The following is a 72,089-nucleotide window of genomic DNA, read 5'->3' as shown; positions in this document are numbered from 1 at the left end:
AGTTGTATATTTTACAATCACAACACGCAACGTACAAACAGGAACGTCTTCACTCTATCGCTGCTTCTTGTATAGTGTATTATTTAAGGTATATTAAATTGCGGTGATTTCATACTACATTCTCGAAGTTTCCGAAGTTAGGAATATGTTTTCGAACATTAGACAATATTTAATTTTCAGTGACATTGGTATTTTCATATTTAAGAAAAGAGAACATCTATGATGTAAACATAGAGGAATAACATTCCAAAAGAATAAAAAATTACAGCCATTTTAAATTAACATTAGCAATAGGAATAACAAAGTAGTAGTAAAGAGAAACACAATTTAACCAAAATATAGTAAACAAGAAATAACAAAGATGACATATTTTAGTAACATACAAATACGAAAGATAAAAGTTTAGAGAAAGGTTTAGAACACATTCTGAGCCACAGCATCTGAACTTTATTAGACAACCAATATAGATAAATATCATAGATTAAATGAACATAGTTAATTAATCCAAATAAGAGATTTTGTAAAGTTAGGTTGGGGAAAAACATATTTAATTAAGCCAGATAGTATAGAAATAGCAGATTTTAAAAAATAGTTAATGCAGTTTTATTCAATGAAAGGATAGCAAAAGATAACATCTGGATATTTAATAGTTACAAATCATATTTAAAGGAAAATAGCAACCAACAAAAGCATGACACAAGAAAGAATGGTATTGAATAAGAATAGTATAGAAAAAATAGCAGAGAAAAAATGAACTTAAAAACAAATAAGAAAAGAAGAAAGGTTAGAAGAAACTTTATTACTTTAAAAGATAAAATAGCAAAATATTAGAAACATAGTTAATCAGAGTATATTGTAAAAATAGCAATGAGGAAATGCATCATCAAACAAAGTAATATATACTTTAAATATTTTTTGTTATAATGTACTTTTTATTATACAATTTTGTTTCATCGTAACTGTAAATTTGTTTTAAGACAAATTATTTTATTACTAAAATAACATTTACTACTAATTTACGTCACTTTTCACTACTAATGAAAGTTTGTTCATGAAATATTTGTTAACAATATTTTATCTTCTACTTTGATAGTAATTTATATTTTAACTGATAAAATTGAAAATGTTTTGCATTGCTAAAATTTTCATATTAACAATTTTACTTGACAGTACTTTGAATTTGATGTATTTGTTTTTAAATCACAAATTTTGTTATTTGCAAAATATATATATCTGCACGTTGTGCAATGTTAAACTGTAATTCTTGTAATGTTCTTTAAATAGGATTGTGTAATTTGCATTAAACACATGTGAAGTTAATCTACAAAAATCTTGAAATGTAACCTTGCAATTCTTCATATTTTCGCTTCAATACATGAAACTCTTTCATTTCAATTCTTAATATGTTCGCTTGCAAAAATGTATGTATGCAAAATTAATAATAAAACTTGCAGAAATGAAAATGTAATTTGCAATTCTTCGTATGAATATTTCATCACTTGAAAACTTTTTTCATTGTAATTCTTTGTGTTTTCTTTTCACTATGTTAAACTCAAAATTATTTGTGGATTCATTTCATTGAATGAAATTATTTCAATGCAATTCTGCGCACGTTGATGTAACCACGTTAATTGTAAAATTCAATTCTTTATACTCATGTTATTTTTGTGTAATTAAACTTCGTAGTTACTCTTTATATTTGTTTTTTCATTAGATTAAAATCTTTTGGTTTTTTTACTAATTCTTCTATGTAAGTAATAAAATATTTTATTTCTGTTTACTAAGAAATTTTTAAACCTTTAAGAAAAAAGTGTATGAACACTTACCGCCGCTGGGTAGACACTTGTTGCTTTCACAGTAGAGAAACAGTTGATAAATACACTTGAATGCTGTAGTAATAAAGAAATACTTGAATACTGTAGTAATAAAATTCGGTATAAAAATTTTGAAAAAATTGTATTAGTAAACTATGTTGGAAATTAATTTGCATGTAATGAAAGTATATGATGCAAGCATTTCACTATGTTACATACTACAAAAAATTTTAAGTGGTGTTAACAAAACTGCATGCTGAAAATTATTTGAACATGACAAAGCTTCAAATCAGAACGAAAACGCAGGCATGAAAAATAACTGATGCTTCATGCAAGAAAAAAATTAAGTAGTGTAAGGTGAATGTATGATAAAAGTATTTTGTTTTGATCAATCGCGTTTTAAGAAGCTTTGCTTGTATATTGTATCGTTTGTTACACAAGCACGTTCTTATTTATATTCTCCTAATAAATTACTCGGAAAAAATTTCATTTGTGAAATTTAAATAATTTTATTCCTGTTGGTACCTGATCAAAACACCTACAGTCTGAACTTTTCAAAATTTCGTTTTCATTTATGAAAACTCAGAAGAGGAAATTTCATTTGCGAAAGAAGAAAAATTGTTACACAAACTCGTTATAATTATTTATACGATCGTTTTCAATTAATTTATGTTGGTTTGCTTCTCATAGAAGCCCAATCAAGTATTCTATCGTTTTCTTTGAATACTCGGTTTTTAAAATTTGATTGTGATTTTATAAAAATGTTCAAAAAATACTAAAAGTTGTGAAGTAAGAAAATTATTGCATATCACAAAACAAACTTACATGTATATTGTAAACAAAATATAAATTCAAAGAAAAGATATATGCAAAACGAGCAGGAAAACAAATTGCATGACAAAAACTGTGTATGTTATAAATGGAAACATGTTACAAAGTTTGTTATGCAAAAGAGAATGCATGCTCTCAAAATAACTGATACAAAAATAATTATTTCAAAAGTAATCTGCATGCTATAAACTTTGTGTTACAAAAATAATGCATGCTTTAGAGAACTGAGGGAAAAAATAATTCTTTCAAAAGTAATCAGCATCGTACACACTTTGTGTTAGAAAAATAACGCATGATCGGAAAGAAATAACTGATGCAAAAATAATAATTATCACAAAAGTAATCTGCATGTTACAATCTTTGTTACAAAAAAATGCATCCTCTCAATGAAATAACTGATGCAAAAAATAATTCTTTCAAAAAGTAATATGCATGCTACATACTTTGTGTTACAAAAATAATGCATGTGAAAAAATAAAACTTATTTAGATAATATAAAGTAAAATGTGTACTACGAAAAAAATCTTAAGCAGAAACTATTATTACGTTAGTCGTCAATGATACTTTACTTCTGTGAACTTCGATACTTTGGAATCTGAATTCCGTTGCAACTTCTACTTAGTAACTGTTTACATAGAAAGGGATCTCCAATTAGGTGCCCTGAAACAAAAGAAACATTACCAAGTAACATTTGTAGTTTATTTTCCTAATCATTTTTATGATTCGCTTTAGGAAAATTTTAAGAGCAGTTATTCTACAAAGTGCTAAACAATTTCTTTAATTAAACTAACTCAACTTAAGCTAACCTTTATTTCTCTTACTATTTCTACTTTGTCTTTAAATGTTGCTTTCTTATTTCTGTTATTTCGTAATACTTTAAAAATATTACTCGGTGTTAATTGTTTATTAACTCCTTTCCTATCTTTTTCGTATAGTTTGTTACACAAACTCCAAGGAACTATGTTGCGAAAATTCTAATTATTTGACGGGTCGCTTCCTATGGAAGCCCCTTGTTAAATAATTACTACGTAAACTCCGAAGAGCAGCTATTCTGCGATTATTTTATTTTCTCGTATTATTTAATATCTCTTAACAATTTATTCAAATGGAACAGCTATGCTGTGATCGTATTAAGAAAGTTCCCGTGGAAACTTTTTGTTAAATTTAATTGTGATTGTACTAAAAGTGCTAAGAAACATACTTTTGGTAGAAATCCACAGAGAACGCTATAGTAGTTCCTTCAGGGTATTCCTTTAATACTTATGGTCGTTACTTATGGCACTTCTACAGAGGAATCCTAAAATATAGCATAATACATATTCGAACGATATTACATATGTTGTAGTAAGAGTATCTATGTAGTATACCCTATATATCTTTATATTATAGACTATATACTAATATACAATCTTATATGGCAAATACAAAATATGCCTAATACACATATAAATTAAAAGAATGGTGTGATGCAAACTAAAGTGATCACTAACATTATATTTAGTGCATGCAGTTATCTGAAGATATATTTCTGAAGTGAGTATAAGAATGTAACTCACATTTGGTTCTACGTATATAAGAAGAGATCAGAATTAAATTGTTTTTCATAATATATATCTGAGATAAGACATATTGTACTTCCAAATAGGAGCAATTCAGGAATAATGGGATAGTAGGCTAAAAACAGTACCGGAAAATCAAGAGGAGCCACCCAAATTGTCAATAAAGTATATGTGAGTAGGCACAGGATATGGCATTGGAAAATCTGTATAGTGATTAGAGAAATGCATACCTAAAGGGAAGAGAGGAAATAATTCAACATTCATAGAAGTTTAGGAAAACATGATTAGCAATTGGAGTACAAAACAATACTAAGAGAGAAGTTAGAACAGTCATAAATACATAAGAAAGAAACTTCAGTTATACATAGAAACAAAAGAATGCTTAAAGACAGATGAACAACATAAAAAAATGAACTTGCGTTATACACAAAAACAGAAAAAATAGCAAAGAAAATAAGTTACAAGCACAGGCAAGAACATAAAAGGCATAGGATATACAGACAAAAAGGTTTGCCAATAGCATATAGGAGAAGTGGCCAGGCACAGAAGATAGTAAACAGAATAGGATAGCAGGCAAATATCTTAAGAAATGCCAGTACTAATATTAATAATACCAAATAGAAGAAGCCAAACATGGACGACACTAAACAGAATAGAATAGCTGGCAAGCATCTTAAGAAATGTATAATGAAAATACAATAAAGAACACATACAAAAGCGTTAAAATGAAGAGACATCTACAAAGAGACGCACAATTGGAAATTCTAAGAAGCATCTAAAAATACACTTGTTAACAGATATATAATAACAAACAAGAGGACAGCAAGCAGGACGCTTTTCAGATAGCTTAAGCTTATTTCAAGATAAGAACATAAACTCGGCTATGAGATAATCAATAGCTTCACACTGCTTTAGTATTAATTAACAAGTAGCAAACTAATTAATTAGCAATATTTACAAGTAAAAAGCACGGCTAGAGCTTAGGTTAAGTCATGTACATTATGCAACGTATGCATTTAAAGCTTAGCTACGGACAAGATCTTAAAAATGTAAATTAATTCAAAATAAATTATTCAGATCATGATCATAATACCGTAATGGAGCTTAATAAGTATTGTAGGTCATCGTCGCTTGACGATCGATCACTAACAAGACAAAGCGCAAATACGTTAGATTAAATTTTAATTCAGGCTAGGAAGTGAGAAAAATAAGTATTGTAGTGCAGCGTCAAGTTATGTTTTAGTTAAAGACCAATTACTATGAAAAAGCTAAGCCGGAATACAATAAATTAAGTTTAGCTCACATTAGGAAGTGCTATAGAATAACAATAGAAATAGAAGTGGTAACTTATAATTAGCGAAGTAAAACAGAAATTCATGTACTACGAAAGACAGAAAGAAAGTACTTACCGATTCAGACCAGAGACAATGAAGGATAATTATATTACTGAAGAAGCAAAGGTAAGCTGATTGGGTTATGCCAAATTAAGAAAATAAGTTACAAATCAGATAAACCTATGTAGTGCTAATCAAAAGAGAAGCAGAAATATGTTACCTAAAAGCATAGTTGGAAACACACCAAAGAAACAGTGGGCATAAATATCAAGACATAACGGAGGTAAAATTTAGTTTAATGGTAAAAAATAATACCATCAAAGTTAGGGTAACACACTTATTAAATTGGCGTAGCTTTAGGTTAGGACAGATTAAAATACCTCACATTGGAACCCATGAGACTCAAGGAAAAGAAGATACTCTTCTGTAAGATATGGTTTGTTAAAGTAACTTTATTTACTTTTTACTTACTTCATCGTATTATTCTATAGAAAGAGACAGACACGCAATAGAACCAGAAGAGAGAAATATTCAATAGAGATAGAAACATAAAGCAACAAAAAGGAAATGGATAATTTAGAAACCAATCCACGAAGGAGTGAAACAGAAATAAATAAATGGGTGCAGATAAAAGCAAAAGTTGAAATAGAAATCTAATAGCAACAATATCAAAGAAATAGCAACAAACAACAAGGAGTAACACATACTCGATAGTTTACATACAACCGATAGTAGTAGTAGTAGCAGCAGCGGTAGTGGTAGTAGTACTAGCGGTAGTAGTGGTAGTAGTAGTAGAGGTAGTGGTAGTCGTAGTAGTAGTAGCGGTAGTAGTGGTAGTAGTAGCAGTAGTAGTACTGGTAGTGGTAGTAGTAGTAGTAGTAATAATAATGGTAGTGATAGTAGTATTAGTTGTAGCGGCAGTAGTGGAAATAGTAGTAGTAGTAGTTGTTGTAGTAGTAGTATTGGTAGTAGTAGTAGTAACAAGAATAGGAGTTAATGCTGCTCCAATAATCATGTTTTACATATAGAAAGCATCAGTAATTCCTAGCTTAGTTATGTTTATACATAGGAACACAAAGCAAATACAAATGTAACGGACTCAACTAATACAGATTTAATATACTTTTACTATTAATTAGGTACTTTCTGATACATATACAATAAGTTTCAATGTACGTAGGCTCTCATCGCTTAAGTACTTACCTAATGTACGGTTCCATATACACAGACTTTTCATCGGTAAGCATTATACAATGAACCAAATTTAGTGACACACAAAAGAAGAATTGTACGTATCGGGGGGGCCTAAATTCAATAATTATTATTGCTAAGCGTGAAAATGAAAATAAATATAATCCTACAGTCGTATTTACAATGTATCACTCTAACCTATGCACTTATATTTTCTGACAATATCAATAAGTTAGTCCTAACACCTTTATACTGTTCTCAATAGAAACTGTAAATATAAGTTGAATGGAATACAACTAAGTGAAGCAATTTTCTTCGTTTCACATGTGTCAGTATACAAATTTTTCTTGAACAATAGTGTTCACACTGATCTATAATATGTACAAACGGAAACAAATGTTTCCGCTCTTGTTATGCATATTGACTATCAATACAGGCCCATACTTTTACTAATATTAACAGCCTGCAGTTTTTTCGCCCCTGATAACATTGAAATCTTCTAACTAAATGCATAGCCTAATTATAGTTAAAATTTCGTCCATTTAACTAAAATGCATGGCATACTCAATGGTAAAATTGTGGGGCTCAGTGGTAGAACGTTCATCCCCGTTGCTGGGAGTTCTTGGTTCGATCCTTGGGCAAATAAGTTTGTGGTGGAGAAACACCGTGATCGTGGACTTTCTGAAGTTTATCCCGTTTCCTTCCACTTTCTTCATTCCATTCATTTCTCGTGATCACGGTAAACTAAAAGATGGCGTTTCTTTTACAACTATATACTAAATTCCCTCTACCCATTCTTAGGGGCTGTGCCAAAGCATTCATGTTTGAAAGTTCCATGTCCAGTCAAGTATTTTCATAGCAGTTTAAATCTTATATAAACTGTGGTGGGGACCCCGCATTTCATCATCATTCCACCTGGTTTACATTTTAAAGAAAATTGATGAGTATTTTACGAAACAGGCATAATTGTGGGACGCTAAACTAAAATATCATTTCATTTTAATGGTAAATTTTTAAAAAATAAGCTCAGATACGGTGATATCAGACTCAATCTCTTACCCGTTGGTTGTATACAACCCAGCTTTACAGAACTGCTTAGCTAGTTTACATAATATTTTAGGTACTTTTCTGAATATTCTATGAAATAGATTTCATACCGTTCAATAAAGTATATGTATTTCTTCCCGGTATAGTCAAAAAACTGTGGTACGCTAGGCATTTTAAATGTCGAAATATACAAGTCTGCAGCTCGCTTTCCTCTCCTCAAATAAGGTAATTATCGAAAGGAGCCTAGAAAATCTAAAACCTTAATTCCAATTCTATATATATTTCTGAGTTACGATTATTGTCTTGAACATAAAATAAGTCATTTATGAATTCCCCCTAATCAACTTTACATAGTATTGACGAGTGTTATGACATTTTCTCGCAAACGTCAAATATTTTAAAATAAGCTAAAGACCATAATTGCTAATTAACAAATTTCATTTTAAATTTTTTGTAACCCTCACCGCCTAAAATATTTCTCATTTGTATTACCAAACGGAAATAGATAAAAGAAAAAACAAATCGCAGTAAAGCTTATACGCTAATATTCAAATATTACTGTAAACAAATCTACGAAAAAAAGACAATTTAAGTATACCATTCAACTTATTTTTACACAAATACAGACTTACCAGCTAATTTGATAACTCTGAAGATAAAATTGCGTTTCCAATAATATTGAAACCAAACCGGACGTAAATCCAATTTAGTTTCAGCATACTTAAAATAATTTAGAGCTGAAATGATGGAAATACTAGTTTCAAGTTGAATTCAATAAAGTCAAATAGTGTGTTAGCAAACAAAAAAGAGGAATACATTACAAAGCGTATTATCTAAAATATACTATAATTATTTACAAGTATATATCTAAAAATTATGTCTCAGATGTAAAAACTCTCTAACCATTATTATTTCCTATGTGAACACATTTCTTAATAAAATGCAATCTACAAACTAAAATACAACGTAATTAGTCTAAATAACCATTCAGTACAACTCCTTTCATATAGCCTAGCTCTTGATCTTTCAGACATTTATTTTCCTCATTACAAAATATTTCCTATATTTCTTTAATTGCAGGGCTCAGTGGTAGAGTGCTTACTTCTAAGGCAAACTAGGGCATCTATTTTCATAACAGTTTCTGCTGCGTATCCATGAATTTTTTCGGGTTCTCCCTATTTTAAATGAGACTCATAAAGTGAGCAAAACCAACTCCGTCTTCCCTGCAACTTAGCAACTGTAACTGCAGAAGTCGGAATAATTCCCCCGAACCATCATGTCTGTGAGTTTTTTTCTGGGGTGACAAATTTTTAAAGAATATGGTGAAGCAAAATCAGTAAACGAAGTTAGGGGGATTCCTATATTTCTTTAATTATTTCTACCAACCTCCAAAAAGTATAAAATCTATGTGTGCCGTCCGTTGAGAATTTCTAACAACCTTTAGGATCTCAAATCAAAGGTGCACTATTAATTCAAATAGTATGTGACTGTGTATATATATTTAATGCCTCTTGTAAACATACCGTTGGAGGGTCATGTGTCAAATAGCCTAGTTGCTAAAGTAAAAATAATAGAACTTCTTACTTGCTAAGCGGTTAATGGACGCGCCTTTGTTGCGGGAAACCCACCAATGGACGAACAACGCTAAGCTGTGTCTCCTCTAGTGCTGAATGAACTCTATGCATTATCTTGTACTTCAAACTTAATTTTACTCGATAACCGTGAAATTGAAAAAACATATTTTCGATGAGTCACAATCAAGAAAAAAGATCTAAGTGAGGAAATAGAATTCAAATTTAGTTATTTTCGATTACAAGGCTAATATAATAAATAACAGTCCGGTCAATAATCGTAGACTCCTCTCATTATGCGGCGTGAAGCATCTAAGGAAAATTAAAAGTTAGTGAATTTCAATCTAGAACGCTAACAGCATTTATTATACATAACACAACTAAAAGTAAATCCATAACATTCTAGATTTTAATGCAAATTATGTACAACCTTCCGTAATTTCATTTCATGACTTGTCTATAGCTGAACACCCTTCATTTTTTACTGCTACCATTAAAATAAGCCATTGGTTTCTCACAAATTTTAGAATTAAAACCCTCAAAAGTTAATTATTCTGTCAAGCATCAATTCCAGTAACAGCAACAATGCTCTGTGTTACATAAAGTGAGTACTTTATACAAACTTATAAAGCTACACTGTTATCAATAAAATATAATAAAAATCTGGAATTGTTATGTTGGGTTGACAATAAAAAGTTTGGCAACCGCTGGTCACAAGAAAACATCATAAAATGTAATCCTATACAATTGTCGTCACAATTCGGTGGTCGTATTACTAAGAAAAAAAAAACAATGTTTATAAAAGGCGATGTGGACAACCAAATAAGCCATAATTAATGTTCTTACACTCCATTCTCTTCGCTGAACTAATGACGATGGTTTTTCGTTTTATATATGCACATGTAATCTTAAATTGATTCCTAGTTAGAAAACATTAAACAGCTAAGCGATGCAGTGGTCAACGTAAAACTAAAAATCCACATCCCACACAGCTAAACTTCAATAAAATCGTTTGAACAAATAAAGTTTCCTACAGCCTATTATTCTAATTCTGTACTGTATAATAATAATAAGACACACAAAAATCTCCAAAACGGAACACAAAAGTTTGAAATCAAACGTAAGAAGCGCGAAAAATTCCCACTCAATAATAATAATAATAATAATAATAATAATAATAATAATAATAATAATAATAATAATAATAATAATATAATAGAGCTTCTTTCTTGCTAAGCGGTTAGCGTACGCGCCTTCGGCATCTAACTTTTATTCGTACAAAACATTTTCTAATGTCACTTTCCATCGTTCACAGTCATTGAGTGTTTGATTCCCGGTGGAAGATCCTATCCCTGTGGAAGCTTTTTTTTTTTAAAAAAAAAAACTTCAAAGTCTAACTGTTTACTATGTAAGGACTACAAAAATATGTTAGAAGTGTTAATAAGTGACACAGAGGATAATGTAAATTTAATATGTTTAACTGAGCACTGGTTGAACGCAGGCGAGCTGAGTGTCAATAACCTTCCCGGTTTTAACCTAATTGGTAGTTATAGTAGATCTGTTAAGAATAGAGGGGGGTCATGTATTTATGTGAAAACAGATTTAGAGAATAAGGTCGTAACTAAATTTAACAACCTAAATATCGAAAAGCATTTTGAATCATGTGTAGTAGAAGTACCAGGTATGAAGCTAATTATTTTGTGTGTATATAGGACCCCAGACAGTGACATTAATATTTTCTTGCAAAATGTAGAAATTATCCTCGACTTCTATATAAAAACGGGTAAGCAGGTTGTAATAATAGGTGACATAAATGTCGACTATTTAGAACCCAAAATAAACGACCAACTTGAGATTCTGATGCAAGCGTATAATTTAACTGCAGCAGTCAGAGAGCCAACTAGGTTTTCAGCGAATAAAATCAGTGCAATAGATCAAATTTTGTTTAATATCGATCATCTTACTTGTGATGTTCAACTACTCAACAGAGGATTCTCAGATCATGAGGCGCAGATTTTTACAGTAATGTTAATAGGTAACGAGATTACAAACGGTAAAGTACATAAACCAGGTACTAGATAAGTAGCGAAAAGATATTTTAATGATTCTGGCGTAGAACATCTAAATTTTCGTTTACTCAACGAAGCATGGGAGTAGATATGTACGGCTAACAACCTGAACAATGCATGGGATGGCTTTCACAATGTATTTATTAATTATTTCAAGGAAGTGTTTCCAAAAAATGTACACCGTTCCTACTTCTACGTGTAAAAAGAAAACATGGGTAACAACCAGTATTAAAACATCAAGTAAGACACTAAGGTCTCTAAATATGGCGTATGAAAAAGGGAAGTTATCTCAAGAAATGCAAGAATACTATCAACACTACAAAAGCATTTATAGAAAGCTACTTAAATTTGCCAAGAAATCCCATTACTAAAATTTTATAGACAGTAGTGAAAACAAACCCTCAGCTATGTGGAAGGTAGTAAACATAGAGTTAAAACATAACACCAAAACGAAAAATGAAATTACTGAATTAGATTTTAACGGGGAAAAAGTCACAAACCCAGACCATATTGTAAACACCTTCAATAACTATTACACAGGTTCACATAATAAGCACATTCCTAGCGATATATCGCATTCAAACATTTGCAAGTTAAATACAACTGTCAGTACCATGCTTTTACGACCCATTTCGGTGAGAGAGGTACATAATATAATAATGGCTCTGAAACCAAAATGATCTTCTGGTCTGGATGAAATACCAATGACCATTATTAAAAAAATGCAGCATCCATATCTCGGAACCTTTGTCCTACCTCATTAATATGTCCTTTCAGACAGGCACATTTCCTGAGAAGTTAAAATACGCCAAAGTAAAACCGTTATATAAGAAAGGAGCCATAACAAAAAACGAAAATTACAGACCTATTTCCTTGTTGTTCTCTTTTTCAAAAATACTTTGTGGTGGACAAACACCGTGTGCGTGGGTTTTCTCGGGGTTCTCCCGTTTCCTCCCACTTTCTTCATTCCACCATTTCATTCATTTCTCATAATCACCGTCTCCTTTAGCCTAACCGGCATAACCGTGGGACGTAAAACTCAAAGATTTCATTTCATTTTTTTCTTTTTCAAAAATCATAGAGAAAGCTATTCTCAATCAAATTCTACCATTCTTTTCTAAGCATAACGTAATTTCATCTACACAGTTTGGTTTTCAAAAACACAAATCAACTGAAATTGCTATATATAATTACATCAATGAGGTCACGGAAGCTCTGGACAAAAGCAAAAAATGTGTGAGAATGTTTCTAGATTTATCTAAAGCGTTTGACTCTGTCCCTCATAACATTCTTATCCATAAACTTAACAGTTACGGTTTAAGAGGAGTTGTTAACTCGTGGATTAAATCTTATTTGCAAAATCGTGCTCAAGCTGTTGAACTATCATTTATGTCTAATGCAGCTGAATCAGCTATATCTAAATTTAAAACTATTTCTACCGGTGTTCATCAGGGATCAATATTAGGACCCATACTATTTCTACGATATGTAAATGAGTTGCCAAATGACGTAACATTAGCAAAAAAACTATGTACGCTGATGACACGAGTCTAACTATAACAGGTACCAGTCATGATATTATCTGTGATAAAATTGAGAAGACAACCCGTAGTTTAGAAAACTGATTTGCCCAAAACAAACTAAAATTAAACACAGACAAATCTATAGCACTAAATTTTCATCACATTCAAAATAGGCATTGTCTAGAAACTGATATAATGTTAAATAATCAAAAAATAATGTATTCAAACTCAACTAAATTTCTGGAACTTTGGCTAAACCACAATCTTTCCTGGGAAGCACACATATTTTCACTAGCACAAAAGCTCAATAAAATGCTCTATGCATTAAAATCAATCAAACATGTTTTAAAACTAGATACGATTCGTAACTTGTATTTCGGACTTTTTCAGTCTTTACTTTCATATGGTATAATCTTCTGGGGAAACTCCCAAAAAAGTAATATGTTGTTCGTTATTCAAAAAAGGGTTTTAAGAACTATGGCTGGGGCCAAAATAAACTACTCGTGTAGGCCAATATTTAAGGAACTTGAAATATTGCCTAAACAAACCCTCGCCATACGCATTTCGTATGTTACTGTTTGTTAAAGCCAACATTGAGTTATTTAACGCAAAAGCAACCCATAAATACGGTACCAGGCGTAATGATAAAATCCCCAGCAAACATCACTGCACTAAATTATACGAAAGAAATCCAACGTATATGGGTACCATTCTATATAATAAGCTGTCTCTACATCTTCGAAAGACAGAACAAAGAGGAGAATTGAAGCGATTACTGAAAGCCTACCTATTACAGCACTGTTTTTATTCTGTGAATGAATTCCTCGGTGTGTAAATGAATTTGATTATTGGTAGTATTTAAAGTGTCTATTTTTGTTTTCCTTTTATATAGTAAATGTAGCGTAGTATTTTAATCAATTTTCATTATATGTTAGAACTATGTATGTTTATGTATTTTATACCCTGACGAGTCTTATTCATGCGCACGAATTCATGCAATATGTATGATCATAAAGATGAAATAAAATAAATATGAATATCAATGATATCCTATTAATACAGAAAAAAGTAATTAGAATTAAGACAAATTCACATCAAACAGTGCATTTGTAACGTATATCCTGTTTCTAAATATATATTTATATTAGTACTACAATTATTTTGGAAGGATATTAACACGTTACACGCGCACCTGCCTCCGCAAAGACGACTTAAACGTGCACGCTGGAAGGAAGGAGAATTTAATTCCCCCACTAAAAAATAAATTATGGTTATGTTGGTATAGTTCAAGTAACTGAACAAAAGTGGAACTTATTAAACCCAATAGCTACTAGTAAAAATACTCTCATAGCACGTCAGGTAAACTAAGCTCTACATTAGTCAAATAATAGAGTTAAATCGGATATTATCAACTTTATATCTGTAAACTCGAACAATATAATTAATTGCCAAATTTTGAGAATACAAAAAATAACACAAAATAAATTTAATTTAGATCACAAAATTGAGAACTCAACTATAAAACTCATTATCATTCAAATATCGACCAGCGATAGCAGCATAGAAATAACCACAATGTTAAATGGCGTACTAACTTGCCAAGAGAAATTCTAGAAAATAATTTACTTACAGTAGGTATTCCAGTTATAAACCAAAGCTTTTTCAGCAATAAACTCACATATTCACAATTTATCAAATACACTATCAACACTTAATTTAATTTAGAAGCCGATTAGGTTTAAACATATTCAATTTTGACACCAAATATAATCGTTTTCCTTCCTATTTGATAGCTGCCTGTGATCTGACGATCCCAGGTAGCGCTGCACATGAACAAACTTATCATTCCAAAAAAATACCACCACATTGAGAACCACAGCTTTTCTTGAAATGATTTAAATCTCAAATTAGGATACTATTATTATTACAAATCGGTGGAAAACTTGCTAACTTCGTTTTAATAACAGAAAAATCGAGGATAATTACAATTTACAATTATTATTTTAGAAAATTCAAAACCTTGACTATAAATGACATATTACACACATCCGGCCCTCTCTAATTAAAAAGTTAACCTTTTTAATATAAACGTTCCTAAATTATAATCCATTTAATAAGGAATTGCCATAAGGTAACTACTAATAATATCTCCGTTAGTTAATTTGAATCATCCACTCCATCATTCATACCTAACCCCCAAAAAGAAAAAGAAAGAAAAAAAAGAAAAAGAAATGAACTAAACAAAATCAAATACTAATAATAACCAGAATCATCCATCGCCATACAAAATACATTCACTCATGGATCTCTACTTCTAATCCATCACCCGTTAATAATTATGGCAATTAACTCATTAATAAATTATAAGAATACAGCCTAGATTATTCTTCAATCTTGTCTAATATCGGATAGATTAATTTCAAATCTTATTCCTCATAAGCATTATCAAACTATTTATCAATGCTCAAATTAACAATGTTAGCTAACCTGGAAATGCAGAATTGATTTTTTTTACAGATATTGGCTCTCCAGAACATCCATTTAGGCAATAAACAATAAAAACATACTACTTACATACAGCTGACAAATTCTGCAATAATAGACAATATCCGAAACCAAACTTATTCATGGACACATACATACATCAATGGTAGTCGCGACAATACACAAAACACGGCATTGCAGGCCTGCAATAGAAATAACAATTACTATTTGATCAAAACAAATAATACACAAACAAATACATAACCAAACTAAAACTGGTAAGTGGTAACACTCTCTGACTCAGATACTCTAAATTAGCCGGATTTTTTTTATGTTGCAGTTACATCTCTTCTCTCTCGATACTTTTTAGTAAGGGCTACATGTGACCTACGAACATCATTAGGGTTAGCATCAGATCTAATTTGAACACTGTTCTGACCCAGGAATTTGACCAATGTGTACGGGCCCTCCCAACGATAAGCCAAGCTCTTATTAAACTTGTCCACCAATGACGACTTAAGTTGCGATTTTATTAATAATTTATCCCCCACCTTATAATCAACAGGAATTCTCTTTTTATCATATAACGCCTTCCTCCTCTTCCACGCTAACTCCATATTACGCATCGCCGATGCCCAAATTTCACCTTTATTCTTATCCACATTCCACTTAGTGTCAAGAGGGTCACACACATTATACCCGTATACCATATCCAATGGACTACACTTTAGTTCTGTGTGGATCGAATTATTGAGTGAAAATTCAATTTCGTGTATGCCCTTATCCCACTGTTGTTGTTTATCATGGAAAAATATCTTTAACCCATTTTTCACAGAACGTATGTATCTTTCACTCAAATTCGAAAAGGCTGCGTAAGGGGAAATCCTGATATCTTTGATTCCTTGACTATATAAAAAGTCCGTGAACAATTTAGATACAAAAATAGAGTGACAATCATGGGCGAAAGCATGTATAAACCCATGCCTACACATTAACCTATACATCTTATTTATAATACTTTGGCTGGACAAAACTTTAATAGGTTCCAGATAAACAAAACGTGAACAACCATCTACTATAATTAAACAATAACGTCCTGATTTTGATCTTGTTATTGGCCCAATTACATCTCCATACCAAAGACCGTTTACAGTCTTTTCATATTCTGATACTAGCAACCCCATCTTTTTCCTATTTCCGGCTTTTGCTAATTGACATTCGTTACAAGTGGTTACGTATTCCTTAATATCTTTCAAGATACCAGGCCATGTATAGCGCGAGGCTAATTTCCCAATCGTACGGCTCACCCCTCCGTGACCACCGGGCAAAATTTGTCCATGATAGAATTCCAACAATACTCTCCATAAATTTTTGGGAACACAAACCTTATAGGGATTCTTATATGCTTTTGTTTTCTTACAAAGTATTCCGTTTACCAATTTATAACCTTCTACCTGTTGTTTGCTTTCCAATTTTTTAATTATTTCTGACAAAAAAGGATCTTTATACTGATGCTCCTTAATAGATAAAGATGCATAGGGCATATCCCACATATTTACCATACATAGGTTTTGCATTTCCTCATCACTAGATTGTACATTCTCAATCAATTCGAAATCATGGGTGTTATATACTCTAGAAATAAAATCAGATGTTACATTTAAATTTGACGATATGTGCTTAACATCAAAATGAAAGGCAAACAACCTATGCAATAAGCTACCATATTTTTTTACACGTTTAATATTCTTGAGGGCATAAGACAAACTTTGATTATCTACTAATAATTCAAATTTATTGTGTAAATAGATTTTAAATCGTTCTAGAGTCTCTACTACTGACATCAATTCAAGCAAATAAATGGGCTTACTATAATCATAAGGACGTAATTTTCGACTGAAATACGCTACAGATCTCAAGTAGCCTTCTGAATCGTACTGTTGGATCACCCCTCCAAGACTTTTTAATGATGAATCGCAACACACTATAAACTTTTGGTTTAAATCGGGTAATTTAAGTACAATGTGGGATTCGAACATTGCCTTGATATCATCTAAGGCTTTTTTCTGGGCGGGTCCCCAATGAAATGCCACCTTAGGAGATCTCAATTAATTTATTGGATGCATTATTTCATGAAAACCAGGCACGAACCTTGAGTAATACTGCAAGAATGAACATAAGCGCAACACCCCTCGACGATTTTTGGGTGCTGGTAAGTTTCGTATAATATCTAGGCGAGCAGGATCCATTTCAAATTTATTATATTCAATAATATGACCTAAATAAGAAACTCTAGTTTGAAACATAACACTCTTATCAAGTGACAGCGTAATACCATTTTCACGAAAAATATTCAACACTTTTGTCAACAATTTCTTATGCGAAACAATATCTTTAGAAACCAGTACGACATCATCAAAAAACCACTCCAATCCTCCCTCTTTTAAGGGATATAACAAGTCTGTCATAAGTTTTGACAACAAGTAAGACCCCACAGATAATCCGAAAGGTAAATAACGAAATTGAAAAAGGCCTCTGTGCGTCAAAAACGCAGTATACTGGCGCGAATTCTCAGATATCTTCAGTTGTAGATAAGCTTTACGTAGATCGATCACACTAAAGATACGCCCTTGAGATAATTGTGCAATAACATCCTCAATAAGCGGAGTATATTGAGAATTAACCAACAGTCTGTCATTCAAACCTTTGTAATTGACTACTAATCTTCTTCCCCCACTCTTATTTTTAACTAAAAATGCAGGAAAACCCCAACAACTATTACTTTTTTCAATAATGTTCTGTTCTAACCAATCATCAATAATTTTATCCATCTCCTTCTGTTCACTACGTGAAATCGGATATGCTTTATTTCGAATAGGGGTTTTATCAGTCACTTTTAATTCATACTCAAAGTTTTTAACTGTTCCAATACGATCACTGAAAACGTCAGAATAATTAGCAACCAACTCATTTACATACCTTGGTAAATCAGGATCTTCATTCACCAACTTGGGATCGACCAAAACCTTGGTAGCCTGCCTATTAGGAGTTCTTGTATCCTCTCGTACATTGGATCCATCCCCCTGTGTACCAGACTGTTGAAAATTATGTACCACCGCCCTGGATGTAGCTCTGCTGTTTGAACCTATTTCTGCTTGCACACCATCGCGATACGCCTGATGTTCCACAAACCATTTAGAAGTCGGGACCATATGGGACCTGGAATGATTAGTTTCTGCGGCAGAATCATTTTTCTAAGGAGTAGGGGTATTATTTAACCTCACGGGAACTTTAACTTTTCCACCATCTATTATAAATTGCTTCTTGTTAATGTCTATTGTTCCTTTAAGAAAACTAATTCCGTCTATTCCTATAATAAACTTAGGTGACAAGTTTTTATGCAAAAAGAATTTAAGTTTGTAAGTTAAACCACCAATTTTTATCGGTAGAACAACACATTGATCTAAATAAAGCACTTCCTTTCCAATCCCCACTCCACGAAAAGTATCTTTAATATATTGCACTCTCCAGTTAGTGTTTTGTTCCCATTCTTTAAAAGAGTCTATATCACAAAGATTCACTGTACTGCAAGTATCTAAGGCTCCTTCTAACTTTCGTCCCAAAAAATACGCATCGATAAATGTAGCTATAGGTTTCCTATTATCTTCGGTTGACGTTCTATTCATCAAGGCCGCCTGTTGTTTTTGTTGTTGCTTTTTATACATACAATTTATAACCTTATGATCCCCGCCACAAAAATAACATTTTATTCTCTTTTTACACTCAATAGAAAAATTTGACCTGCACATTTCATCATAGACTAATTTTGATCTTTCATAATTCACATATTTAACAACTTCCTCATAAAGTTCTTGATAAGTTGATGGAATATTATATTTAAAAATTGCGTATCTAATATCTGGTTTCATACCCTGTAAAACATTCACTTTAATACCCTCTTCATTTAGAGTACCTTGAAACACCACATAAGCATCATAAATATTGCTGATATATTCTAATATATTTTCATTCTTGCTCTGAATACGTTCAACAAACAATCTATTTATTTCTCGTAAGCCTAATGGTGTCAACAGAGAAGTTCGTAAGGCACGACATACCTCCAACCAGTTATTAACATTGCCCAACAACTTAAGTAATTCTGTATTTAATAACCCAGTAGTTTTTCCAATAGCCAACATCATAATACATTCTAAGGGAAACAACCTCAGTTTATTGATTTTATAAACAGAAAGCAAAAACTGAAAGAGTTCTATATCTTTGCTTCCATCAGAAAAGGGTATATTACGAGCAAAATCGTTTACAGATTTTTGTGCTGAATGAGTTACAAGTTTACTTAAATCTGTTCTCAAAACAGAAGCATTAGTATTGCAATGTGAAATTATTTACAACTGATTCTGAAGGAAATATCTGAGTTCCAGCCAGGGGCGGATCCAGGACCGACTTCTGGGGGGGGGGGCGGTGGGTTGTCATACTGCGACTTTTAAGGGCTCCAAACTTTGGGATGGGTTTTATTTATATATATAAAATAAGAAAGTTTCCTCTTCTGGAAGGGGGGGCGATTGCCCCAATCGCCCCCCCTGGATCCGCCCCTGGTTCCAGCCAAGTGCGAACGAATTCCTCGTATTTGTGCTGATAAGCTACCACCAGCTGTTGGAAGTGAACGGCCTTGACCGCCGACTGCTGTTTGCTCGTGGCCACCTGACACCCCCGGGCGACTAGGCGAAGTCTTAATACAAACGTTATCACTCTGATTTTTATTGCCACTTGCAATAACAAATGAATCATTTTCTACCGTATTATTCTTTCCAGCGTCACTCAAAACACCAGGATCACTAGTGTGATTTTCCACACCAGGATTTGTCAATTGAGTTTGGTTAATTACTAAAACTCCAGTATCACCATTTTCGAAATGATCAAGTTCAAGACGTAGGTCATGATTAACAGGTCCGGTCGCCATCTTACGAACCACTCGGTGACGCTCAATACAATTGTAATTACTTACTATTTAACTATAATGCAACCCTTTTACAAAATAATCCGGCTCTATCTATCACATAACAAAAATTAATAACATATTTTACATTCCCACTCACCAACTGAGATCACAGGCAGCTATTTAGATTTGTAACGTATATCCTGTTTCTAAATATATATTTATATTAGTACTACAATTATTTTGGAAGGATATTAACACGTTACACGCGCACCTGCCTCCGCAAAGACAACTTAAACGTGCACGCTGGAAGGAAGGAGAATTTAATTCCCCCACTAAAAAATAAATTATGGTTATGTTGGTATAGTTCAAGTAACTGAACAAAAGTGGGAACTTATTAAACCCAATAGCTACTAGTAAAAATACTCTCATAGCACGCCAGGTAAACTAAGCTCTACATTAGTCAAATAATAGAGTTAAATCGGATATTATCAACTTTATATCTGTAAACTCGAACAATATAATTAATTGCCAAATTTTGAGAATACAAAAAATAACACAAAATGAATTTAATTTAGATCACAAAATTGAGAACTCAACTATAAAACTCATTATCATTCAAATATCGACCAGCGATAGCAGCATAGAAATAACCACAATCTTAAATGGCGTACTAACTTGCCAAGAGAAATTCTAGAAAATAATTTACTTACAGTAGGTATTCCAGTTATAAACCAAAGCTTTTTCAGCAATAAACTCACATATTCACAATTTATCAAATACACTATCAACACTTAATTTAATTTAGAAGCCGATTAGGTTTAAACATATTCAATTTTGACACCAAATATAATCGTTTTCCTTCCTATTTGATAGCTGCCTGTGATCTGACGATCCCAGGTAGCGCTGCACATGAACAAACTTATCATTCCAAAAAAATACCACCAGAGGTCATTGAGAACCATAGCTTTTCTTGAAATGATTTAAATCTCAAATTAGGATACTATTATTATTACAAATCGGTGGAAAACTTGCTAACTTCGTTTTAATAACAGAAAAATCGAGGATAATTACAATTTACAATTATTATTTTAGAAAATTCAAAACCTTGACTATAAATGACATATTACCTTAAATGACATATTGTAAACCTTTATTTAGAAATTTGAGAATATTAACCGTGATAAATTTATATATACACACAGCTATTTTGTTTGTGAAAAACATACTACCTGAATTACAGTACAGATACAACTTGCATTCGTACATACAAGGTACAATAAACTCATAGATGTACCATATAAGAGAGTCAATTAGTTGAAGAATAACTATGATGTACTAGGCATAAAATTGTATAATGGGTTACTAAGTAAATTATCTTCGAGTCTCATAAATATATTTAAACAAATTATACAATTGGCTATTAGAAAGGCCATTTTATCCATTAGATGAATACTTTGCGCAAATCAAATGTGAAAGTTGACATATTGTAATATTTTGATGTATACATTGACGTTGTCTATTGCCATAATTGGTTCAAGGACAATAAAATTATTATTATTATTATTCAAACGTGACCCTTTGGATGGAGAGCTCCTTCGTGGCTAAGCGGTTAGCGTACGCGCCTTTGGCGTGGAAGACCCGGGTTCGATTTCCGGCGGGAGCTCATGTGGTTCGGATTCCACGTTAATCAGTAGGTCCACGTCTCATATAGCCTCGCTGCTGAAAGGGACGCTAAACTAAACTCAACTCAACAACCTTTGGATGGAGATTTAACATTCACTATTTTCCACAAGGTAAGAATATGGGAAATGAAGTTCGCAGTGGTCTCACTATGCGTACATTGTGATTAACACTTAAGGTTTTTAATGCCTCAACAACAAACTCATTGAACACTTGCAAAACCAATTTTACATTCTGACGCTTCAAATTCGAAGGAAACAGAGATTTTACATATGGCCCATATCCAGATTTAACAAATTTATTTTCCTCTAATCTGTATAACATTCGCACACTTGCAAAAGGTGCTACATGAATAGCATGACCACTAAAGTCAGGGAACATCATACTGGTTTCACTGTCCTTAATATTCAACCAATTGTTTCTTATGCATTTCAATATGTGGACAGAATCAATAAGGAAAAACAAAGGTCTTGTACAGTCACATGGGTGAGGATACACAATATTCGTTTGCTGGAAAAAATGACATAGCTTTCCTATTAATAGCATTATTGTCAGAAAATACACACACTATTTTAAACCCTATTGCCTCCAACCCTACAATTAGTTTACGAATAACATTATACAGACCACCAGCTTCGACCTTATGGGCAGGTAAAATATGTACAACATCCTTGTATTTAGAGAACACACTTTGTACCATAAATGTTTGTGCACTACGTGCAACGCCATTTTCATTAAATGATGCACCGATTACATTTCCTCCCTTGTAGTCTTTTAAAGGCTTAATGTGAATTTCGTCCACCATAAGTGTAACATGCTTGTCACTTTCTTGTAACACTGGAAATTTCTCTTCAACATATTTTAAAAAGAAATCATCTAGCTTCTCGTTACCGGGATTCGCAACCTCACTCTTACAAAGTTATCTTATAGTCGATTCAAATTGTAGGATGAAATTCCCCGAGTTTCTAATGAAACGAAAAGCACATGATGACATGAAGTGTAAAAGCGACGAAAACAGAAGACAATCACTATCATACCTGTAACGTTCTTTGGGATGCATAAGTTCTATCTGGTTAATTATAAAAGACAAGTTTGTTGAATATGTTGTATCATCCCTGTCACGAACACCATTTAAAATGCACAAGACTACTTCGTAAGCTTCCTTAACTGATATCTCAGATTTTCCCAAACTTTCTGCAATACCTAAAGCAGTTTTCAAATCACTGAAATTTCTTAATACCTTCGCATTTTTTGATTTACCTTGAATATCTCTAAAGAAATACTTTAATGACATATTTTTTTCCACAGAAACATACTCCTTGATAACTGTCAGGTGAAAATTTCAAAAACATAAGCAAATCAGTTATGTTAATCACGCTCGTTTGCAGGCAGCTTCAAGTTATGAATCTTGTCTTAGAAATCACTGAATGTCAAGAATGTTCCCTTAGCTTCATACTCGCTGTAAGTTGCTTTGCTGTTCTCGATGGTCTCTTGCAAATTTTGAGGTTCTCCTCTTCGAGCCTTTTCTTCACGAGACGGTAGAGCTTGTGCTTGTGCGCAGGAAGTCGTGAGACAGGATGGACACCCTGACAAAATCTCAGGAATTGCACATTCCTTGAGTCTTGGCCTTTCAAGTTTTGCACTAAGAATCTTCCCCATTTGGTTATCCATATGACGGGTTTCCATATCAATATCCACTTCTTTAAAATTAATATGACAAACCTGCAAATAAATATGAATGGGAATATCAATAACAGGAACTCAACCTCATTACTACTGACAAGCTAAACAACCTAAATTAAATTAAAAACACGATCTCTACGGAGGAGTTATTTATTTTCTGGCTACTTCAAATGGGGGTCAGCGTTTTAGAACCACTTCTATTCGGATACATATTGTAAAAAAAAAGTATATTAGAATTTCGGAGCTAAATTCCGAATTTCCATATGCTGCCATGTGGAAATAGTTCAAAACCTATGAGAGAGTAAAATATTCTATTTCTGTAATTACGTAGAGTAGGCCACAAAAACAATAATTAATTAACCTAAGTTTTTCATTTCAAGAAAAAGGTACAAAATGAAAGTCCTCCAAATTTTAATCGCAATAGGGTGAAAATTGATTATACGTATCCACATAGTTGTAAAATTTACAGGAGAAGTTTGTAATAATATTTTCATAGAGTAGTGTGAAAATAATTTTAAAAAATATGGTGTGTCCATACCTGTGAAATGCGTATTACGTGAAAATACAGAACTGAAAGTCGGAACTGGTATACACGTATTCGCTCATAATGTAAATAGAGACGAATAGTAAATTTCTAAAATTTACGGACTTAGTAATAATATCGCAATATGTGAAAAATCGAAGTACGTTGTATTCGTACGTCCGACACGGATTTCTAAAAGAAATCGAAGTGTAACATGTTCGACATCCATTGTCTTCCATGTAATCATTGAGAACAGTGTATTAAGCGTAGGAAGGTAATTGAGGGTATACGAAGGTGAAGAGTTAAGATGTGGAAATATTGAAATGTTGGTGATGAATACGTATGCACTCAAGGATTATTTATTATGTCCATATTGGAAGTCTGAATAAAGGCTGTAATGAGAGTAAATGAAGGGACCAATCACATATGTTTGTATCATAAAAGCAGTGATTTTCCACAATCCTCTTTTACAGGTATACCCACCACCACTGACGCGTCTGCTCCCTACGGACGCACCTTTACGCTACCGCGTGCACCCCCTGCTGCGCTCCTGCCATGACTCAGTTACATATTTGTACTTTCTAGTGGCCATGTTGCACAGGTAGGTTGGTGTTTTTGTAGAAGACCTCTTAAAGAAAATTTGCTCCAGGGAATGGAAGTGCACATCTCAAAATAATTGTTGAATGTACAAGAAATGAATGCACAGACAAGGCATACATTTCATTAATTTATGTACGGATCCGTGTAATCATTCAATAGTACCATGCTTTTCTTTCTAACTTTTCTCTGACCATGGTTGTGAAACTTTCCCCATAAATGGGTTCATAAAAATGTATGCACTATCCATGTGCATTATAACAGCGCTGTCTGAAAATATTCAGGCAAGGGTTTAAATAACAGGTCCTTTCATAGAATATAAGGAAATTATTATTTCATTGTATTCATGGTCTTATAAAATAGTATGCATCCGACTGTATGTTCATTCTTTCATTTCTAAAGCAAGCTGAACTAATTTTACGTAATCTAAATTCTGTACAATGTAAGGTGGATTTGTTATCTGCACCCTCCCTTCCCAATATGGAAAATATTAAATTGTCTAAGTAAGTCTAACTGTTAAATTTTCTGTATTTTATACTGTTTAATACTTTTGAAATTTAGCACCTTTTAATGCACGTAATAATTTAATGCTGGAAGACAAACAAAATGATGCTTGAATTTCATGTTGATAACATTTTAAGTTACCGCTTTTATTGAATCTTTCACTTAGGGTAATTGCCAAATTTTGTTATCCTGTGAATTCAATAAAACTGTGTTGATACTTACCATTGAATTCTTCGTAACTATTAAATTTTGTCGTGGTATACTTTTCTTTTATTTCTTATGGAGTTCATTTTCTCGAGTGAAAGAAAATAAATGCACTTTCAGTTCTCCTTGATGGTTTCCTTTATACCTAGGAACACAACACTTATAAACCATTTTGTTTTACTTCAGTTACGAGAACAAGAATCACATTTTACATTGCAGAAGCAATCTGCCTTGATGGCCTACAGTATGTGACGTCACGCGCCCCGGATGATGTAGTTGTAAGGCCTTGTATCCAGGTGGCATTGCTCAAGTAGAGCAAATTCGTGGAATGGGCCAGGTGACAAAATAAGGATATCTAACATAATCTCAACATTATTCGCTAATACTTACGTTAAACGTGGTTCAACTGATCAAAACTTTTGGAATAAATTCTCTGAGGGATTACATGAAAATAATATCTATATAAAAAGTGCTAGAGTTATATCTGTGTGGTTAATACCGTCTAACGTTTGTGGCTAGTTCTTTTCGACAATGAGACCTCGGAAACCACAAGCTCTAGAAATGTGCTGTTTGCACGTTAATGTTCTATTTATCATTTAAGGGGCACGTTTTAAAACATAACATTAATATTGTAGGTAGGAAGAAGATAAGGTTAATTTTTTTGTGAGGCAACCAGTAGAACAGTTATGTACAGCGAGCTGAGATACATTTCAGGCATCTTTTTTAAATTTGAATAGCAAAACCTACTACATGCTGGCAATTTCAATGGCCTGAAGAGTCGCAATGAGACGTAGGCCCTACTGTTTCCAGGATTGCTCAGGATGAAAATGAAAAATTACATATCGATTAAATTTTACGAATTGATGGCCATAAACATTTACATTCTGTGCCTTGTTCTCGAATCCAACAGTCTGGAACTGTGACCAAACTCTCATCGTCATCGAAGCAAACCATTGAAAATAAATCGCACACCTTCAACCCAACGTCTGGAAAATCCCACACACGAAGACTGTGATAGACAATTGAAAAACGCAAATCGAATACAACCAACATCGAAACATTCAGAAGTAGACGGCATACCAGCCTTGAGTCCTTTGTACTTATATTTCCTCCTGGTTAAAAAGGACCGATTGCTCAGCATCCGCCCTCGGTCCGAATCCGAAATCAAGCCACCAAACGCACTAGCAACAGCAGCCCGAATACCAAAATTTATCCGCATTTGCTTACATTCGAGCGGTCATGCCGCTGTTGCAGATGGAGGGCCTAAAACTCGTTGCGGCATTATCTAATGGGGCTGCTCGGACATAAACATAGCCATTACGCAAAATAAATTCAAAATTACTAGAAGGTTTCGAAATGTGGATGTGCAAATGAATGGAGAAGATTAGCTCACTCGAGCGAAATGGGGGTGGGGAGATCAATGGAGATTAGCTGACTTGAGCGGAATATGGGTATGGAGATGAGTGAGAGGGTGGTAGAAATGGTTTCGGAGAAAAGAACAATTTTAGATATTAAGAAGAAAAAGGGAAACTGGTTAGGACACTTGTTAAGATGGCACAGTATCATAAGGGACGTGCTAGAGCGTATGGTATCAGGAAAGAAAGGGACAGGGCGAGGAAGATTACAATTAATGGATATTAAAACATAAAAAGTCGTACGTGTATGCGAAGATGTTAGTGAAAGAACATGTACTGTGGAAGCTTCTGAGTTGCGGCAGTAATTCGCTAATAATGACAGTTATTATTATTATTATCATGATATATGTGTATTTGCGTATTTAATGTTAAACTATTTGTGCTTTTGCTCGCATTCACGCAGTTCTGTACGAGTATATACCAGTCACATTTATTGCACTAAGTCAATCTGAAGTTCCACATCGTACAACAAGTGTAAAAAGAATAAATACTTCATTACTTCACATGTAGGCCTGTATATCTTAATGTTGTTAATTACAACACACTTGATTAGATTAGATGCCGAACTTTACAATCTATAAACATTTTTAAAACGTTACAATTCCAAAATTTATTGTATAATATAAAAATATGTGAACAAAATTGGGAAAATACCTAGGTCGTGATGCTTCGTCTATTAACAATATTGGGTGAGTGCTATTAATTGGAAAGAGAATTCATGTTTATGAAGCAAATATTCACAAATGCCTAACAGCAAGAAGCATTGTGTCATCTTAATACACAGTTTGAAATGGAACCAACTCACGTACTTGTTGATTGAGAAAAAAATGAAAAATATAAATAAAAGAAAAGCAGTAAGAGGAATATAACATAACAACAATTACGGAACTGAAACCAAATACCGGTACATAAACGAAGTGTTACAGTCATTTCTGCTAAAACGTTAAATTACATAAAAACTTTACCGTTTAGGAAAATGTAAAAAAAATGAAGAAAAAAGGGTAATTAATAATCCAAATCGTGATCATAAATACTTTTGTTCTATTTTCAGCTTCTGATCATGTTTATACACTCTTAATATGAAAACAAGGATTCTATGAATATGTAAACATTACTAAATTGTTGAAAAAAAAATTCTACCGAAATGAATTATTATATTCAACAACAAAATCATAATATAATATTGTAAGTGTATTACATGGGCGTGCCGGCCGCGGGGGATGAAGGTGACGCGTCCCACATAAATTTTCCAAAATGGAATTGTCCTCCCTCGGCAAGAATGATGAAATACTGGAATGGGAAAGTGATTGGCAATTAATTATTCCTGGAGTTGAGAGGAATTACAGTTTCATTGAAAAAAAATCTATAACAATTACCAGGGTATATAAAGGAGGTACAGAACATAGCGACACTGTGTTAGCTACGTCGAAAACTACCATAAAGCGTGAACAAATTTATTTGCAGCAAAAAGAAAATTTTGAAATATCTACATATTAGAATGCTACGTTTATATGTTTGTGGTCAAGAAAAGTTTATGTTTGTCGATATTTATATGTTTGTGTCAAAATCTTTTAAGAAAGGTATTTCGGAAACCACAAACTCCATAAAGTTGCCGTTTGCACTGATCGATTGCAAATTTTGTGAAGATTGTTGAGTTCGAATGGAATATATTTTTTAATGGACGCTATTTTTTATTACATTTTAAGGAGTACACGGAAGTATTGAAAATTTAAAAAGTAAAGCATCATTTCCAACGAGCTATACATCCCAACACCGCGCATTTGTAAACGAGGTCAGTATATCTTTCCGGCATTTGATTCATGGTTAAATAATAATGAAAAATGAAGCATATCTTTATTGTTTTGAGTGTTTTGTCCATTACATACTGCATGCAAGAAGGAAGAAAACACTGATCATATGATATATGAATTAGAAACTCCGCCCGGAAGTAGGCTCAAATCTAGAAAACGGTGGTAGGTATTGAAAAAATCTCACCTTTATGAGACCCCTTGCCGATTTTTTTTTTTTATCAAGACGTGCTTCAGTTGTGTCTGTAGAGGGATATGTACAGATGTTGTGAGGAATGACAAGGTGATTCTTGCTCATACTTGAATGTGCTGTGTAGTGAGCGCAGGCTGAGCTAGTATCTTTATGAAAATAGTAGATTCTAATTGAAAGTATGCAATTCTTAGTGCGTTCTGTATTTTGAACAGCTACCGCTTTGTGAAAGATTTGCAACTTGGTTCCAAGCCAAACATATTTCAAATTTCATTTAGTATTTATGAAAAGTTTCATGCTCAATTTCAAATATTTTTGCTTTAGATTTTATCTCTAGTCTTCCAAGAAAGCGGTAGCTGCAACAAATAAAATGTCGTTTTCTAAGTATCTAAAAGATTCTGTTCCCTCTATACTTGTAGCATTATAAAGAGAAAAGTGAAAATGTGGAATGAATTTTTTTATATATATTATACCGACTCTTGCTGCATTGGCTACGTGTATAAATACCATAATTATTCCGCCAATCTGGATAATCTTCGAAAATATGACTCAAAACCTGCCAAAAAGACCTTTTTCTTTGTGTGCGGGTAACATAGGTCTTTTTGTGTGTTTTTTTCAATATACTGTTGAACGTTGTCAATTTGGCTGTGCTCGACTCCACCACTGTTTTTGAAAGGGCATGTTTTGCAGCGTGTTTTCTCCAACAGTAATGTTATTTAAACAGCTGTGTTGATTTGTGTTACTGTGAATATAACGTTGATATGAAGTTTTTCATTTGTTGTTTTTTTGTTTAGTGTTGTTTTATTTGAAATGGATCAATTTGTCATAAGAAAAAGAAAAGACAGCACGTGGACCAAAGTAGTGAAATTATTAAAGAAAAGAAGGGAAAGATTAATTCAAATGATTGTTCAGCTGACGGATTACAAATTTAAATTGACAATGTAAATTCAAATCTTGTATTTTTCACAATCACAACAGTGGCTATAGAAGAAACCTCTCAATCTCCACGTCTAGCAAATGGTTTAGATTCTCCCCACCCTTCGAACTTTAAAAACACAAATAGATTTTAGCGTTACCTGCAAACTTTCCACAACAGCCTATGAAAGTTCGAACATTGAAATTTGTGTCAATTTGAATCCTTCCGTGGCTGCACGTCGATCCAAACAAAATGAACGTCGTTTTCTGTTTTTAGTGCATGGATATATTGAAAAATAATTTAAAAAGTTCTTACTAAAACCACTAGAAACGATTTCTCTACTGTAGATTTTGCAACTGGAAGAAGGCTAAAGAGAAATTCCTTATACACGAAACTTCAGAGTACCATAAAGTGGCTGTACTACGCTACGCGCAGACATCAAATCCAATAGCAAACCAACTAACCAGACATATTTTAGATGAACAACTGAAGGCGAGGATATTCCTGGAAGAAATGTATTCTCAAGTATACGTTATCTTCCAAGACAAGGACTCGCATTTATAGGACATGGCTCCCGGTTCAGGAATTTCTTTCAGTTGATGAGCCTTCGCTCTAAAGATTTTCCACAATTGAAAAGCTGAATAAAGGGAAACATGAAAAGATGTAATTTCATGGATGTGAAAATCCAAAACGAATTTCGAAGCTATGAGCCAAGAAATTGCTTTTCATATATGTAACAAAACAAAATCTCATAACACTGATCTCTATTGTGTCTGAGGGTTTCCGTGATGTGAATGGTGAAGAACAAGTATTTGTGCCAGGTGAGTTGATGAAGATCTCTGACCTCATGAAAGTTTTCTTGGGTTCTACAATATATCAAAAAACTACTAGAGAGTTTATAACCTCAGTTATTCTGGATGAGATGGTGAGACTCCAGCTTCCCATTGTTTAACTCAGAGAACAACCTTATGATGGCTCTGGAAATACGAATGGTGCAAACGTTAGTGTTTTATCTATCACATGCAAAGAGCAACTTCTGGCCTTGTACTACGTACATTGTAAAGCTCACAGTACTAATCCTGTTAGGGGTGCCTATAGTGCGTCCGAAATAGTGAGAAACCCTTTGCAGTGGGTGCATGAACTAGGAGTACTATTTTCGCAGTCACTTTAGTGAGGTAAAGATTTTCTGCTCTGATTGAGGCTAATGCTTGTAGTCTCCTCTCAAACATTGAAAACATTAAACGTTTGTGTTCCACTAGGTGAGTTTGTATACACTCAGTCTAATAATGGGAGTTGCTTAACATTATGAAGAAATTCTCTCTACATTGGAAAAGATGAAGACTGACGGAATTTTCAGCATATCTTCGGGATCAGAAGTTGGGATTTTCAAGTAGGATCTACGTTCCTTGGACTCATATGGCAAGATAATATATTATCATCAGGTTGGAGCTTTTTAAGAGGACTCAAAGACCAAATTTCAGTGTCAAAATGGGAAACAATACAAATCATAAATGAAAAAATGAACTTCAAAAATAGGTTTAGTCGCTGATCATAAGTTCATTGTATTGTGGTGAAACCCACAAATCAATATCATCACTCTGGAAACCCCATTAATTTTAATAAATATTGTTAACAGTACCATAAATAGGATTTGTCGGGTCGCTGGAATATAACCTGTTATCACCATTGACAGGGTTTATCTATCATAACTTGCAGCACTTTAATTCGTTATGTGACATTTTGAAAATGGGGGCGGGGGTGCAATGCCATCAGCCTTTCTGCAAGTTTGGTGTACAACGTTGAGTGAAGTGTAGTGTCCCCCCAGAAACTTCTTTGGTGGGCACGCCTATGTGTATTACATCCCCTGTTTTCCACAATTTGGTCTATGAATATTGACTTCCATGTCACCTAAGAAAGCTTCAGCTGAATCGGGAGCCATTTAGTTTTCTATTAATTTGATACACTCAACAGTTAAAAGTGTTACATCGTTTTTTGAATCGGATTTCAGTTTTAATAATAACAAGTATCTGAGTTAGAAGTGGACCCGAGAGTTGCAGTTTCAAGCATGCGAACATTTTCCTCTTTGACGTCTACTGGTTTACATCGTTTTCTGTAAGTTCTACTGGATCATCGACATAAAAGTGGTCATGTTCAGTTTCGTTGAAAGAGATTCCGTTGGAAATATTTTACAATCCCTTTCCTCTTCTTCATCTTCTATCGTGGTAGTAGCTTCTAATTAATAATTAACTATGTTTCCGAAATGTTACTTTCGGAAGTATAATTTTTAATTCTTTTTATTACTGTTTCACTATCTTCAAATACTTTTTAAATCAATATGATAATAATTCACACACTGTTTGAAGATCATTCTGAAAACATTCATCTCGAAGCAATCTCTAAAGGAAATTAAATCTAAAAAAAAGTATTTGTTAGACAATATGTAGCATTCAATTTAGTGGGGACATAACTTACGTTCAAAATAAACAACAGTTCTAAATAAGTAATAAAAAATGAAAAATACTTAGTATGGTACAAGAAGCAGAAAACAGTTCTTGTTATCTTTATACAATATGAAAGTATTTTGCGAGAACACAGCATGATATACGAAACTAAACAACATTCATTACCCTGTGTTCCTACATAGTACATTTTGAAAGTTATCCCACTTCAATACTAAAAATGAAGCAAAAGTAAGGTTAGGTGAAATTGATAGAGGCTAGTTATTACAATGAACTACGTAATCACTAATATATATATATATATATATATATATATATATATATATATATATATATATATATATATATTCATCCTCACGGCATTGTCAAGGCTCTATATTTGTATTTTACATTTAAAGTTGCAACCGGGTGTCTCTGACTGCCGTATTCGGTAGCCCGATCATCACCCCTGTTCTTCGCGCGCAGAGTCATTGGAAGAACTGAAAACGTACTCTGTACACAAACAGTTTATGGTTGTGAACTCGGAAAGCCTGGTACTTCTGCTTGTCAAGGTCAAAAAGTGGGAGAAAAAATGATGTGTAGAAAGTAAAGAGGGTGCAACAGTGTCTGATGCTTGTAAGGGAACATATTCATTTGTAGTTCGTGCACATTCCGCCTGGAGCGCTACTGTGGCACAACGTATATTGTAACTGTATAACTCTTGTACACCGCTAGTAGGTCTATTGGCGTTAGTGACGACCGAAACTATGTTGTCAGCTCTGACTGCGATAAGGCACTGCCGTGCTGCTTTTGCTTTCCTTTTTCCCCTTTTTCATTTGTGAGACGCCAAACATGTTTTTGCTTGTTGCACGCGCTGAACGGGTTCCTGCGAGCGAAGTATTTAAGAAGTTGACTACATATTCTTGTTTGCGATAGTTTTAAATTGGTTAACTGTTGAAAAATATACGAAAATAAAGCTGTACTTGTTAAGGTATATTAGTCGACGACGTAGCTACTGACAGTGTTGATTACAGATTTTCTCGAGGAAGAATTTAATTACAGTAGAGGTGAAAAGGAGACGTCCATTTAGACAGCCCCCCCCCCTTATCAGACTCAATCGGAAATGGTATCAATCGTTTGTACACAAATGTGCAGGCGAAATTTTCGTTTCTACACAATTAGGGGCGCAGTCAGAACGAAAACAAAGTGGGGGCTGTCTAAATGGTAGCCCCCCACCATGTCCAATTCAATCACAAATTGTCGCAATCGTTTTTGTACATCGTTTGTACAGAAATGTGCAAGAGAAATTTTCGTTTTACACAATAAGGGGCGCCGACAGAACGAAAACAAAGTGGGGGCTGTCTACGTGGTAGCCCCCACCATGTCTAATTCAATCACAAATTGTCGCAATCGTTTGTACATGGTTTGAACAGAAATGTGAAGGCGAAATTATCGTTTGCACACAATTAGGGGCGCCAGCAGAACGAAAACAACGTGGGGGGCTGTCAAAATGGAAGCCCCCCCACCATGTCCAATTCAATCACAAATTGTCGCAATTGTTTGTACTTCGTTCGTACAGAAACGTGCAGACGAAATTTTCATTTGTACACAATTAGAGGCGCCGCCAGAACGAAAACAAGTGGGGGCTGTCTAAGTGGTAGTCCCCCACTATGTATAATTGAATCAGAAATTGTCGCAATCGTTTGTACATCGTTTGTAGAGAAATCTGCAAGCAAAATTTTCGTTTTTAGACAATTAGGGGCGTCGCCAGAACGAAAAAAAGTGGGGGACTGTCTAAATGTTAGTCCCCCCAAAATGTTCAATTCAATCACAAATTCTCGCAATCGTTCCTACATCGTTTGTACAGAAATGTGCAGGCGAAATGTTAGTTTGTAGACAATTAGGGGCGCCGCCAGAACGAAATCAAAGTGGGGTCTATCTAAATGGTATTCCCTTCCACCATGTCCAATTTAATCACAAATTGTCGCAATCGTTCCTACATCGTTTGTACAGAACTGTGCAGGCGAGATTTTCGTTTGTACAAAATTAATGGCGCCGCAAGAACGAAAATAATGTGGGGGCTGTCTAAGTGGTAGCCCCCCACCGTATCCAATTCAATCACAATTTGTCGCATTCGTTTCTACATCGTTTGTACAGAAATGTGCAAGCCAAATTTTCGTTTGTACACAATTATGGGCGCCGCCAGAACGAAAACAAAGTGGGGGCTGTTTAAATGGTAGCACTTCACCATGTCAAATTGAAGCAAAAATTGTCGCAATCGTTTCTACATCATTTGTACAAGAATGTGCAGGCGAAATTTTTGCTTGTACATAAATGGGAGCGCTGTAAAAACTGAAACAAATTGGGGGCTGTCTAAGTGATAGCCCCCCCAAATGTCCAATTCAATCACAAATTGTCGCAATCGTTTCCACATCGTTTCTACAGAAATGTGAAGGCTAAATTTTCGTTTGTACATAATTAAGAGCGCCGCCAGAACGGAAAAAAGTGGGGGTCTGTCTAAGAGATAGCCCCCCCCACCATGTCCAATTCAATCACAAATTGTCGCAATCGTTTCTACATCGTTTGTACAGAAATGTGCATGCGAAAGTTTCGTTTGTCCGTAATTAGGGGGCGACGGCAGAACGAAAACAAAGTGGGGGCTGTCTAAATGGTAGCCCCCCACCATGTGCAATTGAACCACAAATTGTCGCAATCGTTTGAATATAGTTATAGAGAGATGTGCAGGCGAGATTTTCGTTTGTACCAGGGCCGGCGCTAGAAGTTTTGCCGCCCTGGGCGGTTCTTTCACATGCCGCCCTTTTATTGTTTTCTTTCTCAAATTTTGCCGCCCCTGTATTATTTTCTTTTTTCAAATTTTGCCGCCCATCAGACTTGCCGCCCCGGGCGGTGGCATGGCTCGACCCCCCTCGCGCCGGCCCTGGTTTGTACACAATTAGGGGCACCGCCAGAACGAAAACAAAGTGGGGGCTGTCTAAATGGTAGCCCTCCCACCATGTTCAATTCAACCACAAACTGTCGCACTTGTTTGTACGCCTTTGTACATAAATGTGCAGCTGAAATTTTCGTTTGCACATAAATGTGGCCCCGCCAAAACGATAACAAACTATGGGCTCTCTAATTGATAGCCCTCCCACCATGTCGAATTCAACCACAAACTGTCGCAGTTGTTTATTATGGTTTTGTACAGAAATTTGCAGGCCTAATTGGTAGCACCTCCCTACTCCGATTCAAAAGAAAATTATCTCAATTGTTTGTACATCGTTTGAGCAGTAATACGCAGGCGAAAGTTTTTTTTTCTACGCTATCAGGTGCGTGGACAGAACGAAAAAAATGGGAGTTGTCTAAGTGCTAGCCCCACCATGTTCGATTGAACCACAAATTGTCGCGATCGTTTATACATCGTTTGTGCAGAAATGTGCAGGTAAAATTTTCGTTTGTATTAAATAATATACGGATGTGAGTATTTTTAATATCTGCGATCAACGTTAACCGGTTTGAATAACGGTTGCTGAGTTTGAAAATGGTACCTATTGCACTAGTCGAAAAAAAATTCTTTTTTTTCTGGCACACGGAAGAAAATACCTGATTCTAATTGAACTTTTCACGTAGAATTCGAATCTGCAATCAGTTTTTCTCTATCACCCTCAGTTTTTCCGTGACAGAGGTGTTTTCCGAAAATTTCCCCTCAAATTTCTTTTCTTTTTCTTTTTTTAAAAAAACATTTTCATACTTAGCTTGGGTACGTTAGGTATATAAACACACAAATTATATTGTATGTTAGCTTGATTTATACTTAGTAAGCCCTATAAGTAGCATTATTCTATCTAGAGAAATAAACATATTTATATAAAAATATGCTATGTGTACTGTTCATTTTACAATATTCATTAGTGCAGATAAAATCACATATAACTTCCATTACAACATAAGCACGGTTTATATCTTATTGGATTTGAAATAAAACATATTTTCAATTATGTATACACCGTGTCAGCATTTAATATCTACTTAATAAATAATACAATAGAAGTGAGTGGTATCTTCTTAATAAATGGACACTTACTTACCTCAACTAATATGTTTTAGTTGTCGACTTTCTTCTGTGTTTGGTTTCTTATAAGTGTCCAACAGTAATCAGCTAGCATTTTTGAACTTCACTGTCACCTTTATCTCTTCTCCATGGAGGAATTGTCCTGATGAAAATGTTCCCCATACTCATCACTAACAGCACCAAGGTTTTCAGGAAAGAAATGCAGGTGGGAGTCTAGAAAGTGAACTTTAAGTGACATGTTGCAACCCATTTCATTGAATGATTGCCGGAAATCACTCACAATTTCACGGTAATTTGGGGCTTTCTTGTTTCCTAAAAAAATTCTCTGTTAAACATTTAAATGGACACCAAGCTGCTTTCTCAACCAGAGTTAAGAGATCCTAAAATTTTTGGTCACGAATCAAACATCTTATTTGGGGGTCTGCAAAACTCCCTAGCGTCACTAACCCGAGGAATTTTTTCCTTGAGGTAACAAGATCCTGCATTACTTTTGTCCATTGCCCTAACAAAGTTTTTGAAGAGCCCCAGCTTTATGTGAAGAGGAGGTAGAATTATCTAATCAGGGCTCACCAGTGAGGAATAAACAGCATTCTTCTGTCCAGGAGTTAATACATGCGTTGGCCATTCCTTCTTGATGTAATGTTCCGCTTTGTTCCTGCTGTCCCATTCGCAGAGGAAACAACATTTCGTATAACCAAGCTGCAAACCCATTAACAAAGAAATGACGTAAATCACAGCAAACGGTCCACTTGTATTTCTCATACTGAATGTTTTCTAACACTATTTCGATGTTTTCATAGGTTTCCTTCATATTAGTTGCATAAGCCAAAGGCACTGAAGGAAATTTGTTGCCATTGTGCAAAAGGACAGCCTTAAAACTAGTTTTCGAAGAGTCAATAAGCAATCTCCACTCTGTACTTATGTGCATGTCCAAGTGTATCCATCACAGCACAGACATTATTACAATACACTAAATCATTTTCTTGAGAATAGTAGTTTTGAAACTCTGTATGAAGGTTTCGAAAAATACACACTTTAGTGTCACGATGGAGCAGATTCCAGCCTTAAGTTTAGTATCAAGAATTTCTGTCTGTGTCTTGGAGAGTTTTAAATCCCGTACGAGGTCATTTAGTTCACCCGGAGTTATCAGATGGGGATCCAATGTAGATGTGCTTCCTACATAAGTAGGATCATCATCTTCATTTGGAACTTCAATAGTTGCCTCAAGTACGTAATCCTCATTTACCGTAAGATGAGGAAGAGGTACTGGTACAGGTAATTCTGCACTGTGTGGAACTGGCCTAATTGCTTATGGCAAATTAGGGTACTGTACTGTGTGGTTAGATTTACTGCTTATTTCTTTTATCTGTGTCATACAAAAGTAGTAGTCTGAAGAATGATCTTTTGTTTCCCTCCAGATCATCGGTACTGCGAAGTTCATGTTTCGTCCACCATTTGCCCACCCAGTCAGACGTTTCACGCAAGTACAACAAATGTAGTGAGGAACCCAGTTCTTATCTTGGTCTCCTACAGAGCAACCAAAATATAACTGATAACACTTCCTCACAAGTGGAGTAAAACATCGACGTTGTGATTTAAATATCAGCTCCCCACATACATAACAGAAATTGTCCGGTTTATTTACACACTTCCTCGACATCTTGTATCCTGTAAGGTATCACACACACACACACACACACACACACACACACACACACACACACACACACACACACACAGACACACAGGAATCTACACTCCATCAAATTCCCACAAAATCCCTCTAGAAATTCCCTCATACAAAAATGGTGACATGGTGTACACATCATTGAAAATGTTTTATTGGAAGTCCAATGAGGTATAAGCCGTGGTATATTGTAATTTTCGTGGCAATTATATGTGTTGAAGACCGACCCGACCCCACCCGTGACACGAATTGACTGACCCGACCCGACAACCCGACCCAAGCTGACCCGACCAAAAGTGACCAGAGTGAACCAACCCGAAGTGACCTAACCCGACAACCGACCCGAGTGACCTGACCTTACAATCTAATCAGTTTGAGAGAGCTAGAACCTTACAAAACTGCCACCAGAAAAAAAATGCTGACCAATTCTTATGCATAAACCATTGTTTCGGCTTTTTTTTATTTGTAGTATAATTATCCTCCCCCTCCTCCTCAGTGTTCTGCCATTAATGACAGGCCAGTTTCCGTGAACTAGGTAAGAAGCTTCCATTTTTGCGATTTCCCGCTAATATCTGCCTCGCAACCCAACATAAAGTACCACCCTCCTTATTACAATCTATCAATTGCTACCTTCTTACACACTCTCGCTCTCCTGATATCACCCCTTTTACTACATCTCAGAATGCAATCCCTTAGCAAGATCGAAACTTGTGATCCGTCCATTTTTTCGCTTCCTTATATCGTCTAATATTGCTCTCGTCTCTTGCATTTTTTCAGCATTTCCTAATTCGTTTTCCTCTCTACCCTGCTAACCTTCTTTATTTTACTCCACATCCAAATTTCCAAGGTTAAAATTTAGGCAATCAACTTCGAAAATCAAAATAAAATTTGACTGAGTTCTGAAGACTAAAAGAATAGAAGTTCTGAAGACAACATTATTTTCTAGTAAGGAATGTATATAGAACTTCTTTTAATATTTTTTGCTGTGTAACAAACAAAAATTTCATCACGTTAACATTCCGATTTTTCTATTTAAAAACAGCGTTGCTGTCTGATAGAATCATAAGGAACTAATTGCACTGAAATTTCATTCTGTAGGGAATTACCTTTTATTTTTTCTTGATTAATTTATCTAGAAGATATTTGCAACATTATATAAAATTAGCAAGTATTTTATTGCGGAGAAAGTCAAATCACTACCGCAGCAATAATAATAATAATAATAATAATAATAATAATCTTAAGATGACCAAAAAAGTTCTGTCTCTTTGTGGAGGTCTGTGTTCAATTGGCCCTCACACCGTGAGTTGAATGCGAATGGATGTAAGGTGAAGGTCAGTTGTTGGACGAGACGAGACGAGACAGAATTTTCATGATGGGGTACGAGATGAGACAGAGCTATTTCAATAGAAACATATGCACTTTTCGAGACGAGACTACCTTCACGACACATTTTCGAGACGAGAATGCCCCAAACCTTGTCTCGTGAGCAACACTAGTAAGTATATCCAACATACTACTTGGTTGTGGCTGTTCAGATACACCGTGAACGTGCGTAAGGACTGAGTGAACATGGGGCCTTCACAGAGCGTCATAAGGGCTTGTTTGCTGTACGAGTTCAAATTGCTGCTCCGCGGGGCGGAAGATATGACAGACCTTTGGTGAGGGTGTCGTGACTACGCGGAGAGTGCAGTGGTATGACGGTTTAAGGACGGTGACGAAACACTCGAAGACGCACCACGTGCCGGAAGACAAACAAATGTTCAAAATAAAGATCTTCAGGCAGCAATTGAGGCGAAGACAGATATGTGAGGAACTGGTACTATATTTCAGTGTGAGTGGAGAAACCATTCGGCACCACCACCATCAACTTGGGAAGCACTGCAAGTTGGGTTGATGGGTCCTACATGATTTGACTTGGAGCCAGAAAGCAACGCGAGCAGACACCTGTGTTTCTTTGGTGTCTCGTCTGAGGAAGGAGCAATTTCTGGACAAGGTGTTGACATGTGATGGGAAGCGGGTCCTGTACGAAGCTCCACGGCGCCGTCATTGTTGGTTAGCATCCCATGAACCGGTTGAAAACAGCCCAAGCCAGCACTACACCAGAATAAGGTTCTCCTGTGCATTTTGTGGACTGCTCGAGGCATCGTCCATCGGGAACTGCTACAAGCTGGTCAGATCATCAATGCAACTGTGTACTGTCTGGATCCAGCAGTTCTGTATCGCAAAGGGGTCCTCTTGTTACAAGGCAACGCTAAGCCCCACGTGGCTAAAATGACCCAGTACATCATTCTACGCCTCGAATGGAAAACACTATTGGATCCGCCATACTCCACGGACATTGTACCGTCCGATTATCACCTGTTCCATTCCTTGGACAATCACCTTAGAGAACGCAAATTCAAATTTCTAGTAGAGGTTCAATATGCACTTGATACCTTCTTCACTTCACGTCCCACCAAGTTCGACTGCGATGGAATCCATAGCCTTCCAGAACGTCGGCAGAAGGTCGTCGAGGCTGATGGAGACGATTTTTGATATTCCAGGTACGTCTTAGGTTACATACCAATGTTCGAAGGTGTTGGTGAAAATGCGGCGGAACTTTCTTGGGCACTCTTAAAGTTATAATAATAATAATAATAATAATAATAATAATAATAATAATGTTTCCTGCCCAAAGGCAGATGTTTGACCCGAAGATCCATGGATATTGATTCCAGTTCGTACCAAGTAAGTTTTCTGGTGGACAAACACCATGTGCATGGGTTTTCTCGGTGTTCTCCCATTTCCTCCCACTTTCTCCATTCAACCACTTCAATTATTTGTCATCATCGCTGTCTCTCTTAGCGTTGCTGCATAACGTTGGACGTTAACTAGATATTTCCTTTCAATTTCACTAATGTGACATTCAACTTGACATAGAAACGCAGAAAGGAAAAAAGTCAGTAGTAATATTAATTACAATTACAATGCCAATTAGTTAATATAGGGTTAAATTAAAATTTTGTTACTATTTCACCTTCAATTAGTCACAATTATCATTCATTCACCAACTTCGAATTCAATTCTACAACAAAGCTCCTTATAGCATTCCGTATAGAAAATAAGTGAAGAATGTGACGACTCGACCTGAGTGACCCGACACGAGCTAACCCGACTGACCCGACCCGACCCGTAACCCTACTCGACCCGACCCGACCCGTTTGAGAGCACTATCAGAGGGGTACAATTTACAGTACAATTTATTTTGTATGGTTTAGCATACTTTAAGGCTACCATACTTTTTGAAAACAGAAAAAACGGGACATCTTACAAATAGTAGTAAATATTGCATTTTGTATTAATTTTATCTTTCCAATTTTACTACAGTATCGCACTAGTTATACAACTTAAAATAATGTATTAATATAGTCCATACTTAATCAACAGTGCTAAAAATTATTATAGAAGCTAGAAGCTGTTATACAATATAAACGCAATCAGTGAACATACAATATTTAGGCAAAAATTATATTTTCAATATTATTACACATACCACCTTTACATGCTCTACATGTCTATAAAGAAAAAAAATCCAGATTTATGAAGTTGTTTCCAAATTTCAATAGACTGATTTATTTTTGTTAACCTAAAATGCGAACTAAAAGAAAGCAATTTGCATAATTGTTTTTCTGAAGCAGAAAAAAATGTGTTTTCGGGGCTGGTCTGCAACGTCACAAGAATTTGTTGCCACCTCGGGGTATACATTCTTACTTTTAGTGATAAGAGTGCTACTTAGGAGGATTTAAACATTGCATGTTATATCCGGGGAAGCAGCGATTAGAATAATAATAAAGATTAGAATGAAATTGTTCCTATAGTATTGTCGGAATTGAAAGCAAAAGGAATAAGTCGATTTTATTATCTTTTCAGAAATTTTGATATGTAATTAATAATAATAATAAAGGAAAAAAAAAACAAGACAAGAAGGAAAATTTCTGCACACCGGAACAAATTTTAAGAAACCGGGGCGTATGGTAGCCTTACATACTTATTTGCATGCGGAGTGTCAGTACGGAGCCACTACGTAGCAGAGTTGAAACAAAACCTCGTAAATAGGTTGCCAACTCAGGAAAACAAAATTACCGGCACACCCTCAAAATTCTCTGTACAAATGAGAAACTGAAGACTGTATTGATCGTTATTTTATTTACCAGCAATTGCCACTTGTTTAAAATTATCGAAACAGATGAATAATACTGGATATTAATCTTTATGTAACAATAGTTGATTCATAAAATGAAATTTACTCTATAAACTTACACTTCAAACAAAGGAAATTGCTTTAAAAAGTCATTTTCTACTCTCAATAAATGTATAAAATCCTTTTACAATAAAATATAAGTGTTATCAAATTTGTTATGTTAAATAAATAAAAAAACTGCCATACATTAAAAAAAATATCGGTAATGTATAATAGAACGGAAATTTGTGTTTGTAAAGGCACTGTTGAAAAATTTCGATGTTCAATGTTATATTCTGTATTGCAGATTCCAAAATACCCGTCAGAAGTGGGCTAATAAGTTTGTACCGGTCACCGGCCTTAATCAAAATCACAGCAAATACCGGCCAGTTAGCAACTCTACTCGTAAATCAGAATGCTGAATGCACCAAAATACTTCACCATGCAATCTATAGTTTCTGCAAAATGAGTTTAATGAAGATGATCAAATAAAACAAAATACTGTGTTATAATTTTCCCTTTAACAGTCTACTTTGTGAATTTGTTATATCTTCCACTTATCAGTTTCCTGTACGAGATGAGAATAACGGTTTCTGCGCAAGATAGAAAGAAAAAAATAAATTCTTCTCATAAGGATTCAGCTCACGTAAGAAATAATGAATAAGTTTAATAATAAGAGCCAAGGAGTGATAAACTAGCTCAGCAATAATGATTGTAAGTATAAATATAAACAAAAAACAAAAAATAAATATTTAGTTCCATCATCGTTAGAATAAGATCAATATATTGAATCATACGATAGTGTGAACATACCAAACCACACAAAAGTGTGAACAAAGTCCTGTTAGAAAAATACTCCATAAATGTGACACATTTTTTTTAATGTTTCTACCATTTATACAGTCCCCCACATTGTTTTCGTTCTGGCGGCGCCCCTAATAGAGTACAAACGAAAATTTCGACTGCACATTTCTGTGCAAACGATGTACAAGCGATTGATATAATTTGTGATTGAATTGGATATGGTGGGAGCTACCATTTAGACAACCCCACTTTGTTTTCCTTCTGGCGGCACCATTAATTGTGTACAAACGAAAATTACGCCTGCATATTTCTGTACAAACGATGTACAAACGATTACGACAATTTGTGATTGAATTGGACATGATGGACGGGGTACCATTTAGACAAACCCCACATTAATTTCTTTCTTGCGTCGCCTCTAATTGTGTACAAAAGAAAATTTTGCCTGCACATTTCTGTACAAACGACGTACATAGGATTGCGACAATTTGTGATTGAATTGGACATGGTCGGGGGCTACCACTTAGACGGCCCCCACTTTGTTTTCGTTCTGGCGGCGCCTTTAATTGTGTACAAACAAACATTTCGCCTGCTCATTTCTGTACAAACGAAGTACAAACGCTTGCGACAATTTGTGACTCAATTGGACATGGTGGAGGGGTTATACTTAGAAAGCCCCCTACTTTGTTTTCGTTCTGGCGGCGTCCCTAATTGTCTACAAACAAACATTTCGCCTGCACATTTCTGTACAAACGAAGTACAGATGATTACGACAATTTGTGATTCAATTAGACATGGTGGGTGGGCTACCAATCAGATAGCCTTCACATTGTTTTCGTTCTGGCGGCGCCCCTAATTTTGTTCAAACAAACATTTCGCCTGCACATTTCTGTTCAAATGATGCACAAACGAATGCGACAATTTGTGATTGAATTGGACATGGTGGGGGGCTACCACTTAGACAGCCTCCATTTTTTTCTGTTCTGGCGGCGCCCTTAATTGTGTACAAACGAAAATTTTGCCTGTACATTTTTGTACAAACGAAGTACATGCGATTGCGACAATTTGTGACTGAATAGGACATGTTGGTGGGGGACTGCCACTTAGACAGCCCCCACTTTGTTTTCGTGCTGGCGGCGCCCCTAATTGTCTACAACCGAAAATTTTACCTGCACATTTCTGTACAAATGACGTACATAGGATTGCGAAAACTTGTGATTGAATTAGGCATGGTAGGAGGCTTCCATGTAGACAGCCATCCCACTTTGTTTTCGTTCTGCGTTCCCCTAAGTTTGATCAAACAAACATTTCGCCTGCACATTTCTGTACAAACGATGCACAAACGAATGCGACAATTTGTGATTCAATTGGAAATGGTGGGGGGTATACCACTTAGACAGCCCCCATTTTTTCTGTTCTGGCGGCGCCCCTAATTGCGTACAAACGAAAATTTCGCCTGCACATTTCTGTACAAACGAAGTACAAACGATTGCAACAATTTGTGATTGAATAGGACATGTTGGTGGGGGGCTAACACTTAGACAGCCCCCAATTTTTTCCTTCTGGCGGCGTCCCTAATTGTCTACAAACAAACATTTCGCCTGCACATTTCTGTACAAACGAAGTACAGATGATTACGACAATTTGTGATTCAATTAGACATGGTGGGTGGGCTACCAATCAGACAGCCTTCACTTTGTTTTCGTTCTGGCGGCGCCCCTAATAGTGTACAAACGAAAATTTGGCCTGTACATTTCTGTACAAGCAATGTACAAACGATTGCGATAATTTGACTCAATTGGACATGGTGGGGGAAGCTACCACTTAGACAGCCCCCCACTTTGTTTTCGTTCTGGCGGCGCCCCTAAGTTTGTTCAAACAAACATTTTGCCTGCATATTTCTGTACAAACGATGCACAAACGAATGCGACAACTTTTGATTGAATTGGTCATGTTGGTGGGGGCTACCACTTAGACAGCCCCCAATTTGTTTTCGTTCTGGCGGCGCCCCTAATTGCGTGCGAACATACTTTTCGCCTGCACATTTCTGTACAAACAATGTACAAACGATTGCGATAATTTGTGACTCAATTGGACATGGTGGGGGGGGGCTACCACTTAGACAGCCCCCACTTTGTTTTCGTTCTGGCGGCGCCCCTAAGTTTGTTCAAACAAACATTTCGCCTGCACATTTCTGTTCAAACGAAGTACAAACGATTGCGATAATTTGTGATTGAATAGGACATGTTGGTGGGGGGCTACCAGTTAGACACTCCCCAATTTGTTTTCGTTCTGGCGGCGCCCCTAATAGTGTACAAACGAAAATTTGGCTTGCACATTTCTGTACAAACAATGTACAAACGATTGCGGCAATTTGTGATTCAATTGGAGATGGTAGGGGCTACCATTTAGGGGAACTCCCTCGAGAAGAATCACTCTACTTATTTATTGCAAAAAGCAGAATTTAAAAATTCGCATTCGTTCAAAGTTATCGTTGGAAGTAACAGCCGTTTGTATGTACGTACTAATATCGATAAGTTGCACTACGCGATCCCAATTAATACTTCATATACCCGCGCCACACACACACACACTAGCATATGTACACAGGAAAGTATACCTGGTAGTATCCACACGCTTACGCCGGAAACTAGAAACAAAAAAACACACACACAGAGAGAGAGACCATTACTCACAAAATCAGTTAAAAAAGAAAAAGAGTTTTAAATGAAACTTTCAAAGATTGGTACCACTGCTGCGTGTCACACATGAGATTGTTCCATAATGATTGATTCGTAATATGATGTATATGGGTTTCTTAATGGTAGTATAACAAAATGCCTTTAACCCTCGAGTAGTCGCGCCGCGGTCAAAAGCATCGTGTGTCCATTCGGTTTGTCCGACAGACTTCTCCGTCTAGCTAATCTTCCCCCTCACCTTCCCAAACATTCCTGCTCAATCACTCCGTTATCCGTTATTTAGTTTAACTACTAGTGATTGTTTAGTGATTCTGCGGTGCTTTCCACCGCGCGCGACTAACCGTGTAATGTTTTTTTCTCAGTGTTTCGCTCTGCACTTGACCTTTGTTTTGGAGATGTTTTAAGCTTTATAAACATAAATATTATTTTAATGGACAGAAAAGAGGTCGACAGAGTTAACAAACTGATACCAAGTATGAAAAAAGAGAAAATTGGAAATGAACAGCTTAAAACAAGGGAGGGAAATTTTAGGAATGGACTATGGATAAATCAGCCGAGATGATCTCGTGGAAGCTTTGTCTGAGGAAGATCATAATAAATAAATAAATAAATATATATATATATATATATATATATATATATATATATATATATATATATATATATATATATATATAAGTGAACACGAAAGGTGAAGTGAGGAGTCTGCAATCGAATCTGAAGATCTTAAACCCAGAAATGACCAGCGATTCCCCAAATGTAGTCAGAGCAGGAGAGAACGAAATAAGCAACTACGAAGTGTAGAACAGTGTAAATTTGAAGATAACCTAAAATAATTCAATGTAGTGCTGTATAGGTGAAATTTCAAAATAACAGGACCGTAAAATAATTCAATGTAAATTTGATTTAATTTCAATTTAGCGCCCTTTTCAGCATCAAGGCTATGTAAAACGTGGATCTACTGCTTAACGAAGGATCCGAACCACATGATGTCCCACCGTGAATCGAAGCCGGAAGTCCCACCCCGAAGGCGTGTATGCTAACCACTTAGCTACGAGTGAGCTCTAATTCAATGTAAAATGCGCTGTGAAGCTTTGTTTTAGTGTTATGTTATATAGTATATTTTTAACTAATTCACTATTGCATTTCTAATTTTAGACGAACCAGAGTTGACAAAAAGATAATCATCAGATTTAGAATTTTCAGTAAAACAAGTACGTAGCTATCTATCGAAAGAAATATGTAACGAACAAAAAAAAAAAAAAAAAAAATTCCAAATGAGAAATAACAAAAAAGACATGTCCAATTGTAGGTTTCTCTAATAGTTATTACTGTAAAACTTATTACAATAATAAAAATGTTATTCCCTCTTAATCAGAAAATATACAAAATTACGTTTCTAATACAACAAAAATGTTTAAAACGATATTTGCAACACATTATGTTCGTGCGGTCCTTTTGACCGCGCGCGACTACTCGCGTTACTTTTTCAGCGCGACTTCTCGAGGGTTAAATTGACCACTAAATAAAAAGTGAAATTTATTTTTCAAATTTTGTAAAATCGAAGTCGGTGGTCATTATGGGAACAGTCTACAATAACAATATATGCAAATAAATATTAATATACTTCACGTTTTCCAGTGGGTGCAAGAAAGCTTCGAATAGTGTTTGTTGTGATAATGATTATCTGATGTAAATATATATATATATATATATATATATATAGTACAATACAAGTTTGGTAGTTATGGAGTTTCATGTATAATGGATCGTTTCAGAAGAATTCAGTCAAACACTAACAAGAATAATAATTGGGCTCGAACAGGTTAATACGTACAAAAAGGGACGTGTAAGGAAAGGGACGTTAGCACCCCGGAAGCAAGTAGTGATGTCCAATTTTCTGCAAGATGCTATAAACGTCTGCAACAGCAAGACGAAGTAGACCACGTGCCATAACAAAAGGGCTTTTATAACCTCTAATCCCAAGCCATTTTAGCACTGGATAGAAATATCGGCGAATAGGTATTCCATTAGTTTTAGGGACATATATTTTGAATGAAAAAGTTATGTCCTAGGGTCTCCCAGTGACTACCAGACAGGGTCAAACAAAGTTTTCAAATGGTAACGGGGATCAAGTAGTATATCCTTGGAAATCTATTGTGAAAAGAAACAAGACGAAGAATGTCCAAAGTCTCTACGCTCACCCTGTAGAAAATGGAGGGGATTCAAAATGTCAACACAATTGCCATGAAAGAGTATCACCACCATTTTGCATAAGGTGCACATACAGACGAGAAACCCGTTGCAGCTTGTTTCTTTTCACAAAACTTTTCACACGTAATACTACTTGACCCCTTGCCATTTGAAAGTTATTGTTGGATCCTGTTTGGGAGGGGCCCTGCAGCAATACGTTTTGTTTGAACATGTGTGCCCCGAAAAATAATGGGATAAGTTTCCATCACCCCAACATTTTTAAGCAAAATTGGCCCGGGTCAGAAGTCATACATGCCCTGTCGGTATGGCACGTGCTCTATTCTGTTCTGCTCTTACGGACATTTACACCATCTTGCAGAAAAAACGAACATTACTGTTTTCTTCCAAGGTTCTAGCATTCCACATGCTTTCCTTTTTGTTAGTTCTCACCCGTTCGAGCCCAAGTACTTTCCTTGTAAGTATTGAAGCCTCGGTCCTTACTTTGCTGTAGTTACAAATACTAGCTATAATTTACTTTTACAATGTCGAATTTAGGATACATTTAAAATGAAATGAAACCTTTGAGTTTTACATGCCACGGTTATGGCGGTCACGCTAAAGGAGACGGTCAGGATATATTTAAGTTTAAAAATATTTAAGACACATCACAACCAAACAGTCTCTTTATGTGGAGTTATGTTAAAAGTTAAACCACTTCAAGAGCAATGAAGATTAAGCTGAAGTTGCTAGAAACACCTATAAAATAAGAAGTTTCCCTTATAGCAATATTGTTAACCGATATTATTTAGTACTTTTACTCCGTATATTTTTTCAGGTAGAAATAGATAACTAAAAATATATTATCTACATTCCTGAGCTGTGCGTATAATTTTAAATAATTCTTTATTTTTTAAATCGTTTAATTGTTTCGATTATGTTTAAGTGACTATTATTTTAAATACAATTTATGTTAATACTGCGAAAAATAAAACACGTGCACAAAATAAGCGAAATTCTGATTTTTAAATTAACAATTTTTAATGAATCTTACTTTACAAAGTACTCATCAGGTCCTGTGCACAAAACAATATTTTTTTATCTGTTATGCCATATACGTTTACAGATAATCACTATTTTCTCTTTCAGTAGCTAAATATAATTAATTATCTGCACGACAATGATCGAGCACATATTAGGAACACAAAATTACTAACCAGGTTGAAATATATTTTTTCTAGTATTGAGAATTACATTGTCGACATGACAATTCTATTTTAGCGCTGCGTTGCGCAGTTGTACATAACGGTATGCAGCAAGTAACGGTTTGAGTGTGCAATAGATCAACAGTGTTGAATTCTTGTCTGAGTTCCAAAACCGATTTATTGTGTATGTACGATATATTATAACCAGTGCAACGTTAGTGCCATGATATTTGGAGTTTTAAAATAGCATCACTGAAAATTAAAGCATAAATATTAGCTTAAATAAGATCACTAAAGACGAATACGGAACGGAAAGAGTACTACAGAGATGAAAATTTGCACTGTAACGTACGTGCATTTCTGAATGTACGTAAAGGTTTTATAGGTGTTCCTATCGATGAAAGGTTATGGCTGCTTAGTACCATGTCTTTTTCTGATACTAAAGCCTTATGGAAAGTTTCTGTGTGGTGTATGAGTATGTGTATTGAAGATCAATGTCATAGCTTTTAACAGAATGCTTTGGGATGGGTCACCTAGATTATCTTGAATCACGATTCGAATAATATATCTTGTTATAAGTTTTCACTATAAAACTTATTGTGATGCAATCTAAAATGGTATGGTATAACTGGTGTGAACTCATACGGTTTGGTTCCTAGGTGCTTGTCTCACTTATCTACTGCGTTTGTTGGACTACTTACCTGTTTAAATAATTTGATATCTTATATTATGTTTTATCTTTCCTTGGTATAACCCGCGTGCTCGTGTCAGAAGATCATTATAACCGTTAGTTGTGGTAGTAGCAATCGATTTCAGCACTCACCCTGCACAAAGTGTTCCGGCTACCAGGTATTTCGAGATAAAAATATTGTGTTGCTTGACATATGTTTGATGGTGTTACTACGATTCTGTCATGATTCGTGATTTAAAAGTTTTGTGATTGCTTGTGACGTAATATTGATGTACAATCTTTACGTATTGGCGGAGATACTAGGCATAGAATATATAGTTTGTGATTGGCAATACTGACTGTGAGAGCAAGAGATAATATTTTGTGAAATTTTACATGGTACATTTTCTTTCAGTTGTAAGTGCATGAATAAGGGAAATTAGTCGATCTTTGAAATAACCTATTTAAATTGTATTTTGGAAGGAAATTGATGAAAATGACAGGAGAAAGGTTACAGTGTTGTGCACTACGAGACTTGGAAACTTGTCATAGCTTACTCGTATAATTTTCTTCAACTTCTACTTCCAGAAAAGAAATTAATAAAATTTTTGAACATTCACATAACATTTTTATTTTTCTTTGAATATTACGGAATGTCACATGCAGTACGTTTTAAACGAATGAGTTTTCAATGACGCAATAGTAGTGAGATTGGTAGTACCATATAATTTCTTCAAAATCAAATCCAGCATTGTTACTGAACGGGATATCTGTCACGGTTATCATTATTTCCCGGTCTCTAAAGATTTACATTTATTGAAGAGCCGTGCTTTCGCGCATTTACAATAAAAGGAATGTCCGATAATACTTCTGTAATTGTTTGCAAATTATTGTCATTTCCGAAAAAAGGCTGAAATATTTTATAACGGAATTGCTGTGATAAAGCTCGGACTGAATGATACATTAGCATTTAATTTAGACGAATATTAATCCTTCCATTTGTGTATCCAAAGTAGTAGATATTGGTAACCAAACAGGTTTCGTTTATCGATTATATACAGTTATATGAACCATTTTATTAATATTTTTCTGATACTAACAAAATTGTTCACATGACAGTAAATTATCAATAAATGAAACTTGTTCAATCTCCAGTATCTTCCAGATACTAATAAAATGATTGATATGACAGTAAACAATCGATAAAGGAAACCTGCTCTATCGCCCATATCTGATACTTTGCGATACAGAAATGAAAGAGTTAATATTTTTCTAAATTAAATGCTAATATATCAGTCAGTCCGATCTCTATCACAGCTATTACATTATAATCATAATATCTCGGCCCTCTATTTCGGAAATGTTAATAAATTGAAAACAATTACATTAGTTTTACCAGACATTCCTTCTATTGTAAATGCGCGAAAGCACTTCTTCTTCTCAATAAATGTCAATATTTAATAACCACGAGGTAATGAAACCAATGATAACACACCCTCTTCGGTAACAATGGTGGATTGTACTCAATAATAGCATTTTTGGAAATTGCACATTTAGATTTTCGGTTCGAATTATATTCTTGAGTTCACATGAATGTATTTTATTATTAGTGGGAAACACCAACAACGTCAAATATTTAATTTCAATGAAAAACGTTAACAATAAAAGCTAATTTATCAATTATTGGAAACTTTAAGACAAAAATTTTATTATAACAACATAATTGCTCATATTTCATATTTCTATTATGGAGCACGATGGATCAATAGGCAAACAATTACCTCGCGTACGTATGATTTCTAGTTCTATCTCTGGGCAAGTAATTTTGTGGTGGATGACGCCGTGTTCGTAAGTTTTCTCAGAATACTCATGTTTTCTATAACATTCTTATTTCACCAATTCTTCCATCATAATTCATGTGTCTCAATCATCTATCTTCCTTACTCTAAATGGCATAAACGTCGGACGTTAAACTGAAACATTTTAATTATATTTCATTTTTACTGTTACCGTATATACCAGCATTTTGATAATTTTATGAAACAAATATCAGATATTAAGTTGTTTCAGCGTCAACGGTCGTTCCGTTCTTAATATTAATTTATTAGAGAACACGAGAAATATAAACTATTGATATCACTTTTCAAACCGTCAGAATTGATGATTATCTCAAAGAAGAGACAAGCAAGCGTCACATAATTAACTTGTCACTGAAATAACGCTGCTCAGATAAATACTTCCTTTTTCTATTAGGAAGTATTAATAAAGCGAGAAGTTATAAGAAAATTCTTCATTCTAAATAGCAAATTAAAAGCGATAATACTGATGGAATTATTATAAGAAAAGAATATAAACATATTGAACTAAAATTTCATGATTCCTGTTGATATTTTTCACAAATTATCAATATCCAGTATTTATATTTATTTACACGTACAGGATCGTTCTCTTTTCAAACAACTTATCATAAGTAAAATAAAAAAAAATGTCAAACTGTTCGTTACATTTTGCATCTGTGAAAATGGTGGAATACCTTAAGTGAAGACCTAATTCAGCCTTAGATAATTATCTATCATTCCAGTAAATTCGATTATATTATTAGTCTAATATCCTAATTATTTGTGCAAAGATTGTTGCCAGAAAGATAATAGAATAATTAAAATGAAAGTCTATGGAGAAACAATAATGCTAAGGTTTTATAGACATTTAAAAACAAACGTCCCTATCTTCATGATAATTCTGTGTCATAAATTTAGGGATGAACTTAAATTGTCAATCTGTTCAGCTGTACAGACCGGTATTTTTCTGTGCAGCGAGGCGTAGGAAAAAGCATGGATCACTTTTTCATTCATAGCAGTTAACAACGGCATGCCGAGGTCTGCGGCTGTATGTAAGCACGTTCTGATCTTCTGAACAACTGCAGCTAATTACAACACACATTCATGTCAAAAATTGTAGCATGTCTGCAAGTATGTTTTTGTAGGAATCTAATTTGATAACGAATTCTTATAATGTTAGTATGTGTATAATCGGCAAAGACATGTAAGTGGCAAAATTCATGTCAAAACAACAGTAGATAAGAAAAATAAGTCGAAAAAATCTTTATCAATTTAGCAACATTTTGTTTTACTCATTCAAATTATCGCATTTTAACTGTTTTCCTGTTAAATTTACCACAAATATACATTTACCGGTTATACAAATAGTATCAGTATTAAAAGAACCCTACAAAATCATTATTAAATTAGAATCTTAGAAAGAAGACAGTTAAAGATATGCGACAATTATTGGGCATGAATGTACATAATGAAGATGTACCCACTGGTGAATTTTGGGATCAAAGGGGAATCGATAGCTGACAGGGCGTGACAATTCTGTAATATGATCCACTTCTTCTGATTTCGTCCTGACCAGTTGAAAGATCTTGCTGAAACGCAATTTTCGTGCGTCCTAAAAACGCATTCTTCGCCCATTTGCTGGCTTTAATAATCAAGAGACTTATACATAAGCATGCTTGGTTGGCGAAGAGCTAAAAGCAGGGAGATCGCAAAAACACAAAAGACATCGCGCCTTTGTCTTACCAAACAACAATTTTAATGCATGAAAATACTATAACCCGATCGGGCTTTATGATTCCGTCACGAAGCTCCGTTGACCAATGATGTTACAAATGAAATGTATGACTGTGCTAAAGAACGCGAAATAGAAAACAATCCTTGTCACTCTCGAAGATTGAAATGATCTGTGAAAATTATCAGACTGCTTCCTCCGCTATCAGCATCACCGTTCGAGATGGCTACACCAAAGCGAAATTCGAATTTAAAAAACAAATACTGATATTGCGAACATAACGTGACTATAAAATACAAGAAGACAGGTAGAAAAAAAAAGATCTCTCTCTCAGTAAATTCAATTTGCCAAATAACTTGTAGTGAATGGGACGGTGAACATCATAGTTAGATGACACGTCTAGTAGTAATCTCTAGGTAATTTTTAAAACACAATAAGCTATAAAACTAAGTGGAGCGCTAGACACTAATTAAAGGACTTAGTAATTAGAAAGCCTGATATTTTACTTAGTCATTTATATCTGAAAATTTTCCAATGTTGCTCATAGTCGAAAGAAACTGCGATAGATGTATAGAAAAGTCATTTCTATCATAAAATTTATTGGGGACCATTGACCATTTTTCTGGGTTCCACACCGAAATTCCTATCAAAATATTAAGGTTGATGCTCGCCACTTAAGCGACCTCCAAAATATCTTACAAAAAAAAAAAAAAAAAAAAAAAATCCTTTTCAACACAAATAGCTATTACTTGTATGTGCTGTATGAGTTTCTATACTGCTGATGGAATTTATGAATGTTGTGTCTTTTAACATAACGTGTAATTAACATTTTTAACGTTTTTTCTAACATCAAATTTAATTTTAGGCTAAACTATTTTTCACACTTCTGCCGCGAATGAAATTTCTGGACGATATGTGGTAATATTATTCAACGAAATGTGACGCTAATACCCATCCATAGCTAATGGCTCGTATGATACCTCTAACGTGATACACTACTGTATGTTGCAAAAGTGTTTTTTCACAAAATTCTTTCCAACATTCTTGCCAGATATGTACCCTTTAAAGGGAGACCTGTACAGTGCTACATGTAAAATGCATTGACACACTCTTCCCGTATTCAATGTTTCTTACTTGTATCAACATAGTTTTGAACAATCCTTGCAAGTGTGAGGATTTTATGTTTTCAGATAATTGTATTACCAAATACGACGTTCTAGTAGATTCTTTCCTACAATTTTGGAGCTGTTTAGTTTTCCACTTCCTTATAATAAATTATGTACCTTCTAAACGGAAATTCGTCTGAACTTTTCTAAAAATTCTTTCCATGACTGATGTTTATTACCTGCATGTAAGAGTGTATTCACGTGTGTTACTATATTTAAATTATTTTACGAAATCTCCTTCCGCATAGAAAATTTACAGTTTACAGTTGCGCACAATAAAGTGTTGCCGAATCCAATATTTGCCTCGTTCTTGGCACATACGAGTACTGACATCTGCTTTCCAAAACTTGAACGTTTACTAAATCCCTCGCCACGTTCTTAGTACGAGTTACAAATTAAGCATATGTGCTCTTCTGTGTTGCCAAGTTGAAATGTGCCTAAATCTGATACCGCACACTTGTCATATATGAGGGTTTTCTCCTGTATGTACTAGCATATGAGATGCCAAATTTGAACGTCGAATAAATGCTTTGCCACATTTTTGGCATGTATGAGGCTTTCTACCTGTATGTATTAATATATGTGCGGACAAATTTGAACGTGAAGTAAATCCTTTTCCACATTCTTGACAAATATGAGGTTTTTCACCTGTGTGTATCAACGTGTGTCTTACCAAATTCGAACGTTCAGTAAATGACTTGCCACATTCTTGACAAACATAGGAATTTTTACCTGTGTGTATTAACATATGCTTTGTCAAATCTGAACTTCGAATAAAGGTCTTTCCACATTCTTGACAAACAGGTTTCTCACCTCTATGTATTAACATATGTACTCTCAGATTTGAACGTTTGATGAATGCCATTCCACACCCATGACATAAGTATGGTTTTTCACCTGTATGTATTAAACTATGTGTAGCCAAACTTGAACGTTCACAAAATCCCTTTCCACATTCCTGGCAAAAATAAGGATATTCACCGGTATGCATTTTTATATGTCGTGCCAAATATGAACGTTCAGTAAAACCCTTTCCACAGTCTTGGCATGTGTAAGATTCTATACCTGTATGTACTGACTTATGTCTGCACAAACTTGAACGTTCTTTAAATCCTTTCCCACATTCTTGGCACGTGTATGGATTTGTAGAAGAATGTACGAACGTGTGTTTTGCGAATTTATAAATATTTCTAAATCTTTTACCACACTCTTCACAAACATAAGGTTTCTCGTCTGTATGAATTAACATGTGTGCTGCCAAACGTGAACGTCGAAAAAACGCATTTCCACATTCTTGACAAACATGAGATTTTTCACCTGTATGTATTAACATATGCCTTCTTAAATCTGAACGTTGAATAAAGGCCCTTCCACATTCTTGACAAACATGAGGTCTTTCACCTGAATGAATTAACATATGCTTTCTTAAATCTGAACGTCGAATAAAGGCCTTTCCACATTCACGACAAATATGTGGTTTTTCACTTGTATGTATATACATATGTGATACTAAATCACAATATCGAAGAAATGCCTCGCCACATTCATGGCATGTCTGAGTTTTTTCACCTGTATGTATTGTAATGTGTGTTGAGAGATTTGATTTTCGTTTAAATATTTTTCCACATTCTTCGCATTTATGAACCTTCCCAAGTGTATATTGTACAATGTGTCTTGGCGAGGTTGAACATTGACTAAATCCACTTTCATCCTTTTGGTATGTCTGATGTTTGTCACTTTTATGTGTTAACATGTGCGTTCCACTAAATCTTTTGTCAAACTGGTAGGAAGTATCAGATTTAACACCTGAATGAGAAACTGTTTGTTTTCGTGTAAAAAAAGTATTTGCTTTTCTGCGTACAATGTGTTTATTGCAACTGTAACAAATTCCAAAAAAATGAAATCCAAATGGATTTAATTAATACTAAATACCAAGAAATGCATAGATTTGCATGTAACATACAGAAATAAAATAATTAATCTCAAATCTAACGAGTTTCCCAGGCACTGATACGTCATGTTTCACGAATACTTGACATCTATTATTCTACTATCTCATGAAATCTTTTAAAAATATGGAACTCAGAATTACACAGGGGTTACAAATTCTATTCTCCAAACTAGAGAATTTCTTTACTTTATTATCTCAAATTGTGCCTATATATATATATATGTGTGTGTGTGTGTATGTAACGTATGAAACATGACTTCAGTATACACCACGTAACGTAGGTTACCCTATGGAAATAACCATCTCTTTTTTTCATAAGTGAAAATCGATGTTCGATGTCACTGAAAATGCTTATGTAATATATCATTAATGTTTGAGCCAGAAAATTCAGTAATTGTCGGAAGTTGTTTCAATTACAGCTACCAAAAATATTTACTATTAGGAAAAAGAAACAAAGGAAGTGTATAAAAACATCGAAAATTTTCCACAAAATACGTCATTTCAAGCAGTATACGAATCACTACCAGTGATTTTACTATCATCTATATGCTTTGACATGCATTAATTTTAATCCACGTTACAATCTTTACGTCTACTTATATGTATCAACATGGGTACGTGAAGTACATATCTAAAACTCTTCTGAAATAAATCCTTTTAAGGAACAGCGAGTTTTTAATTCCTTTTTATGTATGATTTATTTATAAGAAATATTTGATATTATGCCGTATTACGTTGCTATTTTAAGTAAATTTCTTTTGTATGCTTATAGAAAAAGCACTACTTTATTTTGCCGTTATAAATTATGTACAATTATTCCACGTAAAATATCGGAATAGGTAGCTCTTCACTTACGTAATATAATGCCATATAATAAACATTGTTAGTATACACTGAAATTTAAAAGTAATGAAGCAAGATACGTATATGTTGTAGATAAGGACGATTATTTTTCTTGCATACACTACATTCCACAGGACATTGGGAATATTGACAAAGTCCGAATAAAAATCGGTTCTGTTGGAAGGAAACTAAAATCTTTAATGTGTGTTCCTGCGCCATCCCCGAGAGGGAAATGGAACTACCTTAGGTGGCTGGATGTGTGTGCGAGTCTGGCAACGCTGCTTACCATGGAGAGAGAGGAGTAAGTTGTTGTCATTCGTAGCAGGAAAATACAATGAAGGCACTTAACAAAAAAAATCTACTTTCTAATTTCTGTAGTTCCTGATTTTATAACCATTAGTATTTTCATATTTACATCAAGTTCATTCTGTTATTTTGCTTCAAGAAATATAATCACTTTCTGCACAGTTACGTGTATCCATTGCCATACCTGATTTTCTCAGCTGGTTATGGGACCAGCGAGGGAAGCAGAGAAAAATACAGAAGAAAAGAAGAATTAGTTTGGAGGAAGAGAAGACAAGAACTCTGTAGTGCTTCCAGTGTTTCCATGAACAGAATTCTGTTAAATTGAACATTGTGTGTGTGACTGTGTCAAGTGCAAAGTTAAACTTTTTGTGTTTCCTGCCAACATGGCCGATCCGAAGGTACAGATTGAAAAATTGGAGGGAAGCTCCAAGTGGGCGACATGGAAGTGGCATATGCTAATTTTGTTTGAACAATACGATTTAGTAGCAATAATAGATGGTTCGCGGAAGTGTCCAGTTTTCAATAGAGAGACTATCTCAGAAAATGATAAAAAGTTATTAGCACAGTGAAAACGTGATAACGGAAAAGCTTCATCACTTATTGCCGGTTCGTTAACACAGTCATTTGCGGACTTGGTGCTTACCTACACAACGCGAAAGCGATATGGGACAAACTTGTTAGTGTGCACGAATAGTCCAGTGTACAGAGGCTAAAACTATTGATAGCAAACTTCTTTATCATAAAGCGGGAAGTGAAGTCAGTGTTGCAACTTACGTAGCAAAAGTGTGATGAAATTGTATTTTGATATGAATGTGGACCTAAGAAAACATGGATCGAACGATATACCTCTAGAGTTCCTACATGGACAAATTCTTGCAACTATTGGACTGGAATTTCAAGAATTCAGAAACGTATGGGAACACTAGACGAATGTAAAAGACATCGCAAAAATTGGTAGACAAATTGCATACTATCGAGAAGCATATGCAAGTGTGTGATACAGGGCAAACAACATCTGCATTTGCCGCGCGCAGTCAACCTCGAAAAATGCAAGAGAAATAGCAGAAACAATCACAAGACTCACCAATCGTAAAACAGCACGAAGACGCAAGTGTGTGTAAAAAAAAAAAAAAAAAAAAAAAAAAACACCATCCAATGTTATTTTTGTAAAGAATACGGAAATTTTCAGTCGAAATGTGCCAAGAGAAATAGTGCAAAATATAAGCAGCGTCAAAAAAGACTAATGGATCTATGCGGACTAGCACGGTTAAAGTAGTGGATGGCGCAGCACTTTCTGTATTGGATAATGTACCATTAGCTGATGCTTGGGTATGTGATTCTGGCGCATCGCATCACATGACGTATAGTAAACAATATTTCTCATCGTATGAGAAGTTTAGTGTTCCAATCGACGTAGTAGTCGCGAACAAAAAGATTTCCGCTTACGGTCACGGTCGCGTGAACGTTGAAACGTTCGTAAATGGGAAATGGACTAAACCGTATTTGGACAATATGTGGTATGTTCCAGAACTTAGAAGACGATCTCTTTTCGGTACTGAGTTCGGTGAAACATGGAAACAGATTGTATATTAGTAAAAACTTTATTTCTGTACAAAAGGGCAAGTGTGTCATAGCTACTGGTAAGTGGAACAAAAATGCGTATTTAATGAATATGTGCGTAGTGATCTCTACTGAACCAGCAGATGTGAACATTGCAACAACAGCTGATGCTCTTCAGTTATGGCATGAAAGGTTAGGACACCAATATAAAAGACACGTGAAAACAGTTCTTCAGCAAATGAAAATTAGTGTAAATAACAAAGAATTAGGTGAGTTCTGTGATGGATGTGCTTTAGGAAAAGCTCATAGAAAAATTTTTAAGCTAAGAGAAGAAAAGTCGCAAGTGATAGGTGAAGTGATTTACGTGGATGTGAATTGGCCAATGTCTGAGAATTCATTTCGGGGTGAAAGATTTTTCGTATGCTTTACAGACGAGTACAGTAAATATCGTATGATTTTGTTTATAAAGCATAAGAATGCAGTAATGAAGTGTTCAAGAACATCCTTAAATGAAGCAAAAACAGCTGATCACACGATAAAGTGTATTAGGTGTGATGGAGGAAAAGAATTTGACAGTGACGAAGTTAGAAAAAAACACTTAGGGTATCACGTTAGTGATATCAGCACCATATACGCCGGAACAGAATGGTACAGCAGAGAGAGAAAATCGTACTATTGTAGAACTAACAGGGTCAATGATTTAAGTCTGCGGCCTGCTGCGTATTGTGGTCTGAAGTGTACTTGTTAAATTACACAGTACCTACGAATGTGTCAAATAAACATCCGATGGAACTGTGGGGTGTTCCGAAATTAACCAGACTAAATCATTAAAAAGTTTTTGGTACTGGCTTTTATGTACACATACCGAAAAGATTTAGAAACAAGTTGGACAATAAAAGTGTAGTTGGTAGAATGGTAGGTTACTGAAATGAGGCAAATGGATACAAGGCGTATGTGCCTTCTACCAAGAAAGTAGTTAGTCCTCATGACGTGTATTTCAAACACGAGAATATATACACAAATGTACTAGCTGATAAGCAAGATGAAACACAGCAAGAGACGTGTGTGGTTTTTGGTTACGATAAAGAATAAGAAAATTTCAGTGACAGAGACCAAAGTAATTTACCAGAAGAAGGTCTGTGCAGTCAATTTAAACTGGTACTATATAATTTTTTCACACATTTAATTGATAGAACATGTTGTGAATAAACAGACATTTATGCGTACTCTCTAAATATAATAAAGTGTTAGTAAAGTAACATAGTACCGATCAGAATATACATCTTAAAGAATCCTCTGTGGACAACAGTAATAATATACTGTGATATAAAAATTAATTCCACTTTGAAATCATAATACAGTAATAGAATGCAATTTTCTTTCTGATTGTACATAAATTCCCGGATAAACTTCCATTTTGGGAATCTTCCCATTGAATATTCCCCTAAAATATCTTCCCGGGAATTTACCCATCGCTAGTGACGTGCCATAAGGGAACGGGGGTTCGGGGCAATGGCCCCGGGCGCCGAAGTAAGGGGGCGAAGAATTCGGGAGGTAAAGAAAAGAAAAATTTCACATATCAGTAAAAATTAATATCCACTTAAATCCTCTTCCTGTTTTAGGAATTGGTCCTATAATGTTACTCATGTTATGAAAATACATGTGCACATATATACGGTAAAATGGAAGGAAAAAAGTAATAAAAATCCTCGAAATCAAGGAAAAGCAGGGTTTATTTTTGAAAATTTTCTTACGGTTCACCCCAACCATAGTGTCGATTCGCGGCTGCTCTGTCGACCTCACTAATATGTACGGGGGCGCCGTCGTCATATACTCTCGCCTCGGGCGCTGATTTTCCCAGCACGGCACAGTATAATTCATTTTCATGACGTGATTGGTAAACTGCCAAATCGGATTATGCAAAATAAAAAATAACGTAAAGTTTGTGTAGCAATTAAGTTCCAGAGTTAATGTTACTGAAACATAAGAAGAATTGACTTTTGTTGATGATCAGAGTATTAACAGGCCTACATATTTAATACTGAAACTTCCTACATTTTTCTGATTTATACGTGTGTGTTTTTATTTCCTACACTGTACTACATGTGTAATTTTTTGTCTATTAACATTGTAATATTTTGTTCCTTACATAATATCTTCATTAAATGTGAAGTTGGTTTAAGTTCATTCGCACTGTGTAACACACGTTGAGTTGAGTTGATTTTAGTTTAGCGTCCCGTTCAGCAGCGAGGCTATATGAGACGTGGACCTACTGTTTAACGTGGAATCCGAACCATATGAGCTCCCGCCGGAAATCGAACCCGGGTCTCCCACGCCAAAGGCGCGTACGCCAACCGCTCAGCCACGAAGGAGCTCAAACACACGTTACAATTCGTGTAACACCCGTTACGGTATTGAACATCTTTTAAAATAAAAGCCATTACATATATGGAATTTCTGTTTGTAATATTCATAACATCATACTTTCAGAAAAGTGCACACACAGTTGGAGACAAATTTTGAGCTGGACCATCGCAGATTTTGGCTTAACTTTACATGCATCTGAAAGTGCATGTCCAATTGCTTTAACGCCCGTTACGCCACATTTTTCACTGTCACTGAGTTGTGGTATCATGTATATGTAACGAATTAAGTGTTTACTATAATACACAGACAAACGGTGATGTTTCGAGGCAGTTTGATATATCTTAACCCAGTAAGAACATTTCTATAACAATTTCTATTCGTCCAAATGTAACATCCGTTACGATGGAATGGCCGGTTACCTAACATAACGTAACTTCGTTGAACCAAATGAAGTACATTTTAGTACTTTATCCGATTTTCATGTGGTTCGGAGATACAGCATAAATTCTAAAATGTGTAATCAATAATAAACATTACATCATTCAGGTACAAGCTACGTAATGGGGCGTTTACACTTGGTCGATTTAGTCGCACGGCTAAATCGACCCGTTGCATTTGCGACTAAATCGAAGCAACTAGGCCGAATCAGATCGATGGATGTGTTCAATTGTTTCAACCGAAATTGAATGATGCTTGTCGACTCGCTCTCCTCTGGTCGATTCGAAATCGACTGGCAATTTTAAAGATGTCCAAGCAAGCAGTAATTGGTACAATTTGCGGTGTTATAGCAGAATAAAATAGAACGTCTTTCAATTCAGTTGCCAGTCGATTAGTCGCCTTCGATCAACAAGCGATTAAATTGAAGTCCCGTTTACACGGTCGATTAAGTTGAAAGTGACGTCAATTCAACTGAATCGAACGCAAATCGACTAAGTGTAAACGCCCCATAAGGTTTTTTTATGGATGTTATCCATCAATTCTCTTCTTGTGTACAGCTGGTTTATGTGTGCCGTAGCACTTCCAAACTGTATATTAACCGTCTGGGTTTTCTCAAACTGTAGATTATTAATTTACATTCGAGGAATCCCCCACAGGTAACTATTTCTCGAGAAATATTGCTTTTCACCTGTAAAATTTTAGAACCCATGTAACTGTATTATCAATCTGAACAAATTACAATAGAGAAAACTTAACATTACCTTTCTGGCCCAACTGAGTCTGAACTTTTTGTTGTAAATTCTTTGTTGGCATTGGAGTACGGCATGCAAGTGTGTTCAGCCACTGTTTTTCTTAGGGTATCTACATTACTATCAAATACAGATGCTTCTTCTGCCACAGATTCTGATTTCACTGCATCAATGTTTAATTTCACATCCGAAGAATACATAGCTACATCATTCACAATTGTTTGATCTCCGTCCGTTGTAGATGATATAAATTGTTTGTTGTCAGTCATCAGTTCGTATGTCCACCCTTTCCCTTCGAGTGGATCTTCCTGAGGAAAACAATTCTCGATTTCTTGTTTGCACATAAATTCCACCTTAACAGACGCCTCACCAGCCATTATGACTTCACGTTTAATACGAATATGCAACTGTGCTTGATACTTCCAATTTATTTTATGCTAGTAGTGTTAATGAAATAACTTACAAGAACGCTCATAGAGGGAACTTATACTTGTGGTCAAACATACAATCACATTTAAATAAAATACCGAATAACTGTTTGAAAACAATATTCTCGTTTGATCGCTTTCGTTGTTTGCTTACAGTGTTGCCATCAATCTCTGAAGAAAATAGGCTAAATAACCTTCAGGAATAAGCATTTTTACCAAAAAAAAGAAAAAAAAAAATGCGTAATAAAACACCGCGTAATAAAACACCCCCAGTCAAGAGAAACCAGTTAATAAAATGTAAAATATCGAATGGCAAATAAGCTTACTTTTTCTTTAAAAAGTTACATTTGAGTTTCAAAGAAAAATATAATTTTAGAATTTATTTAACGGCTTATAAAAAAGGCAAAAAATAGCAGAGAGTTTCATAAAATAAGCTATATTTAAGGCTATAAGCATTTCGTAGGTTTCTATGCCCAAATAACTCTCCAAATAGGGTATTTTTTTAGCCAAAAATAGGCGAAATTGGCATCACTGTTTGATTCCGCGAGCCTGAAGTAGTGATGGGTAAATTCCCGGGAAGATATTTTTGGGAAATATTCCCAGAAAGATTCCCAAAATTGTATCCGGCAATCACCGAAAATTGTATTCTATTACTATATTATGATTTCAAAGTAAAATTCTTTTTCTTATCATAATATATTATTACCAGAGGCTTCTTTAAATTGTATATTCTGAATGGTATTACATTATTTTATTAATATTTCATTATATTTAGAGAGTACTCATAAATGTATATTTACTTACAATAATGTTCTATGCAAGTAAATATGTGCGAAAAATGGTATACTAATTCCACATACTTTTACCGCTAAACAGTTTAAATTTATATGTAAATAGATTTTCTAGACTTGACTCTACTACTGATATTATAAACATATTAAATTTTTAAATGTTATAAACAAATTAGATTGGGTAGTTGCCAGAAAACACATGGGTCATTTTATAAAAATTTCCGCGTTCATAATATTTGCAAGATACTAACTTATCTTCATAATTTTGTATGTAACGTTGCCACATAGACCTTTCTACCTATTTCTCGAAATTTCATGCGTTAATTTATATATAAGAGAAATCAGAGTAATTTTTCAGAAATTCGAGTCAGAGGCAGGCGATAGATCGACGTCTATTACTAATAACGGTTTTTCTTTGTTTATTGATGGTAATTCACCTCTATCTCTAAAGAAATTCTAGATTACTTTACAAACTGTTTCCTTTTCATCAGTTGTAAATTAGTACTTTGATACTTTCTAGTGGAAATTGAAATTGAACTTAAATGGTCATGTTATTAGTTATATAAAGTGCAGTCAACGAATTTTAACTTTTTCAACCTCCAAATTACTTAAAACCTATCTATGGGATTATATCGAACATGCTGATTGGCTGATCATGTGTTGCAGTATTTTTTTATTGGCCAATCCTTTTTCGATTGCGGAATATATTGTCATTGCTCGTACTTTTCTTTACTCTGATAGACGTTGATACTAACACCATCTCTTAACATCGGTAGCGTTACATCATGATCTAAGAAAATTCAAACTAGAGTAATTTGTATGTATGTGTGCGTGTGTTACACAACTTACCCAGCGGATTGATACAAAACCAACTTTCGTGTTACTAACTTATTTAACGTCATAACAATAAAATGCATTTGTAAATACTTGAAATAGTGAAATAATTGTCTTGTTAAGTATAATTGGAAAAATTAAAGAAGAAGCACAATTTGAGCAAGCATTTTTATCATATTCTATTTCGAAATATATTATATTATTTTTATATTCTATTCTATAGATTTTAATCGTATTCTATTCTTTGTATCATGTTCTATTAGTATTACAGGAATAGTACTTTATGCGAAACAGGAGCAAAAAGTGCCATTCCTCAGGAATATTTTGATGCAGAATCGAATGTTTTTGTAAATCAGGAGTCGTTCTTTAAGTAATTTTTCAAAGCTGGGTAAAGATTCAAACTCGAGAGTATATGCGGGCACTTTCCCAGATAGTTCTGGAAATTGGCACTCCTAGATATGTAACTCTAGGTATTTTTAAATGAATATATTTTCACTTTTTTTTTATCACAGTGTGCAATATGTAGTCTGAAATGAGAGTATGGAGGTATAACTATGGATTTTCTTTTTTAATATTCTAACCACCTACCTTACTTTTCCCTACGCTATTGTCAACATCTGCAGTTTGTGATATAAGAACCAAGGAAAATTTAGTTTGTCATTTAAAGGAATCGCCATTTTTTTTTTGCTTTTTTCATCATCAGGGTCACAATTCTGGATTTTTCCATCTTTGCTTAAATCTCACCCCCCACACTTTTAGCCCTTTTAACCACTCTATGAAAATGCCGGGCCTTCTATCATTTGGAATGTTGAGAACACAAGGGATTCAAGTTCAATTATCAAAGCTGTGAGAATAAATGACAGTTTATATACATAAAAGTTTGCACTGGTTTTCACAATATAAGAGTTATTTACAATAACTGGACATAAATCTTTCGAGCAGTGAACCGAGTTTCATACAAAAGTCTTTAAGTATAAAATCACCAAAATATACAAAAGTGGATTTCCATCAATTGTGCACTGAGTGTCCCATTTATGTCCCTTTCACATTATCCGGCGATTTGCCGGATCCGGTTCCGGCCAATTGCCGGACGAGGTAGAAAGACATTGCAAGCAATGAAGCTCTTCACATATGTGCGGCGGTCGCCGGGCATTCATCCGGCGAGCAAAAACAGCCGGATCTCCCTACTAGAATCCGGCGCGGCAAATCGCCGTGTATAGCCAAGCGGGACATTACAAGCAATGACGCTCTTCACATATACGCGGCAAACTACTGGATGGGTGTTGGGGGAGGAAGCTTGTGTTGCCAGGAAAGAGCAGAAAGTGGCTGCTATAATATGGGAGCGTGTGGTTTTGTGTGTTATGTGGAGTGTGTTTGTGTATGTGGTTATGTTCTAGCCCAGTACATCTGGAGTAATTAACCAAACCTGTATATACAACATGTGGGGAAAGATGACATGTAAAATTAATTGAAAACGACCAATACTACCCAAGTGTCGAGATCAATATAAATTATTATTTTTCTATGTAATAGAAGATTGGGAGATGTCCGGGTAGCACTGGACAAATGAGCTTCTATAAATTTGTGGTGACCCAAAATTGAAATATACACTATCAAATATTTCAGCAATACAGTCTTTTGCTATATATTTATGTACTATTTTGCTACGCAAAGCAAGAGGGAATTCATGATGTGATATTTGATAAATATACCGTACTTTATATATTTTATAATTATCTGGCTGTAATTTCTTGAATAGTCCTCTGAATTCAGAGACTAGAGCAGTGCTTTAAAGAGACTTGAGTCAATAGTCGGAACGCTTAAAACAAAAGAATAAACCCGAAATAGTATAATAATAAAAATAATAATAATAATAATAATAATAATAATAATCTAATATAAATAAAGAGTTTATGTGTCTGTCTGTCTTTGTGCGGCCTAGGGACCATACGAGTGGACCGAAAGTTACCAAAATTTGGTCACGGGGCCCTTGGTCCAGGCTCCAGATCAAACCGATGCGTTTTTTTTTCAAAATTTAACCAGGAGGTCTCAGGGAAGCGTTTACCAGGACATGTAAAAGCAATAGAAAATGACCGATATTAGTGTCAAATCCGTACTTTTCGCGGTCGCTGAGATCAATGGTAACACTACCATTAGCGATGACTTCAGCCACCATTTGTATGCGGGCCGGGGATCACCAGAGGGGGGGGGGAGGAATTTCGAGACATGTAAAAATAATCGAAAATAACCGATATTAATGTCAAATCCATAGCTTTCGGGGTCACTGAGCTCAATGGTGAAACTCAAGATAGCGTTTACTTTCACATTTAGTCCCCATCAGCTAAGGAACTTGGGCCAGGAGATCACCGAGACATGTAAAAAATAATCCACAATGACCAATATTAGTGTGAAATTCACAGTTTTCGCGGTCTGAGATAAATGGTGATACTTTCATTAGCGATGATTTTCAAATTCAGCCACCATGTATGCGGGCCGGGAGTCACCGGGCTGGAGAATTGCGAGACATATAAAAATAATCGAAAATGACCAATATTAGCGTCAAATCCGTAGTTTTCGCGGTCGCTGAGATCAATGGTAACACTACCATTAGCGATGACTTCAGCCACCAATAATAGTTTTCGCTGTCGCTGAGATGAATGGTGATTCTCCCAAGGCGTTGACTTCTAAATACAGCCCCCGTCGACTGGGAGCCAGAGGCGTTGTTTTTTCAAAATTGGAACCAGAGGATCACAGAGGCGTTTACTTTCTATGTAAAAGTAGTAGAAAATGACAGATGTTAGTGTCACATTCATAGTTTTTGCGGTATCAGCTGGAGACCAGAGGCGATTTTTTCACAATTCGAACCAGGGAGGGGTCTCAGGGGGCTTTTTCCGGGACATGTAAAAGTAGTAGAAAATGACCAATATTTGTGTCGAATTCATATTTATCGAGGTTGCTCAGATGTATATTGATACTCCCGTTAGTGTTTACGTTCAAATTCAGCCCCCATCGGCCTTCCCAATGAAAACACGTACGTTGTTGGATATATATTCACACAAAATGTATCTAATTTTAGAAATGTTTCTTAATTCTTCTCTCATTGTTCAGTTTGTTTACATTGATATTTTATCTGACCCGTGCGAAGAACGGGCATAACAGCTAGTAATAACAATAATAATGCCTACAGACCAGTCTTCGGGTCAGTGGCTGAATGTTGGCTTGAGATTCTCGATAGACCCCAACGGTTGACTATCACGAGAGGACTTTAGCCTGATTTTCTCTGTCACAACAATTGAATACCGGAACGGTATTTTAAATATCCAGAACCGGGCCGCTATTTTGCCCAAGTTTATCAATTGTGGAAACAGTATAGAAGAATGTCTTCCAAAATACCGCTTCTCTAATAAAAAGTGCACATCTTTTCTGTATGTGGCATGTTCTCTCATTCGGTAACAAACAGGCCCGTATGTGTCTCTGACGTTTTTGTTCTGCCTGTGTCTTAACAAGGCGAGTAGAAAACACATTTTGCGTCTGTCTATTACAACCACCACAACACGACAAGAGTCACTGAGTTTTGTTTCTTCAGTTGCACAGCAACCCTGCTCGCATATTTTTAATCCACGGCAAAACGCCGGATAATATGAAAGGGGCCGAAACCGGATCCGGCAAATCGCCGGATAATGTGAAAGAGGCCTTAGGAATTACGGCGAAGATTAGAATTTTGTTTTATTTTTTAATTATTCTTTAATTTCGTCTTTTTCTATGTTTGTCTTTTTTTGTGGGATGCTGAGAACTCCATAAAAATTTTCAGGAGTGCTCCAGCACCGGAACAGCTCCTAATTCGGCGATACTGTTTCGTTTAATAATATAATTTTTCATTCATGTAAATTGATTTTAAAATTATATTTTCTTTTACAATTTTAAGCAACTTTTCCATCTATAATAAACTGACAGCATGAGATTGCTTGTTGTCCATCCTATGTACAGAAGAAAAATATATTATACGCTGCGCATCTCGTTGTCTCAGTTTAGCATTCCACGATTATGCTATACGGTTAAGAGATGCCGTGACAACGATGACACTGAATGAAATGTCAATTAAGAAAGTGGAAGGAAACGGAAGAATTCATGCATAGGGTGCTTGTTCACAATAAAATTCACTTGGCGCGAGCTGCGATTGAACCAAGAAATCTCACTAAATATATACAAGGTAATAAATGGAACTTTCTAAGTGGGATGATAAAACACGAATTAAAAATAAATGTAGTCTAGTCTCTATAAAAGAGTTGAATGATCATAGCTTCCGATACACATTCATTCGCACACATTGGATGAAAAGGAAACAAACACTAGATGTAGTAAGAGGTGATATTATAGCAACAAGCATTAAAGACGTAAATTTCCTTTTTCACCAAGGATGTGCACAGAAAAACAAGACGCAGGCCATACCTGTAAAATATACATTCTACAAATATTCTGCTCCACAGCATTTAGCTGCATTATAGTCAGGATATAATTATTTTTGCGGTTGTATTAAAATTTCCAGATTGTAGCAAAGTCTTATAGAGTGGCGTATACTGTTTTGATAGCTTGGCCTACCGCTATCCTTTATAACACCTGTACATTATTATTATTATTATTATTATTATTATTATTATTATTATTATTATTATTATTATTAATAATAATAATACGAGCTCTCCTTTTTTGGAGTCATTACTTACTGTTGGGGCATAGTTAAGCATACGTCCTCATTACTGGTCTAGTCGCTGGCGCGCAAACCCTTGCTGCACATGGTCCTGGATTCAATTCTCGGTGGGAGATTCTACAATAGCTTGTCGATCCATGTCTCATGTAGCCTTGGTGCTGCAAAAGGACATTTCTATCAAACTAACACGAATAAGAATAATTCATAAAAATACGTAGTAATTTGAAAGTAATATTGCTACAAATCAAACATTTACAGTAGTAAGGGCTCTACCTGAGGCAAATTTTGCCGCCCGCGGATTCTGGCGCCAGAGTCCACAGGTTAATAACCTACGGGTACTTAAAACCACCCCTCTAGATTTTGGCTGAGGTACCTTGGTCCACCCCTAAAATTTGGCAGGGTACATAGGACCACACCCCTTAAATTTTGGAAATTGCCAAATCTAAAAATATGGTATGGTAGCCTAAGGCCAGGGTATATATAGTGATGGGTAAATTTTTCGGGAATATTCCCTGGGAAGATTCCCAAAATGGGAATTTATCCGGGAATTTATGTTAAATTAGAAAGAAAATTGCATTCTATGACTATATTATGATTACAAAGTTGAATTAATTTTTATATCACAGCATATTATTACTGTTGTCCACACAGGATTCTTTAAACTGTATATTCTGAACGGTACTATGTTATTTTATTAACACTTTATTATATTTAGAGAGTACGCATAAATGTATATTTATTTACAATATGTTCTATCAATTAAATATGAGTGAAAAATTACATAGTAACAGTTTAAATTTATATGTAAGTGGATTTGCTCATCTTGACTCTATTACTGATATTATAAACACATTAAATTTATATATGTTATAAACCAATTAGATTGGGTAAATGCTAGAAATACATGTCTCACCAATTTATCAACATTTGCGCATACATATTTATGTTCACGAAATTTGCAAGATACTTATCTTTATATTTTAGCACCTAACATTGCCATACACGACCTTTCATTCTACCTATTTCTCGAAATTCCATACGTTAATTCACATGTAAAAAAAAAAAAAGTCCGACTACTTCTTCAGAAATTCGAGTCAGAGAGAGAAGACAGACTGACGTCCATTACTAATGGTGGTTCAGGGTTTATTAATAGTACTTCATCTCTATTTCTACATAATTCTAAATTACTTTAAAAAATGGTTCCTTTTCATCATTTGTAAATTAGTACTTTGCTAATTTTGGCTGTTCTTTAGCATTGGGGTCCAGCTTTTGCACCTACCTTTTTGCGATACTCTATTCCGATGCGGTTGTTTTATGGTTTCATACGTTAAATTACGTTACCAACATTAAATTCAGACAGCGTTGCAGAGCGAGCGTTAGCGAATGAAGACGGGTTAGAGCCCCGCAGGACACGTTGTTTTCTATCTTCGTTGCCAACAATTCACGTACTTTTCTCACATAAATCACTTCCACTTACCTTTCCGTTTTGTATAAATCCGCTACTGCGTTAAAAAAAATGTGTTCGATACTTTCTTGACTAATTGAAGACCACTATCAACTCATTTCTTCCGTAAATCATCCTACTTTTTGCTAGTTTCGGCCCCCCAGTTCTAAACAATTACCTTAATTTTTAGTGCAAATGGAAATGGAACTTTAAAAAAATCATATTATTAGTTATATAAAGTAAAGTCAAATAATTTTAAATTTTTTAACCTCCTAGTTCTTTAAAACCTAGAAGTAAATCATATTATATTAAAATAAAGTAATTAGCCATATGGTTCTTATAATTTGGAAGATAAAGTAAAGAAATGAAAATAAATTCCTTCCCGGGAATTTATAGGCCGGGGAAAAAACCCGGGAATATTCCCATTTTTAAATTTCTTCCCACCGGGAATATTCCCACTGCCCATCACTAGGTATATACCTTTATTAGTTTTGGGGTTCCCCTTGTTCTCTTTGATGGGTAAAAAATTGCCCAAAATCAAATTTCGTTTTCTGACGTAATTTAACCTCTTTGATATGTTATTACCTATATATTTATATAGGCGTGTTCAGAAAACCATTCCCTTTCATACGATATGTGTATATTGATGCACCCCTTTAAATTTTTGGTAGGGGTACTTTGGCCACCCCTTCAGTTTTGGAAATTGACCAATTTAAACATTTGGTATAAAAACATAGGACCCTATAAGATCACTATAAATTTGGGTTGTCCACCTTGTTCCCTTTCATGGGTACAAAATTGCCAAAATATAAACGTAAGCAATACGTTGTACCACGTGTTTGGTTTTTGGCCTATTTTATCCCGTTTGATGAGGTCCTATTAACTTATATGGTTATATGATCGTGTATAAGTGTCCATTCCCTTCATAAAACATAGGTACATTGATGCACCCCTTTAATTTTGGGGAGGGGTACATTGGTCCACCCCTCAAATTTTGGAAATTGCCTAATGTGGAAACGTGCCTCAAAGTGCTCCGTCCTGGGCCGC

General features: G+C 34.9%; 2 protein-coding genes across 4 annotated transcripts; both read right to left on the bottom strand.

Moving 5' to 3' along the window:
- Positions 1 to 14,303: 14,303 nt before the first annotated feature.
- LOC145675002 (uncharacterized) lies at positions 14,304 to 19,652 on the bottom strand. 2 transcript variants are annotated; one of them, XM_081745348.1, is made up of 2 exons: positions 18,403 to 19,652; positions 14,304 to 15,626 (listed from the first exon to the last, which is right to left on the bottom strand). In XM_081745348.1, exons 1-2 carry the CDS (start codon positions 18,633 to 18,635, stop codon positions 15,584 to 15,586), a joined length of 276 nt encoding a protein of 91 aa, XP_081601474.1. In that variant the 5' UTR covers positions 18,636 to 19,652; the 3' UTR covers positions 14,304 to 15,583. Both variants share the same exon structure in this region; 1 of them encodes a protein (XP_081601474.1).
- A 304-nt stretch (positions 19,653 to 19,956) lies between these two features.
- On the bottom strand, positions 19,957 to 63,422 carry LOC145675846 (uncharacterized). Of its 2 annotated transcripts, none has more exons than XM_081746583.1 (2): positions 62,850 to 63,422; positions 19,957 to 23,782 (listed from the first exon to the last, which is right to left on the bottom strand). In XM_081746583.1, exons 1-2 carry the CDS (start codon positions 63,212 to 63,214, stop codon positions 23,491 to 23,493), a joined length of 657 nt encoding a protein of 218 aa, XP_081602709.1. In that variant the 5' UTR covers positions 63,215 to 63,422; the 3' UTR covers positions 19,957 to 23,490. The 2 variants fall into 2 exon arrangements, with proteins under 2 accessions (XP_081602709.1, XP_081602708.1); XM_081746582.1 differs by lacking the exon at positions 19,957 to 23,782 and adding an exon at positions 47,571 to 56,500.
- Positions 63,423 to 72,089: the final 8,667 nt, after the last annotated feature.

This window comes from Thermobia domestica, chromosome 18 (assembly GCF_964235325.1).
Source record: "Thermobia domestica chromosome 18, izTheDome1.hap1.1, whole genome shotgun sequence".
In the NCBI taxonomy this organism is placed as follows: Eukaryota; Metazoa; Arthropoda; class Insecta; order Zygentoma; family Lepismatidae; genus Thermobia; species Thermobia domestica.
Note: the sequence above shows the minus strand (reverse complement) of the source record. Positions and strands in the feature narration are given on the sequence as shown.

Coding starts and splice junctions, on each gene's coding strand:
- LOC145675002 (XM_081745348.1), bottom strand. CDS start 18,635: ATGGTCCCGACTTCTAAATGGTTTGTGGAACATCAGGCGTATCGCGAT. Junction 15,627..18,402: donor GAAGATCCTGATTTACCAAG/GTATGTAAATGA, acceptor TTTCTATTGCAG/GCCTGCAATGCCGTGTTTTG.
- LOC145675846 (XM_081746582.1), bottom strand. CDS start 63,214: ATGGCTGGTGAGGCGTCTGTTAAGGTGGAATTTATGTGCAAACAAGAA. Junction 56,501..62,849: donor GACTCAGTTGGGCCAGAAAG/GTAATGTTAAGT, acceptor AATTTGTTACAG/TTGCAATAAACACATTGTAC.